General features: G+C 46.5%; 5 protein-coding genes and 2 pseudogenes across 6 annotated transcripts; 4 read left to right on the top strand and 3 right to left on the bottom strand.

Annotated features, from left to right (window-relative positions):
• Positions 1–7,696: 7,696 nt before the first annotated feature.
• On the top strand, positions 7,697–9,028 carry LOC120650626 (annotated as a pseudogene).
• A 12,704-nt stretch (positions 9,029–21,732) lies between these two features.
• LOC120650625 (CBS domain-containing protein CBSX5-like) lies at positions 21,733–23,908 on the top strand. Its single transcript, XM_039927801.1, has 2 exons — positions 21,733–22,219; positions 22,824–23,908. Exons 1-2 carry the CDS (start codon positions 21,897–21,899, stop codon positions 23,626–23,628), a joined length of 1,128 nt encoding a protein of 375 aa, XP_039783735.1. The 5' UTR covers positions 21,733–21,896; the 3' UTR covers positions 23,629–23,908.
• A 2,445-nt stretch (positions 23,909–26,353) lies between these two features.
• LOC120650624 (protein DETOXIFICATION 42-like) lies at positions 26,354–33,544 on the top strand. 2 transcript variants are annotated; one of them, XR_005665724.1, is made up of 13 exons: positions 26,354–26,676; positions 26,820–26,941; positions 27,880–28,086; positions 28,157–28,344; positions 28,793–28,928; positions 29,715–29,811; positions 29,950–30,050; positions 30,279–30,442; positions 30,711–30,782; positions 30,913–30,971; positions 32,323–32,418; positions 32,509–32,630; positions 33,174–33,544. XR_005665724.1 is itself a non-coding variant. In XM_039927799.1 (13 exons), exons 1-13 carry the CDS (start codon positions 26,543–26,545, stop codon positions 33,214–33,216), a joined length of 1,599 nt encoding a protein of 532 aa, XP_039783733.1. In that variant the 5' UTR covers positions 26,385–26,542; the 3' UTR covers positions 33,217–33,544. The 2 variants fall into 2 exon arrangements, 1 of the variants encoding a protein (XP_039783733.1); XM_039927799.1 differs by having other exon boundaries at positions 26,385–26,676; positions 30,855–30,971.
• Positions 33,545–57,776: 24,232 nt separating this feature from the next.
• Positions 57,777–58,574, bottom strand: LOC120650622. Its single transcript, XM_039927797.1, has one exon. It carries the CDS (start codon positions 58,362–58,364, stop codon positions 58,038–58,040), a length of 327 nt encoding a protein of 108 aa, XP_039783731.1. The 5' UTR covers positions 58,365–58,574; the 3' UTR covers positions 57,777–58,037.
• A 184-nt stretch (positions 58,575–58,758) lies between these two features.
• On the bottom strand, positions 58,759–61,706 carry LOC120650623 (protein kish-like). The gene is made up of 4 exons (XM_039927798.1): positions 61,571–61,706; positions 61,350–61,456; positions 60,338–60,372; positions 58,759–59,005 (listed from the first exon to the last, which is right to left on the bottom strand). Exons 1-4 carry the CDS (start codon positions 61,571–61,573, stop codon positions 58,938–58,940), a joined length of 213 nt encoding a protein of 70 aa, XP_039783732.1. The 5' UTR covers positions 61,574–61,706; the 3' UTR covers positions 58,759–58,937.
• Positions 61,707–62,889: 1,183 nt separating this feature from the next.
• LOC120650620 (protein NEOXANTHIN-DEFICIENT 1-like) lies at positions 62,890–66,177 on the top strand. The gene is made up of 9 exons (XM_039927796.1): positions 62,890–63,218; positions 63,338–63,485; positions 63,575–63,621; positions 64,252–64,306; positions 64,411–64,449; positions 64,610–64,769; positions 65,232–65,292; positions 65,509–65,565; positions 65,681–66,177. The coding sequence occupies exons 1-9, from the start codon at positions 63,136–63,138 to the stop codon at positions 65,928–65,930; spliced, it is 900 nt and encodes a 299-aa protein (XP_039783730.1). The 5' UTR covers positions 62,890–63,135; the 3' UTR covers positions 65,931–66,177.
• A 210-nt stretch (positions 66,178–66,387) lies between these two features.
• On the bottom strand, positions 66,388–67,882 carry LOC120650621 (annotated as a pseudogene).
• Positions 67,883–70,304: the final 2,422 nt, after the last annotated feature.

The raw sequence follows: 70,304 nt of genomic DNA, 5'->3' as shown, positions 1-70,304 counted from the left end.
TTGTAACACATTTAAGTCTTCTCTTATGAGGGGACGCTTCACCCACCGCCGCGGACCTCCTAGCCGTCGCTAGATCCCCCTCCGACGTGGCGCGTACGCTCCGTAGCCTGCTGGCGATCTGGATCCCGCGAGAGTTGGAGGCGGCTGCGTAGAGTAGGAGGAGCGGCGGCGGGGAGGGGCGACGGCGGGGAGGGGAGGTGGCGTCGGCAAGGCAGAGAGGAGAGAGGGTGGCGGCGGTGGGGAGCAGGAAAGGGAGGAGAGAACGGCGGGGAGAGGGAGTTAGGGTTCGGGGTTACGGGAGGGGGTCAGTGAAAAATGCCTCGGGGGGTTGCTGTAAAGATAACAACATTATAGCATTTCTCCTTCTTTACGTTAAACTAAACATTTTTTTGAGGACCTTTGTGAAAACTATTTGAACATGGTTACTGTGCCTTGTGGAGGATCTGAGTTCAATTGTGATTTTTATTAAACCGGAGGGTGTTTATGCAAAAAAAAAAGTCAGAGCATGCAGGGGTTCGACACGCATTCCCTTTTTCTTGTGAAGAGCGGGGAGAAGAGCAAACAGAAGTATCTTTTAACCATTCCGACTAGAACTACAACATTCGGCGCGCGATCCGCGTTATTTGAACAATCGAATGCAAGTAAAAAACATTTGAAAGAAACAAAACATGACAAACTACATACCCCTTAGGATTGGGCATGGTACATCAGTCAACACTTTAAATATTAATAATTACATATATATATATATACATTTAATGGTACATATCCAATTTTTCCTTAAATCTGAATTTGTATCTCTGAATTTGTTGTCTATCTCTAATCTCACTTCTTTTCTAGCATAGCCATCACCAGCACGGGAGTCAGCCTCAGCTACTCGTCCAACATGGCCAGCAGAAGCATTAACACCAACGCAGATAGGTGTGACTTTCCACTTAAGGCCATGTTTAGTTCCCACCCCGTAAGCGCAAAAACGCAAAAATTTGCAAAGGAATCTTGCTAATTTGAAGTACTAAATGAAGTCTATTTACAAAACTTTTTGCATAGATTAATTAGCATCATTAGATTCGTCTCGCGATTTACAACACATCTGTGCAAAAAGTTTTGTAAATAAACTTCATTTAGTACTTCAAATTAGCAAGATTCCGTCGCAAAAAAAATTTGCGTTTACATGGCAGGGAACTAAACACGGCCTAAATTCGTGATGGCATCATTATTCCTCAGAACAATGAAGTCAGCTATCTCACCTCCAGCCTGTTGGGAGAGTCAAGCGAATATCTGATTTGTTGATGAACAAATGTTAAAATAGAATTGAATATTCCATCATTAAGACTGCTTGGTACTCCACTTACCAGGATCTGAAGAATGGCATGAAAGAGACTTCATGCTTATAGTGTATCTTATCAAGATACCAATCAGAACCTGATATATAACAATCATAGTGATCACCCTATGAAACCAGTATGGAATTCATCATGCATAAGTAGTACATACAAAATGCAATTTAGTCAGAAGTGTACACATACATACCTCACCTGGATTGCTTCTTTTCTCCACTGCAAGCAAGCAGCAGCTCCTCTCAAGGGTTGTGTTCACTTCCAAAATTTCTCTCTCCAAACTTCACTATTCACCTATCACATCAAATCTTTTACCTCATGCATGGAGTATTAAATATAGATAAATAAAAAAACTAATTGCATAGTTTTGATGTACATGACGAGACGAATCTTTTGAGCCTAGTTAGGTCATGGTAGGACAACAATTACCACAAACAAACGAAAATTGCTACAGTGTGCCACAGTGTCCGATGTGACCCTTTTTACCCCTATTTTACGGATCTAAACACACCCAAGCACACGAATCACAAGCACGGCAAGTCCTCCATCACCCATCGATTCAAGCAGTAGCTCCACCACTGCAGGCATATGTAATGAGCTTCCCGAATACCAAAACCAAATGGACAAAGAATGGTCACCTTCTACTGCATAGCAATAAATTGATTAAAGTAAATTTGTCATCAATATAAAGAGGTACCGAAAACTAAATTAGACTGCATAAAACTGAAGAGTTTGTACATTAACAATGCTCATCTGGTGGAGTGAAGATTGTTTGGTGTACTGTCTATTTGATAAATTAATATTAAGATTATCATGTCAGTGAGGCCAACCTCTTTCCTGTGTACTAATTTTTCTTACTCACTAACGAATGGCAAAACTAAAAATTCACCAATTGAACATATTAAAACACCACCTGAGGAGCACACAGATTTGCTGCAGACTGTAAAACAATTGAGCAAAGGAATAGCAATACTTGTGATGGTTACTTCTACAAACATAGGACCACAATGCAAACAGGATACGATGCTGCGGTTTGTAGGCTTTCACCATTCTTCCACTGAACATCTAAATTACAAAGAGGCTCAATTGAAAGAATCCTCAAACACTGACCTATATTATATTTGCCACTTAAAGATAACCTTAGCTGGTGTTAGTGCAATAAAGATATTGGCCTGCAAAATAACCTTTTGGTTGAACAAATTATTGCCCATGGAAGCACAAGTCACCGCATAAATAAAGAGGACATAAAAATAGAATTAATACCCAGTAAGCAAATCTGTGTCCCTGTAGTACTAACACCCACGAAAATTAACTATGTCAAAGTTTCTAAAACAGTCAGGCTATTAACTGTTAACTACGAAGCTTACATTGAGCTCATCCACAAGACCACAGCCACGCTGAAATCCTCGGCATTTAATAAGCCACGCTCAGTTGTAACAAAGAATTTATTCACAATTAAGCTAATAAGGAGTTACCTAGACTTATCAAAATCTGTACGTATGAAGCTAGTATTTACCATGGAGCAAGGAGTTACCTAGACTTATCAAAATCATTTGACATGTTATGTACATATGAAGCTAGTATTTACCATGGACTAAGAAAAGTAAAGGAACTCTGTTTTAGTGAGACAAACCTCTTCCCTGTAACACATTTATGTGTCTTGGTTGCAGAATTAGCAGCTACATCTTTACATATGCTAGGTTTACAGTAGACTGAAAAAAGGTCATCACACCATGATTCAGGCATTCAGGAAACCAGTAAAAAAACAGACCATTACACCATGTTTAACGGAAAAGTATGTGGCTATTTCATGGTAAAGCTGGACATTTAACTTTAGTTAGAACTGTCAAATATAGGATGCCTCTAATCAGAAATAGATGCTATTTTTTGGAGAAAAGCATAGGAATTTCATCAGGAATGAAAGGAAGATAGAAAAGAAAATACAGGTACCTGTTTGTATCTACACCCCTTCCTGGTCTCACATCATGTCTCGCAGACATCATCGCCGGATGCAGCAGCGCTACCGGCACAGCAAAGTTTTGGAGATCAGGCAAAAAAAAAGCAGACACAGAGCTCAAAAATTTTAGCAAAGGGTAAGAGCTCACTGATCTGCAGGGTAAGGTTTGGAACGGAGAACAATTTGAGGGACCAGCCAAGAGAGGAAACCACAGACCTAGGGTTTGGAACCGGAATGGGAGTGAGGAGAAGATAGACAAGGGAGGACGGGGCACTTATCTCCGTGCCGGTAGCAAGCGTAGGCGAAGGGACGAGGGCTTGCGTGCTCCCTATCCCAACGGGGCGACACGGCCCAATCCGTACTATTCCGACGAGGCGACGAGACATCGGCAGGGAGAGGAGGTGCGGAGCACGCGTATGGTGATGACCCGCGCATCTGCCTCACCGCCAAGGGCTGGCGTGACGCCGAGGTCTGCGGCTGCCACCTCCGGGACCTCAGGGAGGCTGCCGGATCCGGAATTGCGTTGCGGCCCCAGGTCAAGGACGGCGAGATCTGGTCTGCCCCGCGCACCAGACCCCCAAACTGCAGCGGCCTCTCCCTCCCTCTCCTCCTCCCACGCGCGTCGCTCGCCCACGCCAGAGCGTCGGCAGCCGGCTCCGCACGTGCGACGGCGGGCGGGCCATGGCCCTGCCACCGCACCCACCGCGCCACTACCGGAACTGCGCAGGAGCTTGCCACCGGGATCGGCCGTCTCCTGGCCCGTCGTCGCCTCGGCCCGCAACTGAGTGAGAGAGAGAGAGAGAGAGAGAGAGAGAGAGAGAGAGAGAGAGAGAGAGAGAGAGAGAGACGGAGGGGGCGGGACAAGGCGGGTGGCGGCGGGGAGGGAGAGAGAGGGAGGCGGGGAGGAGGAGGGTTAGGGTTCGGGTCGGGGGTTGGCCGGTTGGGTGGTGGGAGGGGGTGTTTGGAAAACCGCCTCGGGGTGGTTTCTGTAAAACCGACAGAACTATCGATTTTTCTCTTCTTCATGTAGAAATAAAGTTTAGTATGAGGGTCTATATGTTAAATATGTGCACATGGTACTGTGCAGATCGGGCATGTTGGACTGGGTTGTGATTTCTATAAAATAGAAGGGCATTTTTGCAAAACATCCAGAGCCATGGACTTCCACTTTTTGGCATGGAATGCGGGCGTGCGAGCAAAACATCCAGAGCGTCCACTTTTTGGCATGGAATGTGGGCGTGCGAGCAAATAGGAGCAGATTTTAATCAACCTGATGAGCATGTTCTTACAGCACACAGACGGGAGCAGTACCAAGCTACCAAGCCAAGTGTCATGGACGCCACTACTAGCAAAATCACACACTCCAGTTGGTTTGTCGACCATCCAACTCTATCTTACACCAAAATCACACATTCATCGTCGAAATCAAGCATACTATATAAATCCAAACTACGTTCAATGGAAATATTGGGACCCTAGTAAGCATCATCTGGCAAAGTTGTCGTATTTCCTTCTATCTGCAGAACCTCGTACATGAGCCTTTGTTGTGCTTGGATGTAGACCTCCTGCACATTGCCAACATTTGTTAGGTCAGCAGAAAAAAAAATCACATACTCGTGCAGTCCGCCAACCTCGAGCCCACAAACCCACTCCCTCGGATCCGAGAGAAGAGGCATACTACGGAAATGCATGGTAGTAAAGATGGGGACGGTGCGGTTCAGCCCACCGGTTCAGCGAACCGGCCCATAGAAACGACCCTATTGGGTCCCTTCTCCGACCCACAAAAATGATTAGGTTTAGTGGATCGTAGTCTATCGAACCAAAGGGTCGAGCGGTTCGACCGAGGTACCTCCTGTCCGTGCGGCGGCGACGGCGCGCCACCCCTTCCGTCCGTGCGGCGGCGACGGGGCCCCACCCTTCCCGTCCGTGATTCCGTCTTGTGGAGCTCCATCGCACCTCGCCGCCCTGCTTGGCGCCGCCGCAAGTCCACCACCACCTCCTCACCGCAAGTCACCATCGGCCAAGACGAAGCGGAGACAGAAGGAGCGTAGCGCGCGGGGATCCGTCGCCGGGCTCCAAGAAACAGTCGTCTGCACAGATCTGCCTGTTTCGTCTTCCAGGTCACCCCATCTCCTATTTATGTATCGTGCAGATCTGTGCAGACGACTGTTTCTTGGAGCCCGGTGATGGATCCCCGCGCGCTACGCTCCTTCTGTCTCCGCTTCGTCTTGGCCAATGGTGACTTGCGGTGAGGAGGTGGTGGACTTGCGGCGGCGCCAAGTAGGACGGCGAGGTGCGACGGAGTTCCACAAGACGGAATCACAGACGGGAAGGGCGGGGCGCCGTCACCGCCGCACGGACGGAAAGGGTGGTGCGCCGTCGCCGCCGCACGGACAGGAGGTACCTGGGTCGAACCGCCCGACCCTTTGGTTCGATAGACTACGATCCACTAAACCTAATCATCTTTGTGGGTCGGAGAAGGGGCCCAATAGGGTCGTTTCTATGGGCCGGTTCACTGAACCGGTGGGCCGAACCGCACCGTCCCCATCTTTAGTTGGGGGTTTTCGTGGGGGTTTTCAGTGCAGTGGATTTGATTCAATCTACAGTGCAGACTGTGCAGTGGGGGTTTTCTTAACCCGCTGCCCCGCGAGCAAGATTTATAGACCGATCCTGCGATCCAGAGCTGAGTGTGAACGCCTCGTCAACAGTGAGGGAAATACGCGCATTGGCCCGCCGTCCACCGCAGTACAAAGAGCTACAAAGTGACAAACCTATAACATATGTGTAGATCGTTTGATCCTTTGGATGTTCTCGTACGTCCTTCCCTTCTAGGGGCGGATCTAGCGTGGGGGCAGGGGGGGCTCATGCCCCCCTACCCCCCAGAAACTCCATGAAAAGTATAGGCAAGAAGAAGGGAGAAGAAGGGGAAAGAAAGGAGGGAGGAAGAAGAAAGGGGGGGCTGGAGGAAGAAGAAGGGAGATGAGCCCCCCCCCCCCCCCCCCGCGCGCTACGCTCCTTCTGTCTCCGCTTCGTCTTGGCCAATGGTGACTTGCGGTGAGGAGGTGGTGGACTTGCGGCGGCGCCAAGTAGGACGGCGAGGTGCGACGGAGTTCCACAAGACGGAATCACAGACGGGAAGGGCGGGGCGCCGTCACCGCCGCACGGACGGAAAGGGTGGTGCGCCGTCGCCGCCGCACGGACAGGAGGTACCTGGGTCGAACCGCCCGACCCTTTGGTTCGATAGACTACGATCCACTAAACCTAATCATCTTTGTGGGTCGGAGAAGGGGCCCAATAGGGTCGTTTCTATGGGCCGGTTCACTGAACCGGTGGGCCGAACCGCACCGTCCCCATCTTTAGTTGGGGGTTTTCGTGGGGGTTTTCAGTGCAGTGGATTTGATTCAATCTACAGTGCAGACTGTGCAGTGGGGGTTTTCTTAACCCGCTGCCCCGCGAGCAAGATTTATAGACCGATCCTGCGATCCAGAGCTGAGTGTGAACGCCTCGTCAACAGTGAGGGAAATACGCGCATTGGCCCGCCGTCCACCGCAGTACAAAGAGCTACAAAGTGACAAACCTATAACATATGTGTAGATCGTTTGATCCTTTGGATGTTCTCGTACGTCCTTCCCTTCTAGGGGCGGATCTAGCGTGGGGGCAGGGGGGGCTCATGCCCCCCTACCCCCCAGAAACTCCATGAAAAGTATAGGCAAGAAGAAGGGAGAAGAAGGGGAAAGAAAGGAGGGAGGAAGAAGAAAGGGGGGGCTGGAGGAAGAAGAAGGGAGATGAGCCCCCCCCCCCCCCCCCCCCCCCCCGCCCAAAAGAGCAAATCCTGGATCCGCCAGTGTTCCCTTCCGAGGTGTTGTTCTAAGAAAATTTGTACTACAAGCGCTCCGCCCGTTTGGGAAGCAAAGTTTGCTCTACAACTTTGCGTTTGAAATAGCTAAGCAAATCCCAGCTCTATGAATCGCATAGGGTTATCATATCACTGTCGATCGTGAGGAAGAGGTGCCGCCTAACATTTTGTTGATTTGATGCATGGATCCGTCAAAGCATCAGCTGAATCGAATATTACGCATGGCATTGGCAATACTGCTTCATTGTTATTTTACAATGCTGTTGTCAGAGCTATACCTTGACTGTAGGAAGTATATTTTTTGGAAAGATAACTGCATCTTTGGTTCACCTGGAATGTATTGCTTATGGTCTGGGATGAATTTAATTTAACTGGCGTTTTGAACAAAAGAAGCCTATCATCTACAGATCTACTAATAATTGTTTGTATACACCATGCAAACTAAGCCATTCTGAGTTATGGCTTCACAAACTTCAATTCAGATAACACTGGTCTTGCCATATCACTTTATATTCCGAATATCAATATGTATTAACTCTACTTTGAAATCCAGAAATCTACAGACAGAAGCTTCAGCAGTTTGTAGCTGACGGAGAGCTGAGCAAGGAGGAAGTGGAAACTCTGATGGCATTCCAAGTGCGTCTCTGCATCCCTCAAGAAACTGTGGATGCTGCTCATACTGAGATCTGTGGCCAATTGTTCGAAAAGGTGATACTAAATAGTTTTTGCGGCGCCTTTCTTTGCATTTCTTTGGCTTTCATGCCATATGTTGTAGCAATGTTGATGGTTTGCTCTGTATCAGTGTTCTTACATTTGTTTGGGCATATTACAGGTTGTCAAGGAAGCCATTGCATCTGTTGATGGATATCATGCTGACAGACGAGAGGCTGTTAAGAAGGCAGCACAAAGTCTAAACTTGAAAAAGGAGGCTATCATGGCGATCTTTAGTAAAGCAGTATGTATTTTTGCTTTAAATATGATAAATTATTATGTACTAGCTTATTTCCTTGTGATCTTCTCTGATAATCTGTTTATATTATTTTATTATATATTCCTTAAGCAAATTCAGTTTCAGTATTCCAAGTAGTCACATTGTTTAGCAAAGCAGTATGTATTTTCCCTTTACATATGATAAATTATTATGTACTAGCTTATTTTCCCATGATCTTCTCTAATAATCTATTTATATTCTTTTATTATATTGCTTAAGCAAATTCAGTCCACTATTCTAAGTAGTCACATTCAAATGGTCAGGTACGAAAGTTGTTCCTGAGCTACATTCATAGAGCAAAAGAAGCTGGGAACCGCATTGAAACTGCAAAAGAACTGAAGAAGCTAATTTCCTTCAATTGTTGTTAGTGAGCTTTTAGCTGACATTAAAGGAGAGCTGTCTCCAACTGCTGAAACTGAGGCATCAAGCGTGACTTCGGAATCTGAGGGAGAGGATGATGAATATGAATGGGAATCATTGTGGAGACATTAAGAAAGACTAGACCTGATAAAGAGCTTAAAGAAAAGCTGAGAAAGTCAGTCCAGAAAGAGACAACCCTCAAGGATGACATTCCATTGAGAGACAGGACTGAGCTCTATGAGACATACTTGATGTTCTGCATCACTGGGGAGACAACGAACGTATCATTTGGAACAGCAATCTCCACAAAGAAAGACGATTCAGAGTTTTTAATGCTGAAACAGTTCGGTGACATACTTGGTTTAACTCGCAAAGAAGCTCAAGCTGTTCACATTAAGTTTACAGAAAAAGCTTTTGTGCAACAGGCAGAAGTAATTCTTGCTGATGGGAAATTAACCGAGGCCAAGGCCGACCAGCTTGCAAAGATTCAAAAGCAGTTTTGTGATAGCTAGGACCTAGCCGGGTAGATGACGATAGAGGGAAGGGATCGGATCCCCTCTGCTCCACCCTTAAGAAGAAGTTAGAGATAGGAGGGAAGGTATTCTCATTGCTTGAATTGATCAGATTACATCGCCGGGCATACATGCCCAACGCTGACGCCTACCAACAAGCCCAACAAACTAACAAACTTTATCCAAACCTCTGACTAACCGATCTAATCAATCTAACAACCAAATCTAATCCTGAAAACCGACTAGAGATATCCGTGGCTTCAACCAGACCTTTTTTGCACGCCGCACGTAGTGCTGAGCAACAGCTTGTCCTCAAGCTGAAAAGAAGGATAACAATCCTGGAAAGTGCGTTTTTGTGTCTCCCGGACCACGCTGATAAAGTATGGATTGTCAGCCTGTCTTCCGGTACTCCCGCAATATGAAAAAACTTTAACCAAGCTTTACCAATAGCTTCCTTTGCATTCCTACCCTTCTGCGTCCAGGAGCCTGTGTCAATCCTTGGTTGCGTCATTCCTCTTCTCTCACCGGATGCCAAGTTATAGTCCTCCACCACAGGTGTCGGTGTCCAGACCCCGCGGCCTAGCACTGGCTAGTAAATGGGCTGCGTGTTGTAGTGAAAATGGCCTCTCATGCCATATTTCAATATAATGTTTTGGCGATTGATGACACACACAACATTTGGACTAATGTGATGGTTAAGATGACTATTCTCAGGCTTTTAGGTTAAGTGATGACAAAGAGAGGAGAGGCGTAGCAAGGCCCGAAGGGCCGCCCCTACGCTCTTCGGTCCAAGGGACAAGGATTGAGGCATTTTGCTATCATCGGTTAAACCGACGTAGGGCAAAATGAACTCACCGATGCAATCACAGAGAAGGTCTGCGGGCTAGGGTTTTACACCGGATGAACCGACGCTACGAAAGTGATATATGTCGGTGCATTGGCAGATGAAGACCGAGGAAAATACCTACACCGGTTGAACCGACGATGCATCGGTCAATTGCATCGGTTCAGTTGTCCAGAGAGGTGGTTTTTGGAGGAACATGAAGAAGTTACACTCACCGGTTAAACCGACGCTAATATTACATACACCGGTTGATTACATCGGTTAAACCGGCGATACACCGGTTGATTGCTAACGGCTAGTTTTTCAATTAGCAGTTTATATACACCGGTTGAACCGATGATGGCTTTTGGGGTACGTCGGATTAACCGGCGTTACGCAATTTTCTGGCAGCTTTTCTCCAACGGCTATATTTGCTTATGCTGCCTATATATACCCCCAAGGCCGGGTCATTTGAGAGTGCTGGAGTTCAAGGAAGTATACAAGAGCTAAAGATCATCTCCAACCACCATAGAGCTTCATTGTACATCATATAGGCTTAAGCACACTTGTTAGAGTGCTTAGTGCTTGATTAGGGATTAGTTCTTGCGAGAGCTCCCTTGAGAGAAGTCTTGCTGCGGCAAGCAAACACTTGTACTCGTCGTGTGACCCTCCTACTTGGTGTGGAGAGGCAACATCACTTTGTGCGGGGAAGGAGACCCCTCTTGGTGAGAAGCTCCGATAGTGAAGACGGTGCCGTGGTGACGCTTCGAGATAGACGGTGGCGGTGACCTCGTCTTGGTGACTTGGTGGCACTTAGCATTTGCTTGCCGGGTGCCTTGGTGGCCAACGCAAGACGATGATCAAGCGAAGAGACTCGACATCACACTTGTTCGTGTTGGACAAGTGGCCGTGGACGTAGGGAGAGACTTGGTGTCCTAACCGAACCACGTTAAATCGTGTGTCTTGGTGTCTTCACGGGAGTTTGCATATCCTCTCCCTTATCTCTTTACTTACCGTATTACGTTTCCGCATTTACTCTATCTTGTGTACCTTTACTTTCCTATTTGGTTTGATTAGGTTTGGCTATAGGTTGTAAGTCTTTTAGGGGTAAGTAGAGAGTAGCATAGATAAACCTTAGTCATAACTAGTATGTGTAGGACGTGTTAGGTTTATCTTATGCTAGTAGTTTGAACCCTAAGGTAAAAAACGATTAGCGACCCTATTCACCCCCTCCCCCTCTAGGGTCGGACACCCCGGTGATCTTTACACGTGTTACTGCCTCTAGCTGGTTGATGCAAGAAGAAATATAATGACACCGGGTTTATCCTGGTTCCGGCCAAGGAGGCCGTACGTCCAGCAAAGGAGAGTGCACTGTATTACTTACACTGAAATCATATATGCACCTTGATATGCACCGAAATCTTACCTAAATCCTAAAACAAATCATCTAATATTCTAAATCAACTAATAGGGAAAAAAATGCATACCTTCCTTCGGCTAACCGCCGATTCCGGCCGAGTAACCGGTTACGTGCCCGGTTTTCCCGGTGCTGGCCGGTAGATCCACCGACCGGCCGGCTAACCGGACCGACCGACCGGCTGTCCGGGCGCGAGCACTGGTCGAGGCGTGCTGACGGCGGAGTGAGGGACTGGGAGCGGAAGAGGGAGTGGTTGGCGGGCGTGAGGGTTCTGGGAGTGGGAGCAGACCGCGTGCCTCATATGCCGGCGTGATGGGCCTTAATGGGCCGGCGTTTTTTTTTTCTTTTTTGGTTTAACTTCAAATGACCGCAAAGTATACTAAATGAACGAATATTTGAAAAAATTTCGACACCATTAGATTCGTCGCAACTTGAAGTATTTTTAGGGATTTTTCATTTTTTTAATTCAAATTTGAATTTTGAATTTGGGCCGGTTTAAAACCGACCGGAACAGGAACCGGTCCGGACCAATTCCGGTCGGTAACAAAAAACCTGGCTGCACGCGGTGTGGCGGGGCCCACCAGCTCAGCCAATAGCAGGGGCAGCGGCGCCTCCTCGCCGGCTCGCGCGGGCGCGTCGCGAGACGGCCGCTCATTTTCCCTCCTCGTTTTTTTCTCCGCCCACGTCGGATTTCGCCGGCAGTTCGCCGGTTATAATACATGCTCTCACCAGCAATCCGGATGAAAGGCTGGCGTGCAATGGGTCGTTTTTGCGCGACCTAAGGTATACACACGCCAACGCGCCTGTGGCGCAGTGGTGCGCCCTCCCGTCGTGGAGGCCACCCGCCCGGGTTCGATTCCCAGTCTGGGATCGCTCGGGTGTGGCACCGGGGATTTTCCCCAGAGGGGCACCTAGTGCGTGTGTGCGTGCGTGTGTACAGGTGTGTGCGTGTGTAAGCCCTGGCAAGCGCGTCCTCGGACTTTCCGGCAGCCCATCTGCATTGAGCGCGCGGTCAGCGTGGGTACCTAATTGAGTTCTTACATGATTCTCTAGTGCTCCTGCTACTTGAAAAAAAAAGTGTACACACCACGCATTCTCATAAAAAAGGTACTGTATGCACCGTGATTGGTTGGTTGGTGCTTGGGCAGATGCTCTGTTCGCTAGCCTCCCTTTTATCGAGCAGAGCAAACGCACTACTAGTAGCTGTCAAAGATCACCCCAGCTCTGTACTTGCGGAAAACTACGAACAAGAGCACAGACGGTCTTCCACTCTGTGGTCCGTGGATGTGCATGAACCGCGCAAGCACACGCTGTCTGTTTCTCAACCGGAGAGAACGGACTGGTAGCTCCGTGAAATCCCAAAAGGCGGCCTGAAACCGGAGGCGGCCAGCCGCCAGCGGAGAACAGCAGAGCCTGCCGAGGAATCTCCGATTTCTCGCGGACCAGACAAAGCTACCACCTACCACTCCTCTGTGGCACCCAAATTCCATGCCTCGCTGCCCCCCTCCCCCCCCACCCCCCACAGCTCGATCACAAGTGAAAACCCCAGCGTCGGCGTGGACGAACGGGATCGCCGGCTTTCCGCACCAGCCGACGCCGAGGCGCGGCAAGCACCGGAGTGAAACCCGAGCAGAATTTCCGACAAGCCGAAGCAGCTCGCCCGCGCTCCACACGCGCCAGCCACCACCCGACGACGAGCTCACCTGAGGTGGAGCCGGCCGAGGCCGAAGCCACCGGCGCCAGCCAACCCCTCCTGTACCTGCAGGTACACTACGCACGCCAACGCGCGGCCGCCTGGCGGACAGCGACGCACCAGGAGCGCGCGCGCGCGCGCACGCGAGGCGAAACGGTCGCCGTCGTCGCTCGGCGCGTGCCCGCGGCCGTGGCGACCGATCGGGGGACACGGCCGCCGTGATAATGGCTCCTGCCGATCGCCGATGGCTGTCTTTTCTTGCCGGTAATCATGCGGCCCAGCACCACCCGTACGGCACATATCATGCGGCCATGCGGGGCTGGGAGGAAGGGGATCGGTCGACCACTACTCCGCCTAGCTGTCTGTCTTTGACTGCGGCGCCGTGGCCGTCCGGAGCACAAGTACCCGTAGCGGCACGTCGCCAGCTTTGTCGCGTAGCTTTGCTCGTTCCATCGACGACCAGCAACGGGCCAACCAAACCAAGCCTAACTTCTTCAAAAAAAAAAACAAGCCTAGCTGGAGCACGATTCTATGTGGTGCACGCGTCGCATTACATCTATACACGTACGTGATGTGCTGATGGCCTGATCGATGCGCACACCAAGTATATACGGTCGTGATTCGCCGTAGTTCGGAGACATATAATTAAGTGGCACATGATTTTCGCTCGATGGGGTCAATGAGATCAAATAGGTGGGTGCAACTGCAAGGATACGGGTCGACGGTATAATAAGCGTGGGGATTTGTCTTGTATTTGTCGAGGAGCAGGCCTCCACCAGCTGTACCGATCTGTGAGATCCGGCTCGCCGCAGAAGATCCGGCCGGGGCCACGCAGTCCAGGGCCGTGGGCCCGTGGCACGGAAGGTCCTCGTAGGCCCGCTCGTACAGCCAGCAGCAGACACACACGAGGGCCACCACGTGGTTGGGGCCCGGCTCCACGTCGCCTCGTCGGTACAGGCAGCCAGCCAGCCGCCGACGGAGCCACCCGATCCTCCCGCGACCCCCGCTCCTCCGTCGGCTCGGCTCCACGGCTACGGCTGGGCTGTTTCTCGAGGCCCCGCTGCGCTTTTCCGGGGCCGCACGCGCGAGCAGGGTTTACGTTTTCGTTTTTCAAAAAAATTTCGGTGACCACCGGAAACGGTATACCGGCCGAAATTTCGCGGTTTTCCGGTAATTTCGATCGGAAAGAGTTTTCAAATTCAAAATTCCGAAATTTCGGTATACCGGCCGGTTTTTTCGGTGCATCTCGCCGGTTTTTTCGGTGCTTTTCACCGAAAAATGATGGAAACAGTTGGAAAATGATGGGGAAATTATGTATTTGTGAAAAGAAATTGAAAATTTTGAGGAGTTTGCCCTAATTATGTCTATATTTATAGATTATAATACACAACATATAAGAAACTCCAGCACACAATGAGAAATACGAAAACGAAACACATAATTCATGTCCAAAGTGCACACGTACTTAGTCCAAAGTACAAAGTCTATTAAAATTATTACAATTAAGTCCGTAGTCCAATTAATACAACACATTGCTTCCACAGTAATCGAAAGTATTGTCCATCCATAATCCATGTAGCAAATGCATAGTCTCTGCATACGAAGATTTTGTATGAAATGAATGGAATAACTAGAAAAAACGAAATATAGATATAAAAACTTTTCGGTTGCTTAAGTACCTGCGTTCTTCACTCCTCATAGATGGTGAGACTTAAGCAAATTTTGACCTACCAAATCAACTTAGATTTTGACTCCTCATAGCAAATTCATCATTTTGACCTACCAAATTTTCACTCCTCATAGAAAATTCATCATTTTGACCTACCAAATCAACTTAGATTTGAATGATTTCAAGTGCTATAAGCTAATAAAAATCCCTAGTTTTTTATCATAATTTTTGCCGATTTTTTTGACAGTTATTTATAAATTTTTTTGAAATTTTAAAATTCGAAACGAAAAATACCGAAAAACACCGGTATACCACTTTCCGGTACCTACCGAAAACGGTAAATTCACCGGTTTTTCGCCGGTTTACCGCCGAAAAGTTAAACCCTGCGCGCGACTGGCGAATGGCGACAGGTTGTGGCGGTAACGTTTATCCGTTTCGCCTTTGCTGCTCGACCCGTTCCGCTGTCATCACCGGCAGCAGCGCTCCACGGACTTACGGAAATCGCTGTCCGGGCGGCTGAGCATCTCTAGCAGATTATTTATATTTTATCCTATCAGTAATAATATTTTTTTTGTATTTTTAGTAATCAGTACTGTACCAAATAACTTAAAAGGATAGGGTAAAGCAAGAAATCGTTCTAATAATAATCATAAAATATTTTAACATTGAGAATGGAATCGATAATTTATTAGAGCACCTTCCGTCATCAAAATAATAGTTTTTTTGATATTGGAATTTTACGCTTTGCAAATACTAAAAGTGTAAACAACGACCTCGCCGGATGATCCATTTCACATGCGGTTTGCACTTTTTTAATTTAAATTCACGTGGTTTTTGTCAAACGTGTACAAAGAATTAACCTTGATCGAGCGATTCGCCGTCTGATTATCATCATGGGTGAGTCACCGGCAGCACTAAAGAAAATCAATTCGCTGCGGGTGAGGCGAGCTAATTAGCGGTCGCTCGCCAGGAGCCATGCAAGCTAGCGATTTCCACTTTTAGAAATTTTTTATTCCTACAACTTTCTATTTTTAAGATATTCTAACTTATGAATATAATTTTGACATACATAACTCGTTAGTAACTAGAATTTTAGCATAACTTTCAAGAATTCAAGACATATATAATTTATATGCATAACTTATACTTGTTTCTATGTCTTGAATCAGCCCGTGCGTCACCGCTTCTGTTCCGTGACGGCAGCGTGCCATCTTGTTTCTTGGCAGCGTGGTCTTTCGCTGTCACGCGCTAATCAGCCCGTGCGTTGCCGCTTCTGTTCCGTGACGGAGCTATCAGGATTCATTGATCGACCGCGCTTCTCCCTCCATCTCTATCTCTTGCAAATGTACAGTACGGAATTGATTTAGGAACGAGTCATTCAGTTCTGACTAGAAAACTTCGCGGCAGTGAATGTACTACATTTTTTTTTTGGAAAATTGGCTGATGGACATCGCTCAAAGCTAGCTTTTGCTGGGAGCCACTGAAAAATGATGTCTTGGCTGAGAGACACCGTTCAATGGTAGTAATTTGCTATAGGACACTAAATTCATTATAATACTCGATTTTAATAGGAAGTTACATAAATTTACATTCTTATCCTCGCCTGACTCCAACGTTACTGAACGGATCGCCCCAATCTCAACCTCACGCCCCTCCCGCAGCGCCGCCGCCATGGCCGACGCTTCTCCGCGCGACGGCGCGACGGAGGAGTGGGCGGGCCGGCATGCGGCTTCGCCGGCGCTCACCACACGGCACGCGAGGGAGGAGCGAGCTGGTCCGCCTGCAGCTTCACCGGCGCTACCCGCGCGGCTCGCGAGGGAAGAGTGGGTCGGCCGGCCTGCGGCTTCGCCAGCGCTCACCGCACAGCTGGCGGCATGCGAGGGAGGAGCAGGCGGGCAGGACTGCGGCTTCGCTGGCGCTCTCCGCGCGGCTCGCGAGGGAGAGCAGACCTGCCGGCCTACGGCTTCACCGGCGCCCTCGCGCATGGCCTCGTACCCACGCAGTGGCCGAGCCGCCCTCCACTTCCTCCCTCACATCCGCCGACCCACGTGGCTGGGTGCGAGTACCGATGCGGCCGCCGCCACCGGGAGCAGGGCCGCCGCGGCCGGGTGCGGGCCCTGCTGCCACAGAAGCAGGGGCCGCCGCGGCCAGGTGCGAGCCCCGTCGCCGCGAGGAGCAGGGTCGGGAGGGCGTGGACACCGGGAGGGCCGCCGGCGGGATCCGACCGCGCTCGCTTGGAGCGCCGCTGCCTTCGCTGGATGTCGTGAGCGTGGAGCCTGGTTTGTATGCAGCGGGGGGGGGGGTAATTTTGATATTTCTCCTTGCTTTCCATTTAATCTGAATAGAATATAGGTTTCAGTGTTCTACAGCAAATTGGCATGGTTGAGCGGTGTGTTGTGGCAAAGACATATTTTTTGATGGTTTGTAGCAAATGCCAACTTTGAGCGATGTCCTCCAGCCAATTTACCCTATTTTTTCGGGTACAATGTAGAAGCACTTTGAATTTTGAGAAACTTTTATATCGAACACTTTTTTAAAAGATGTTTTGGTTCAATGGGTGATTAATTTTTTTTGAAGCACCTAAATACATAGTAAGTTTTTGTTAGAATAAATAGTGCTGAAATTGAAGCAATGGAAATCAACATAGGACCACGTATACTAATCTGACTGGGGCTGCTCATGAATAACCATAGCTATGAAATTAAGATAAACTAATTGCATGTATGTAGGTGTCTCAAACTGTCTTAATGTTTTAGACGTGTAAAAATATTGAGGCTGCAGACATGGTGGGGCAAGAAGTAATACGAAGACAGTGCAATTTTTTTTAAGTAAGCCAGAGCACTGGCAGATCGTTTAAAAAAAATGAGGCGCCGCGTCGTTCTCAAAGGCAGTGCAATTGGATGAAGGAGGTCATGGTAATGGGTAGCGCACTGTGGCCTGTGGGCCTGCCTCCATTCTTCGTGTCGCCCCATCAGTGGGCTCCAGCGGAGAGACTCCTTGTGTGACAATGTCAATGAGCGTCGTCTGAGTGAGAAAGTCTGTGGAGCTTCTCACGTGACGGCACCGGGGTCAGACGCAGCGAGGGAGAGGGCTTTGTGCTGCTACATCGCCAGTATATCTGACCCGTGTCACGCTGCTTTGCTGTCCTGACTGCATGGTTACCTCTGTTCTTGTTAGGCCGAAATTTTTTTTACAACTTCGACTACTAATTAGATATATTAAATAAAATCTAATTACAAAAGCACCTCCACAAGTATAGTTACTGTAACGATACTGTAGCTTATGAGGCCTTTGACCGCATGCTTGGAGGACAATTAGAGCATAATTACTGTAATATTACTATATCTAATCATGTATTAATTAGGATCATTAGATTCGGCTCGCAAAATTGCATCCATCTGTAAAAGGTTTTACAAATAAACTCTATTTAGCACTTCATACACGTAAGATTCTCTTTTGACGAAATTAACCAAACATGGTTTGCATCAAACACATGGTGGGTGTCGACGCAGTGTTCATCTTGAGCTTAGTACATGGTGGCGAGGACAGAACAGGAACGGCATGGATCCCTCGGCGGCGAGGAAGCTCAGGCGGTTACGCACGTTGGGCCGCCGCGCGTTGTGCGCTGTCGTGTGGCTGGCCTCCGACGACGCCTCGGAGCAGTTTTTGCCTGTTAAGTCGGCCGGCGCCGCTGGCGAGGCGGCGGCGCAGTTGTGGCGCATGGGAGCACATGCTGGAGGGGCTCTGCTCGTTGTACCTCGTGGCATGCCTTGGCTCGTGCGCCGTCGCGGCCGGAGAGCATGGCCTTCTCCTCGAGTTCGCGTCCGATGGGTCACTGGCTGACGCCGCCGCCAGGAGCTGGGGCCGGCTCGAGAACGCCGCCATGCGGCCGCCAGGCCTGCACGGGGCTGCATGATGAGAGGAAGCGCAGGTGGGGAGCACGTAGTCGGGGGGAGATCGCATGCGCGGGGCGGCGTAGGCGCTCACAAAGACCATACTGTTCCTCCGCCCCGGCCGGCACTCGCTACGCTACAGCGGGCAAGGGTGAAATGGCGAGATCGTGACCTCGTGGGGAGCGTGTTGGAGGCGGAGGCGCAGGTGGGAAGATGGAGCGACGACCTGGAGCTGTCGACCAACAGGAAGGGCGTTGGCCTCCTTTTGTGGACGAGATGAGATCGATGCAGACTAGAAGATCGATGTAGGGTAGGTACAAAGAGGAACCGGTGATGGATATCAGAAGATTCTGATTCTCATGGAGAAGAAGAGATCACGCACCTTTTCTCTTGCCGGAGATTTTCTTGCGCTGCGATTGTGACGGCAGAAGGGTCGGGAAGAAGCAACGGGTAAGGGAGAGATAAGTGAAGAGAGGAAAGAAAGGATAAAAACACTTTCTCTTCTCACTGAGACTTGCCTGAGAAATTTGTATCCGAGAAACTTCACGAAAAGAGCCACATTGCAGGGCTTGATGCCGTTCATTTCTCATCCAATGCTTGAGGAAAAGGAAGCGACATGGCTCAATGATAAGCTTCGGCTTGGTGCAGGAATCTTAGATTAAGATAAGATAAGATGGGGGCGTTGCCTTTCTGTAACAGCAAAATGGGCCCCACCTGTACGTACAGCTACGGAGTACTACTCCTACTTCGGCGGCTAGCCAACTCGAGCGGCGCCGTATGGGAGGGGAAATTTCTCGAGGCGCGTCGACGTCAGGAAGAGTGAAAGACACGAGTCACGCGAAGACCAGTCGCAGTAGAGATGTTCGGTTCCAGCCGGCGCTATCTGTTTTTCCCTTGTAAACAAGGAAATTTTGCACTACTCCGAATGAGAAGCTCTAAATTTTCCAAAAAAAAAATGAGAAGCTCTAGAGAGATCGAGTGCCGTGCTGCCACGAAGCCGCGGTAATCATCGTCATTGACCGAGCGTCGTCCGAGCCACCAAAAAAGCTTCACTTTTTTACTCTAAAAAAAAGCTTCACTTTTTCTGAAGAGATGGCGCCATGGCGGGGGTTAAAAGTTGCCAACCAAGGCCGTGTTCAAATGGAGCGTGGAAAATTTTGGTGGAAATTTTTTACCGTTTTGACCACTAATTAGGATATTAAATGAAGTCTAATTACAAAATAATCTCTACAACTATGATATTGTAGTTGTGCTGTAGCTAATAAGGCCTTTGACCGTACGATTAGAAGATGATTAGAGGCGGTTACTATAGCCCATTGTGGTGGAACTTGGCTCATTAGATTCATCTCGAAAAGTTACACCTATCGGTGAAAAAGTTTCGCAAATAAATTTCGTTTAGTACTCCATACATGCATTCCTCTTTTTCTGAAAAATTTGGCGCAAAAATCGGAGGCAGAAGTGCCGCTGGCCCACTGCCAGGGTGCTAAAGCAGCACGTGCCAAGATGGAGACTTTTTTTTTCTTTTTTTGGTGGATGTGGATCCGACGCACGTGGTCAAACGGAAGTCCAAAAAGTTACCCTTACCCCCCCTACAGTGAACGCGCCCTACGACTTTGGCAGCCCTGTCGAATTCGAGCTCTGTTGCTCCGGCGGCGGCCAAGGTAGACCGGCATGCGGCAACAGCCAAGTAGACCTGGGTTTCACACGTGCATGTTGTGTGCTGCTCCTGCGCTGAAGTTAAAATTTATGGCCATTTCCGTAATTTTTGGTCGAGAAATATATGCACACATTATTGTAAGCCCCGGATCGCTGCTGATTGTTCTACTAAACTTACATAACTCACTCACAAAAGGATGGTGCTTCAATTTTGAAAAAAAAGGCTAAGGGCTTATGTATTCACATCTGCACATCATGCAACTCCATTTAACCTAAAAATTTCATCACACACCCTAATTTCAAGAGTTTTCCATTGTACATTGGCCCTTTTTTTTCTTTAACTTTCCAAGGATATTGTGATAGTGTGTGCCTGTTTTATTTGCGTCCGATGAAATTGGGCAGTATAGGAAGCACGGGGTAAATTTGGTATGGACGTATGGTCACTGTTTACCTTGAGCTTTGCATATACTGTAGTAAATAGAAGTGGTGTTATCATAGTTTCGTTGTGGTTGAAACGCGGTCTATTCAAGCTTGCAACAGGGTGGCTCTCATAATACATTACAACTCTACTGTTTATGGGCATTTGTTTTTTTTCGAAAGATCTTATGGGCATTTGTGAACCTATTCAATTCCTTGTCTACAAGACTGCAAGGTACATCATTGAGAAATAAATTCCAACCAATTCTTGGTCTCAACTATAAACTTGAGCTTAAATTTACTTCGAATGGCATGATCATAACTGGCCAATAAATACAAGTATTTTGAAATGCATACGCTTCCCCTTCCTCGAAGCTTGATAACAGAGCTGGAGAGCAGTTGCAATTTCCTGGTCAAGCAAGCTGTTGAACCCCGTTAATAAAGGTCCAATTTGTCCACCTACCAGGTGGCGCCAGCATCTATGACACATTAGATTTAGAATCCATCAAAGGGTACTCGATATAAAAGTACTAACCTTAGCATAAAGTAGGCATTACCGTACTCAATAAGAGGAATACTCAGTATAGTATGACCTATTTTTTTTAACTGATTGATGATATTCTGATGACATAAAGGACACAGTTCTGAATTCTCTAAAGCTTCAGGTATTGTAACTGAAGAACTCCCTGTATTCCCGACAATCCATTTGCTACTTTTCATTGCATTGCATGGATGCCTTTTTGAACAGAGAATTTAGTGCTGAAGACCTGGAGCACTGGTCTTTCTTTTTGTTTTTTTTTCCCTGGAGTGGAGGACGAAACGTTTTTCCAGTTTGCTCCACCGGCGAAACTTTAAAAACAGCAGGGCCCGTTACACAAATCTCCCAGCAAGCGATCAGCCCGGGCCAGCTCGGCTCGACTCAGGTGTCAGCTCAGCTCCAGCCGACTTCGAGACCGTACACCGTTCGACGCCCCCACCTCGTAAACCGCGCAGGGGTTCGCACCCGCTCACCCTGAAATCAACCCGGCTCTCTCGTCATCCGGGCCCACCTCATAACGGACCCACATGTCATTGGCTGTCAACGAACCTGAAGCGCGTAGCTACCCCTCTCCCACCCCAAAGCCTATATAAAGCGCCCCCTCTCACCAGCCGCCGGCTGAAACCAAATCCCTCCTCCCTTCCGTCTTCCTCCCCAATCCTCCGGCCCCGGACCAAGAAACGCCTCCGCGGTTCCTCGCCGCAATCCTCCCTCCCTGAAAAACCTTCGCGAGAGGTTTCAATCCTCGAAACCGCCCAGGGCCCGCCCCGCGAGTGCATGGCAGTGAGCCTCCTGGCCAATGAGGTGTCGGACCTGTGCATCGGCAAGCCGGCCGTGAGGTCGCTCCCGCTCTCCGCCGCCGTCGGCGAGCTCGCCGCCGCGCTCCGGAGGGTGGCCCGCTCTGGCGCCGCAGGCTGCGTCGCGGTGACCGGACCAGCGCGCGCCGTCGTCGGCCGGGCCGGCCTCGCGGACGTGCTCTGCTTCCTCTGCACCGAGCCCGAGGCGCTCGCCCGCCCCGCCGCCGCGCTCGCCAAGCCGGTCTCCGCGATCCTGCCCAAGGACGGCGCCGGAGAGGTTCGCCGCGTTGATCCCCGCTCGAGGTAAGGTTCAATCCCCGCGTCTTTCTTGGTGCTTTAACAAATGACGCGTGAGACCCGTTCAATATTGGAACTTGTTGATTTTGGTCAAATCCCTGCAAAAATTGCGGAGAAAATTGATTGGAAGACAACCTGGTAAAATAGCACCTGTTAGCGTCATTATTTTGCCCCCTAAAATTACCTGAAGAGTTTTATCTCTGCTTGCCTGCTTGGAATATGCGACGACATTCGAACAAGTGGCTGTCACGCGGTGAAGAAAAAACCTCATTCAGGTGACTCGTCTGAGACAATCTTGTTGCGTGGTTCGGTGTGGCCGTGTGGGTTCCCCAGATATTGCGACATGCACCCCTGTGTCCTTGCAAGATTCTTGATGGGATCAGCCGCTTCCGGCTTCGCAATTTAAAGAGATCTTGGGAATGGGAATAGAAGCGGCATTTTGGCATGTGGTTCGAAAATTGCGCGTTTTAATCGAATCTTTCTTGGAAAAATGGCGACTTAATCCAATCTTTCTTGAAAAATTGGCGATTCTTTTGGGATCTCGTCCATTTTTAATCAAGCCATAGATGCCGTCGTTTGAGCTGACCAATGTGGTTTTTCTTCTTTGCAGTATCTTGGAGGCCCTTGATGCGGTCCTCAGCGGGGCGCAGGTGTTCGCCGTCCCGCTCCGCGCTGGCGGCCGCAAGAAGCAGCTCGGCGGCGGCGGCGGCGCCGCCGGCGACTTTTGCTGGCTCACACAGGAGGACCTCGTGCGCTACTTCCTCAACTCCATCGGCCTCTTCTACCATGTCGCCGCGCGCTCCGTGTCCTCCCTCGGCCTCGTGCGCACCGACTTCCTCTCGGTGCGCCCCGGCGAGTTGGCCCTGTCCGCCGTGCCCCTCATCCGCCGCGCCGTCGCCACGGAAACCGCGGTCGCCGTGGTCACCGAGGACGGCCACCTCGTCGGCGAGATCTCCCCGGCCCTCCTCGCGGCGTGCGACGAGACGGCGGCGGCGGCCATTGCCACGCTCTCGGTGGCGGACCTCATGGCCTACGCCGACTACTTCGGGTCGCCGCCAGAGCATATCCTGCGCGCGGTTAAGGCCGGGCTGAAGGACAAGGGCCTCGACGCCATGCTTGATCTGGTCGAGGACGAGACGCTGTCTTCGTTCTCCTCCCTCTCCGCCTCCTCGTCCTCCGACGAGGAGACCGGCCGGGCGCAGCTGAGGCGCCCGTCGTCGGGGAGCTACGGGCGCCGGTCGGCCGAGGAGCCTGTGGTGTGCAGCCACGCGAGCTCGCTGGTGGCCGTGATGGTGCAGGCGCTCGCCCACCGGGTGAGCTACGTGTGGGTGCTCGACGAGGACGACGACTGCCGCCTCGCCGGGATAGTCACGTTCGCGGACGTGCTGAGGGTGTTCCGGGAGCAGCTGCAGTGAGCGGCGGAGAAGCTCCGAGTTTTGCAGATGTCTGGAGAGGGCCTGCTGTTCCATCATTAGCATCTTTTGGTGAACCGAAGTGGATGAACTTGAACTGTTGTCTCTGTATCAAGTGCCTTAGTTTCTGAAAACACTTTTTGGTTTGAAGTTGAGACATTGTGGAGTACTATGTGTTTGCTTGGTGCTGCTGAACAATTTGGACCTTGGTATTGCTTTAATTAAGTCGATTTCTATAAATAATGCAGCATTGCGCCTTGATGCTGTAGGTTATTGTGCTTCAGTTTATGAGTCTATTTGAGTGATCGTCCTTCATCCATCCCATGGTGCATCAGTGCATGGTATCATAGCCAGTGGCGGAGGACGGATAAAAATCGAGGTATGGCGAAATTGAAAATTTAAATCAACAAAGTGAGATTTAAACAAAAACACCTATACATATGTAAATGTAAGATGTGATCCGATAAATGCGAAATTGCCGTGCTTGCTAAATTAACCAGCCAACCAATAACAATTAAATAATTAAAGCAATAAAGTACTACTTCCGGTCTTAAATATAAGTCGTGGTCGACTTTTTTTCAAAACTCTGATCATTCTTCTTATTCAAAATTTTTTACAAGTTATCATTTATTTTGCTGTGAATTGGTTTATCACTAAGGTTAGTTTGAGCATGACTTTTTATGTGTTTGAATAAATTTTTTAAATAAGACGAATGATCAAAGTTTTGAAAAAAAAATTCAAACGCGACTTATATTTAAGACCGGAGGGAATACTAAATAGGATTAAAAGAGTCATGAGATTAGGGGTGTGAATGTTCTAATGTATGGGGCACGTATGTGCGTGCTGCTGCTTCATCGGCGGATGGAGGATGGCTGCTCTGCTCATCTTTTCTCACGTCGAACTTGACGGCTAGCAGCACATTCCACGCCGGCTTGCGACCCCAACCGCCAAGCAGACCCACAAGTTTACATGGGCTGCAAGAATAGAAGCCGAAATAAGACAAGCAGTCACTGAGCCCACGGCCCACTATCCTGCTGCCTCTCTTCTTCATCGAATTGTTTTCTACAGCCTTGAATCTATCTCCAGGACCTCGTCGGCCAATCCATGGCGGGCGGACGCCAGATTGGAAGCAGGGCCAGCTATTTGCAGGGGTGTCCGCGCCAAACAAGGTATGCGCGAGCGCCATAGCTCGCCATAACGGGTCCTCCGCCCCTGATCATAGCATGACTGCATGAGTGCGAGCTGACATGTTTACCTTGGGGCAAAGGTCTGAACATAACTTGGATTGAGTAGTGATACTACAAATGAAGGAAAAGACAATTGCAGGAATAAACAAGGAGGGCGTTTTGCGGCCCTACTGCACGGAATTTTTTTCCGGCTGTAGCAGGGCTTGGAACCCAGGAGACGTGTGGCCCGTGGGCCTTTTTTTTTCATTTTTATATTTTAAAAAACAAAATTTAAAAAATATATGCCGAATAAAGAAAATTTTAAAAATGGTGTTTGTCACCCTCCTAATTGTGTTTATCTAAAATTTGGTCTAGTTGTGCTTATCTAAAATTTACCAAATTTTTTCTATAGCTCTTAGGAAATAAAATTTTTCTATTCGGCATATATTTTTAAAATTTTATTTTATTTTTTTAAAATATAAAAATGAAAAAGAGCCAGCCTCGCGTCCTGCAGGCTATCCCAGGCACCGTTCGTGCGTTGGGCCATCCTACGAAAGCCACAATCTGAACCAACGGCTCGCAGCGTGCGCGTGCGCCGTGCCTTTGGGCTGGGTCGGTCCGGGCCGTGCTTTTGAATTAAGCAGCAGCAGCATCGGTCCATTCGCCGATGTGGCACGCTATCGTTACCGTCTAGTAAAATACCCTATTTACCCTCCGTAGAAAAGGTCATCCCAGGCACCTTTCGTCCCCGTCCCCAAGAACCAGAAGCTCGCTCGCAGCCCCCACGCTGGCCCAGCCAGCTCGCCGCCCCCTCCCAGCCATCAAAACTTTGATTTGCTTTGGCCCGTTGATCAGGGATCTACCATGCATGTGTGGCTACCTGCAGAGAGAGGAATGAAGCGTGTCTCTGCACTATAGTAGAGAGTTTACAAGGAATTTTCTCAGCTTTCAGAACGGATGCAAGCTAACACCGAACATCAAATAAGTTGAACAGCGAGTCAAACTAGCCTGTAACTAAGGATCAAACTTAACATGCTTCTTGAGGATGGAGATGAAGCTGGCTGGGTGACCTGCTATTGTAGTGGTGGTAATAGGTCATAGTCCTAGTGGTCTCTTTATAACTCAATAAAATCCTTAAATATTTTAGTTCAAAATTATATAAGATCAAAGCTAAGTCCTTTTAAAGTCAGGCCTTTAGATTTCTAGTTCAAAATTTTGGGCTTTTTTTTACCTTCCCTAGCTATTGGAGGGTAAAAAGAATATTTTCACATCTAAGCTGACTAGGTGGTGACAATGCGAGCCAACGTGATGTGCCACGTCGGCAAATGGATGAAGTTGAACTAATTTAAGTAGTATAAAGATTAAATTAAATGTTTTATAGTTGAAGAATGAAATTAAATCGGAAACCATATTTTATGGATGAATTTGTCTATTTTGTCTCCAGGTTCCGGCACGCGCCACCCTACCCAACTCAACTGAACGAGAAACCGATTCCGAACCCCCCGCCGCGCCCGCCCCAGCCCCAGCCTGCGCGCCACCGCGGGGGGAGGCGCCAACTGAGCCCGGCTGGCCTCGTCCTCCTTCCTCACCCGGAGGCGACGCGCACATATGCCTTCCCCCGTGTCGCCCACCCGCGCCACGCACGCCGCGCGCGCGCACCCCGTCGTCCACGATTCCATTCCCTTTCCCGATCCCACTCGCAAAGGCGGGCGCCGTCGCGCTCGGCCTGCGCGCGGTGCGGGACGCATCATATGGGGGACGACGCCAGCCGCGGCGCCTGCGAGGAGAGCCTCCTGGACCGCAGCGCCGGCGCCGCCATGGAAGAAGAAGCGGGCGGCGAGCACCACCGCCACCACCCGCTCAGGGTGTTCTTCCGGGACGCCAGGTGAGCCATCCCCAACGGCCAACGGCCACCGGCTAGCTTTCTCTCTGTTTTTTCTTTTTCCGCGCGCGCGTCGAGCTCATCTTCATTCATTGTACTGTTCCCCACTATTCTTCCCCCGGTGCTTCGCCTGGTTCGTTCCGCAGGCTTGCGTTCAGGTGGGACGAGCTCGGGCGGGAGATCATGGGGATCGCGGTGCCTGGCGCGCTCGCGCTCATGGCCGACCCAGTCGCTTCCCTCGTCGACACGGCCTTCATTGGCCACATAGGTTTGCTCATGCCTTAATTATCCTATTATTTTCTTTTCCCCGTTATTACGAAGTCTCCGCCCACGTCCTAACCTGCTCCAGGAAACTCCGGAAAAGAAAATAAATAAAAATAGGTTAAGACCGGAGACTTTCCAACCTACCATGCTCTGCACCTGCTTATTGGGCGTCAATTTGATGAACTAACTGAGCTGTCTGCTCCTTATTCTTATTAAAGGCTATAAAAGTCGAGATTATGCTTTCTTCTTGTTTCTCCTTTTACCAACCAAAATTATGCTTTCTGATGGTTTAGGGAAAAAAAACATTTAAGAGTTATTACCTCCATTTTTCGCAAACCAACATGGCATACTACCCTTGTGATTTTGAGATGTACTAGTAACTTGCAAGAATGTTTTCACACCGGTCTTTTATTGGTTAGCGAAGGTTCTGGTTTGCGGATGTCTGCTTGTCTTGTTCTTATTAAGTCGAACAGCATGAAGATTTGAGCGCAGTAATAGTTGGTCCATGGTCGTTCCTCAGACTTGAGGTGGTAATATAATAACAACAGAAAAGCATATGTAATGCCATGTAAGATAATGGAAACTTCAGCAGAATAGCTGTGCTCTACACAGGTCATATCATTTATAATTAATTTCGTTACCAAATTCTCCTTTTAAAAAGCAAAATCTCCTTGTTTAAATGTGTTGAACTAATTCTTAGGTTCTGAAAAGTTTTTTTTTCTTGTCTGAAAGCAAATTGTTAATGAACATTCATACACTTTCTTCAGCTACTGTACACACATATTCATTTCTTCTTCTTTTTCCCTTATAAATGCACTTGTCCTTAAGGTTGATTAGGAACCTAGACGAGACCATGGGTTAAATTTCAGGACTGCTGGGGCATTTTACTCTTTTATACAGGTAATCTGGTCGGTATGATATCTTTTCATATGTGACAAACAGGTCCAGTTGAACTTGGAGCTGTAGGTGTATCAATTGCTGTGTTTAATCAAGTCTCAAGAATTGCAATATTCCCCCTTGTTAGTGTGACAACATCATTTGTTGCTGAGGAGGATGCTATGTCCAATGGCAGAGACAACGACAAAATAAATCAAGAAAATAAACACGCTGTTTCTGATAGTGAAATGGTAGAACTGATTTCTGCTGAAGGTAATCTTTTGAAATGCTTGGGCAAATGATCAATCCATACTTTTCTTGACACCTTAAAATTTACTTGCAGAGGCTAGTGCCACTACCAGCAAATCATCTTTTGAAACTGACTCATGCGAGGTCAGTATTGAGCAAAAGAGGAAAAATATTCCATCAGTCTCTACAGCACTATTACTTGGTGGGGTGCTCGGCCTACTTGAAACCCTACTTCTTGTTCTCTCTGCAAAACCTATCTTAGGTTACATGGGTGTAACACCGGTAACATTTTCTTTATTCCTTTTTATCTATTGATGTTCTCTAGTCTGTTCCACAGAAAAAACATTACCATTTTTGTTTCCAATTGAGGACACTATATTGTTATAGCTAACTAGCTAAACAAATGTTATTTTAGGTTGCTAAAATATCTAGTGCAGAAAAGTTTAGAGAATATACTTGTTCATGTACTTTTGTTTAATATGTGTGTGCGTACGAGTCTTTTTTTACTCTATTTCTCTTCTCAATGTAACAATGTGCAGTTCTCCTGTGCGTTTGAGGAAACAAAGAAATTTTTGCAATATAGTAGACTCACTATCAGTTTAATTTCGAAAACTGTAAGATTTTGAAATTTTAAACAAGAATCTGTTTGACCTTCGGGATTTGCTTTTTGTTGCTTTTCCCATAAGCAATTAGCTATTACTTATTAAATGGAAGTACTATTTTCCAACAGGATTCTGCTATGATGAAGCCCGCATTACAATACTTGGTTCTCAGATCTGTTGGTGCTCCTGCTGTTCTTTTATCTTTGGCAATGCAAGGAGTCTTTCGTGGACTTAAGGATACGAAGACGCCTCTATATGCAACTGGTATAATAATACTTCATTTCTTTGATGGTGAACTGTATATGCTTGGCAAATTGGATTCTAAAAGGAAACTTCCACTTTAATCCCGTTGTGACTGGATTTTGATTTGCCACATTTCAGTATGGATCCCTTCCCCCATTAATGCTAGTTTTGAAAGTGGTTTGTCATCATGAAAATATCACTTTCCCCAACACGTATACCACCACGATAAAAAGAAAAGTAATGTGCCGAAAATGTTCCAAATAGGAACGTTTTAGTGGGAGAAGGAAGTGTGTGGTCATCATAGCATGTGGATAGAGTGATTGGTGATGTGGTGGTGTAGGCAACACATGCATTGGAGAGGCATATCTAAGCAAGAAAATATCTAGGGTGAAATAGCTTCTCATATCTGCCAATTCCACATTCAACTAAGCTTATGCCATTAAACCACTAAGGAGACCGATTCTGGATGTCAAGTTATCCGGTCTGTGAGCATCTGAATTATACCAACTTATGTCGATAATTGAGACGAGTAAAGCGAACCTTTTTCCACTTCGCAAATAGCTGTAGTTTACGATGCTCTTAACACTATTAAAATTCTTGAGTACATTCTTTTTCAATCAGTATTTCGAATGCATGCATTTTGGATTGAAGGGTCCAACATTGACTGCAATATATTCAATATAATATTTGTCAGTTGAACATATTTAGTCATTTACATGATGAGTAATGTATTGCTAATGATTTGTGGCAATTTTTTTGGAAGGATTTCTTTTTTCCCCTAAGTGTCTATGTTTTTATGATGACCAGTGGCTGGAGATGCTATCAATATAGTTTTGGACTCAATATTTATGTTTGTGTTCCAATATGGTGTCAAGGGTGCTGCCATTGCTCATGTTATATCACAGTAAGTAGTGCTATTGTTTCCTCTGATGGATACCTTTGCCTTTTTCTTTCCTGTCGAGATGGGAGGCATATTATATCCAAAAGTTTATAATTCTCGTGTCCTATCTTTTGTGATAGTGTATGGTGGAACATTCTGCAGATATTTTATTGCATCTATACTCTTATGGAGATTATGGCTCCATATAGATTTGTTGCCACCCAGCTTGAATCACCTGCAGTTTGGTCGGTTTCTTAAAAATGGTAATTTGTTTCTATTACACTTGACTCCATATAGATTTTTCCATTAGATGATGCTCATTAGTGAACCATTTACCTGCCCTTTTTTTAGTTGACATTGTCACAACAAATCTTTTTCCTTATTTATATTTAAGCTATGACACCATTTAATTCTATATCGAAGATCTTCTTGTCAATGGCTGTTTAAATCACATACTAATTGTATTAAGATCTTCTTCTTTCACACTCTAGGTTTTTTGTTACTTGCACGAGTTATTGCCGCCACATGTTGTGTGACACTATCTGCATCAATGGCTGCACGACTGGGTTCAACTCCAATGGCTGCATTCCAGATCTGCTTGCAGACCTGGTTGGCTTGTTCGCTTCTTGCAGATGGATTAGCTTTTGCTGGTCAGGTAAGGGAACCCTTTTGCTTTTCCTTACTGTTAACCTTCTTTACTGAAATTTTCATCAAGTTTAAGCTCAGTTAACATGATTGGTAACATGGGTTTTTGGATGCACCTACACAAGGAAAATTTATGAGATACTGGTCAATAACTGAAACATACAGCATTTAATATTCCTATCTGTGTTAGGATAATGTATATTGATATGTTGGGAGTGATGTGACCTGCATGTTGTCTTTTGGTTTATTTCTCATAAATCCGGATCATATTTCAACAGGCTATACTTGCAAGTGCATTTGCTCGTAAGGACTATCCAAAGGCTACTGCCACAGCTTCTCGTGTCCTGCAGGTATGTTATTTATCTTGCTTTTCTATTTGAGACATTTTCCATGGCCTTTGAGACACACTTCTTATATTGCAGCTGGCATTGGTCTTGGGACTTCTCCTAAGTTTACTTCTTGGTATTGGTTTGCGTATAGGATCAAGGTTATTTACGAGTGATCAGGGTGTACTGCATCATATCTACATAGGAATACCGGTATGGTTTCACTATACTGAAAGCTAAGAGTATGGCAATTTTCAGTCTTGATATCCTAGTGTTAGATTCATATTATCTCCCTTGGTGTGGTAGCTTGAAACTAGACAGGTAGGCGCGCTACGTTGCGCCGTTCAAGTTGTTTTGTACATGGCTGATACATATGAAATCCAAGTCGCAAACATAACTGTTATATAATATGAACGATGATTTAATTATACTTTGCGAGTTTAATAATTAAATATATTTTGTGGGTGGATTCGAACTGAATATTACGTGGGTACCACCTGAATAGCACGCAGAACCCACGTGGGTCTTGTATAAATAGTACATGTAGGAATTTTTTTTACGTTAGTAGGTATAGTTGATGGATTAGCTTACACTAATTATTGATTTTGGTAGAAAAAAATAAGATTAGAAATGAATGAATGATTCAATTATATTTTGTGAGTTTATGAAGTGAAAACAAAATTCAATAAATAGTAGAGTTACCACGTGTACGTTGTATACAAAATTATTTTATTATTTTTATATAAAAAATAGTTAAATATATTTTATGCGCGGCCCCAATTAAATAGTATGTTGGTCCCACGTGGAGACCACATACTGTTCATGTGGGGTCCCACGTAAACAGTATGTGGGTCCCACCTAAACAGTATGTGGGCCCCACATGGGACCTGTATGAACAGTGCACCAGCCCACGTGTGAACAGTGCACCGGCCCCGTGGGGCCACGACTCATGAGCTTATGAAGTGAAAACAAAATTCAATAAATAGTAGAGTTACCACGTGTACGTTGTATACAAAATTATTTTATTATTTTCATATAAAAAATAGTTAAATATATTTTATGCGCGGCCCCAATTAAATAGTATGTTTGTCCCACGTGGAGACCACATACTGTTCATGTGGGGTCCCACGCAAACAGTATGTGGGTCCCACCTAAACAGTATGTGGGCCCCACATGGGACCTGCATGAACAGTGCACCAGCCCGTGTGTGAACAGTGCACCGGCACCGTGGGGCCACGACTCGTGAGCTTGCGCCGATTCTTGGCGCGTTAGTAGAGTATATATATATTAATGAATACTTCCTCTGGTCATTTGTACATGATGCTGGAGGCTATTTCGAAATATTCATGAATACATCACATTCTGCATCATTTCTTTCATCATTCTGCAATCTGCATGCTTCCTGAGACTCGTTAGAGAGAAAAAAACTGCATGCAAGCCTTTCAGAGAGAGATTAATTAGGAATTTTTTTGGCTAATAAGCCCTTTCCTAACAACATGTAAAGTCAACTGGACGTAGTATTACTCAATTTCTTTAACTAAACTGTTGGTTTTTCCCCGTCCAGTTTGTCTGTCTTACTCAACCAATCAACGCTTTGGCTTTTGTATTTGATGGAATCAACTATGGAGCGTCAGATTTTGGATATGCTGCCTACTCAATGGCAAGTTGACAAACTTCTGTTCTTATAGCTGTCCTGTATTTTTTTTTAAAAACTTTTCTCTTACAAATTGTACTGAATTTGTATCATCAGGTCCTTGTCGCTATTGTCAGTATCATTTGCATACTCACTCTTGCAAGTTATAGCGGCTTTACTGGAATTTGGGCAGCTTTGGTGATCTACATGAGCCTCCGGATGTTTGCTGGATTTTGGAGGTAAAATCATCGAACCATTCCAACGTTTCATTCAGTCATGAATGCTTCAAAACTTATCCAGTTTAACACAGAAGCTGAAACCCCCCACGTCTGTTCTTAAGCCATCCAAGATACATCTTTGTCGCATATAAAGTGAAACCCCGCTGAGATTTGAGCTAGAGTGACACAAGATTTTGCTCTCTATCAAGAATATTGAGTGCCCACTTCCATCAATGATATTTGAAATTGTGCGGTATGCCGCAACATTGAATAACAAGTCGATTTCATTCCACGGGCCAGTGCATGTTTGGGAGGTGGGTGGCCCATAGGGAAAGCAAAGCATTACATTCCAGTAGACATAAAAACACGCAACTCGTGCGAGAGAACCAAATCCTTCTTTTGGGAAAGCATGACATCATCTAGATCGATTTGGTTGCGCATGTGGGATCTTTGTTCTGTTGACATTGTGCTCCACAAGTTTCGTGTTACACAAGCTGTAGTGTGTCTTTTGCTATACATATTGACTTATGGCTATACCTGCTCATCTTTGTTCTTTTCTTCCAGGATAGGGACTGCACGAGGTCCATGGGTTTTTCTTCGCAGCTGAACATGGGCACATCTAAGAATCTATTCTCGAACAAAACAGGAAGCCGTTAACTGGCACGACAGCCCCCTATAGACTGTGCGAGCCTCCATCATGTGTTAGGCGCGAACGGGGGGAAGTCCTGTGATCTATTGTACATGTGGGTTCTTCAAACTTCATTCTTAACATTTCACACCGTAAAGGAATTTATTGGCAACACATAATGGAGTGGTCAAGTGCGTGGATAATTACTAATTAGGTTTTGGATTCGGGTCATTTTGACATGAAGTGTGCCCTTAATATATGCAAGCCAAAAGGCTACAATGAAAGCTGTCCTGTCCGAGAGAGGTCATACGAGTGACGGGCTTTGTTAATGTTCCTCACGAGGTCCTTAAAAACCTGAGGTGCGGCCACACCAGAGGTGAGCCCCCCTCTTGCTGTCCTTTCGTCCACATTCAGCTCTTTACTCAAGGATTTGAAAAGCGTGGGTTTCAGGTTTTTATCTCTCGCGCACAGATGTGATCACAACCATAATGCACATGAAAGAGGGGAAGAATACTCCCTTTGATGCTGATGCCCATTTTGAAATTGAACTTAAAAGTTTGCATGATGATCAGCATAATTTAGTGAGGGCATTTTGGTAATTAAGCTCAAAAACCTCTCTAAGCACGATATCTCTATTTTTATGCATTTCTAAGCTTATGAAAAATGGTTTTTCATCTCATAAACCCTAAAAGTAAACAAAATCTAGCAAAAAGGAAATCTCAAAAAAAATCTAGCAAAAAGGAAAATATTTTTGTTTTACGCGTATTTATTAAAATCTACTAAATCTATTACATCAACTTCATTTTCAAAGTTATAAGAAGGCTCAAGAAAAGTTTTTAGACATTGACCATTTACCTTAAAAACGTTACCTTTGTCATCTTGTATATCGTGATCGCACCATGTGTCTGACGTGTTGATGACAGTGTATGGTCCAATTAACCTCCGGCGAGGCCAAATCGAGCTCAGGTCCCCAATTGCCAAATTGAGTTCCGATGCCGTTCAATTAACCTCCGGCGAGGCTGAAATACCGAATCGAGCTCCGGGGCTGCCCAATCGTCCTTTGGTCGTGGCGGTGATGAAGTCAAGGACGTGGAACTCCCAGAGCAGGAGTTTCTGCAGCACGTCGTGGCCATCGGTGCCGGGCAGCATGAGCTGGTGGTGCCCCTCCGCACCTACTAGTTTAGCAAGCTACGAGAAGCAAGGACGAGAAGCTACGAGAGCTCTGGCCCCTCCGCACCTACGCGAGCGGCGCTTCCGGTAGCCTCGCAAGATTGCGAGCGGTGCCCGTGCGCGTGAGGGTGTGCGGCGGCTCTGGCAACCCAGCACGACAGCGAGCGGCGGCTTCCAGCGGCCCGCACCTGTGACTGTGTGGTTGAGCGGCGGCTCCGGCGGACCCGCAAAAGGGCTTCCGGCGGCTCCTGGCGGCCCGCGCGTGTGAGGCATGGCTCTGGTGGCCCACGTGTGAGGCCGGGCCCATGCGCTCATGGCTTCCCTAGCCTGGAGCCGCCGCCCTGGTGCCGCCGTCACCGGTTGAATCGAGAAAAAGAAGTGGAGCGAGAGAGAGAGAGGAGGAGGAGGAGAGACGGGACTTGGGAGCAAGGTTCACCAAACCAACCGGTGGGAACCGGTTCCGGTTTGACCGGTTACCGGTTAAACCGGTTCGGCCCGGTTCCGGTTTGGTCTGGTATCTAACCGGCCAAAATTCAAAATTGAAATTTAAATTCAAAAAATGAAAAATTCCCAAAAAATTCCTAAAAATACTTCAAGATGCAATGAATCTAATAGTGTCAAATTTTCTCAAAAATTCGTTCATTTAGTATAGTTTGCGGGGATTTAAAGTTAAATCAAAAAAGAAAAAAGAAAAAAATGGGCTGGCCCATTAAAGCCCACCGGTCAAACCGGTCAGTAAACCGGTAAAACCGGCCGGTAAACCTGTTGCACGGGAGCTTTTGAATTTGAATTTAAATTCAAACCGGTCAAAACCGACCGATAAACCGGTAAAACCGGCCGGTAAACCGGTCAAACCGGCCGGTAAACCGGTCGGAACCGGTTGCATGGGATTTTTTGAATTTATTTGAATTTGGATTTGAATTCAACCGGTTTCCACCGGTTACCGGTCAAACCGGTCCGGTAAACCGCTACCGGAGGGCGGCGGTTTGACCGGACCGGTCGGTTCGGTTAACCCTGCTTGGGAGTTTGGGACAGAGTTCTTAAGGTTAAACGGGACAAGGGGTATTGTTGTCTTTCCACACTATTATGAAAGGTTTATCTCTTTTTCTTAATTCGTTTATTTGAGATCCTACTAACAGAGTTAGACGAAGAAGCAAACAAAAGCTTCATTTTCATAAAACTAGTATAGAGCCCGACTAGTATAGAGCCCGTGCATTGCAACGATTAATATATAATTGCGTTGCTTAGTTTAGAGATTTTAAAGAGAACACGATAACCATAAGATTTCATTCCAAAATAACATCTAGTCTCGTGAGTTTTACTGGAGTGTGTAATCAATTATAGTCTAATTTTACTAGAAAGCTATATATCTACTATCTGATTATGAAATTGTGATATGCATACGGACGAGAAAAGTCGGAGACATGAAACAGTGCGCTGCAATGGGGAAATTTAAAGAGTCCGTCACATTAGATTGATTGTGTTATCCCCCTGCTCTCTCTTGCATGAGGAGCCCAGAAACGTGTCAGGCCAGGAAGGTGGGACGTGGGAACGTTTCAGCCTAGGAAGGCCCAAGCCCAAAACGGACCAAGGAAACAATCCCTTTAGAAATAGGTAAAGATAGGGGGTAAAAATGCAAAGTAAAAGAAAGTGAGGGTAAAAATCACAATTGAGGTTCAAAATAAGGGCAAAAATGCAATGATCCTATTATATATGCTTTTTTCTCAAGGTAACTCGGGCTTCTGCTGGTTATGGCAATAAGTCTCCATAGATCAAAATGTCCATAACTAAATATATGTCATCATTCTGAATTTTGAATGTTTATCAAATTTGTTACATCATCGGGACCTCATACTACGTGTCGTGGAGTCAGCAAACCCACCTACCAAAACAATTATCAAAACAACTGGATGGTCAAATATGAATGATATTGAAAGTTGGACAGCGAAAGATTCCTGGCTTTGCGGTTTGATGGTTAAAACCAAACCGAAGTGATAGTTTGATGACCAAAATAGACTTTAATCTTAAATATAACGATAGGATCTAACAGAATGGTATGTAATGTATGAAAATTTAGAATTGATGGCATTAAAGGGATTATCTAAATTTGGATGCGATACAAGGGATGAGTTAAATTTTTAATGGCATATATGAAAATTTCTCTAAGACCTATAGGCCGACAACGACCACCAAAACCACTGGGACTACCATTGACCATGCTAGAGACTAAACCCAGGTAGGAGAGCACAAAGTAACCTAGGGCCCAGACTATATTTCAGCTGCAAGGGAGGGTTTTTTTTTTCATTTCACCAAGGTTCTAAATCCTGTGGGAGAGTATAAAGTTATGATATTCATCTCGTAGCTTTAAAAGGCTAAATCCGCTAATAGCCGGTTATATCCTGTTATAGCCGCTAAATTAAAGGTTATTTAGCTTGCTAAACCATATAATTAGTATTTATTAATTATTAGTTTAGTATTGAACTTTATCATTTACAAAACTTAGTATTTCATTAATGATGTAACGAGCGAATAAAGCCCAAGACTTACCCTAGTACATGAAATTTTCTTGATTTCATGTTTATATGCAAAATTACTGATAGATTTATGTATGATGTTGAAGTAGAAATGCGTAATTGTGAAAAGTTTCTAGAAAATTAGAGAGTATGCATGAACCATGATTACCAAGCTTCATAGTAAAATATGGAATACTCTAGAAATAAGATAATTAGATATTTGTATGGTTAGATAAGCATGAGAAAAATTATATAGTTAGATATTTTGTAAGGAAGTGTGCAGAAGATGGATACATGGCAAAAACCATATAGGAGGTGCTCCCCTCCCCTCATATCATGGCATAAGAGGTCTCAGGTAGGAGGAGTGTTCCCCTCCCCTCTTGCCATATCATGGCATAAGAGGTCTCAAGTAGGAGATAGCAAGGTTGACATATAGTGTAGCAGTATCATGGTAGGATAGAAATATAAAAAGTGCAAAAGTCTTGTGTTGTACTAAGTTATGGTGAACAAAGAATTGAGTTCTCATATAGAGTTGATCTTTTGTATTCATTTTAAACCAAATTGTTGATCTCTCATATTCATTTTAAACCAAATTGAGGCAAGTTTGGAAAGTAAACATAAAGGAATGGAGACAAAGGAAAAATCATCAAATCCAATCTAAATGATAAGCTAAATGATTCCCAAACCAAGTATAGTAGGGTATACACAAATTATATTTAGTGATTAAGGTTTTTCTTCTATCTGCCATGTCCTTATCAAAGGTTAATGTTATCCATTTATCATCTCCCTAGGACTAGAAGTTTCTCATATGCTCCTTGTAGTCTTATAAGTATTGAATGGTTACATGCACATCGTGTGAAGCTAGACCCTGTTATTAAACAAAAAATAATCAATCAAATAGAGTGTAAACCTATGGTAGATTAACAACACATAACACATACTTATCAGTATGCCACAAGGGTAGAATAACCACGCATACCATACAATACTCAATGGACCATTCATCTCTTTTGGTATCATTATTCCAAAAATTCTCAAACTCATTCATTGACTTAAAAGAGCTTTACCTCTCTAGTATTTTTATTGGTTTCTCGAGTACAACATGAAGACTTTAGTCCCAAGCAAGTTTTATGGTGCCCTAAAATTTCTTAAGAAATAAACTTACACGTATTAGTGGTGTAGTTAAATTTTGTAAGAATGTGGACATTTTCAACAGATCAGAAAAACGTTGTGCAAAGAAATTTATTAACAATCCCTTAATATGGAATCCATCTGGATCCTGAACAATTGGAGCAGGCTAGATAATGATAACCAAAAACAAGAGAGAAAGAAATAAGAAAAAATAAGTTAGAAAGTTGTGCATATACTACATGATCTAGTAAAAGCATAACATATCTATATCTCAGATCCGTCTCAATGCTAAACTGGTCCCCTTGGTTCAAACCAAGTGCGCGAGTCAATCCACTATATATAGTGGTCTTAAAATCTTCATCTTCTTCTATATTTTGTGGCTTTCCTAGCAAGGCATACACACCATAGTGCTCCCATCGAAGTACATCATCAATTCCAATCCTCTGGAAACCAAAAAAAATTTTAGTAACATAATGAGATATTGGAGTAGAGAAACCATATACATATTACTCACAACGAAAGTTCCAACTGACTCTTCTTCAGTTATTATGTAGATTCTTCTGAATGAAGCCCACCAGCGCATATTACATCTTACACTTCTATAGCGCTAGGTGTAGGTGCACACACTTTTCTAAGGCGTTGTCGATGAACCTTAAGACCTGCAGCTGTAAGGATCGATGGACCAAGAGGGGGGGTGAATTGGGTCTTTTTCAAATTTATAAAACAAAGTAAAGCAACCTTAACTTATGCAATACTAGTAAGGCTCAATTCACCAACCGGCTAACTAAGCAAACTACACAAGCTATAAAGGATAAAACAAGATATGAGACTAAGCAAGGTAGAGCTAAGTTATGATCTCTAAGGTCAAGCACATGAATAATTGCATGAAAGTAAGTGCTTGAAAGTAAAGAGTGGGCAAGAGACAACCGGATTTTTTCTTGTGATGTCGATGTGTTGGCACACACCCCTAATCCACGTTGTGACACTCACTAAGAGTCTTGTCACCTCCCAAGTCACCGAGACGAGGGCGCTCACTAAGAGTCTCCGTTCACCATCCCGGCGTGGTGGAGCTCAAGCCACGTACAAACTTCTTCGGGCTCCCACAATCCTTGGCAAGCTCTGGAAGAAACACCTTCAATCACCAAGATCGCCTAGGTGCTGCCAATCACCAAGAGTAACAAGCTAGGGCCTTCACTTGAGCAAGAACCGATCACCAAGAACGGATGCACACAAGCTTCTCTCTACTCAAGTCTTTAGTCTTGCTTCTTGAATGATTGTATGAACAAATGTGTGAATGATGAAGCTCATGGTGGCTCTCAACAATATATAAGTGTATGAATGTTGTCTGGTGCCAAGAGAGTGCAAAATGGCCCATTGGAGGGGTATATATAGGCAGCTCACACGAATAGAGCCGTTGGAGAAAAGCTGCCAGAAAACTGCTTAGCGCCGGTTAATCCGACGTACCTCCAATAGCCATCGTCGGTTTAACCGATGAATGTAAAATGCCCATTCTGAAAACTAGCCGTTACAACTTGGGCAGATTAACCGACGTATCATCGGTTTAACCGGTGAGTATAGTTATCCACTGATCAACTGAAAAACCAAGTCTCTGGACAACTGCACCGACGTTAACTCAAATCCATCATCGGTTTAACCGGTGAGTACAACTTCTGAAATCCTTGGAAAAACCATCTCACTGGTCAATTGCACCGACATTTCATTTCAAACATCGTCGGTTTAACCGGTGTATAGAACTTGAAATACCTTAGAAAAACCAACTCTGGACTAATGCACCGACGTTAATTCAAACATCGTCGGTTTAACCGGTGTATAGAACCTGTCCAGACTCTGATAACTGCGTTTAACCGACGTATAAAAAATGGAAGCGTCGGTTAAACCGGTGTATAGACTTTTTCTGATTTTGCCTTTTCTGATTTGAGTCTTGAGTGAAATCCAAATATTCTTGAGATATAAGTTGAAAACCACTTATTTGAACTTCTTTAGAACCTGAGTGACCATAGTGTGCATCCATTTTTGATTGATCATGTTCATGCTCAAGTTACTTGACCTTAACCCCTCTTAATAGTGCGATCACTACAAAACTATAAAACCTATACTAACCTAAGTGTCCTTCTCAACCTTACGACACTTAGGACTAGAAAGATCCTTAGTCTTGTTATATATTTGAGTTGATTACCGAGATCGCCTTTTTGAATAACGAAAATGAGGGGCCTCTTTTGACATATGACCAAATGAGTGGTAATGATTCATTAAGCTGCACAAACTCATTAGTCACAATAATGGTTGTCATTAATCACCGAAACATACCTTGAGGGCCTAGATGCTTACAGCAGCCATATTCGCAGGACTACAAGACTATGGTTCAATCCATTTTTTCTGCACCAAAGGTCAAGAAGCATATGATTAGGAATTTTGTTCTAGTACTTTTGAGAATATAAATTAGTACCACACAACTCACTTTTCAAGCTCCAATAGACCTTGAAGCCTAGGCGATAATTGTTTCTTCATCCTTGTTGGTATATGCTGTAAAAAACTTAGTGGTGTCTCCCCTCTGCAATGTATAAAATAAGCCATTGGATCTCACAAGAAAATGAGAAATGTTTGGTGAAGATGACTATGATAGTTGAGGAAGAATAACACTACTAATGATACAATAAGATAACCCCTCTAAAAAGGACTCTTCTAATTAAGTTTAAGACCCATTGTTTTCCTGTGATTTTTCTTCTCTGGCAGATCATCTGATACATGTGTATCAAATTTTACAAAAAAAGGAAATATGACTTCCATGAGCCATTACATGAATCATTGTATTACCTTCTTTATCCTCATCATGATTAATCAAATAAGAACATAAATTCACATTATAGTTTTAAGCAAACAGAGCATGTACATTGATAGATTAACACCAATAACTACATGAAGTTTGATGTCCTTTTCATATGCTAAATCAAAAGGTAGGTCCCAGCAGTATATGGCACCATTTTTAAGGGCTAGTTGAAGGGGTGAGCCATTATCAGTCTATATATCTTTGAGATGTGTCCTACCTTTCAGATAATGTGAAAAAATAATAAAATGCTATTATTTTCATAAACACAAGTAAGAGAAGAAAGTAATGGGTACATGTTACTTTTGCCAATTCAACATCATCCTCCATGACAGCTATGTGCAGTGGTGTCAGACCATTCTGATCTATTGCAGGATCAGCACCAGCATTGAGCAGTACACTAACAAGCTTCGTAGCTTCTGTCAAGTTTTAAGAACTAGATTATTAGAGAGAACACATTTGGCCTCAAGGAATAGGTTTAGAGTAAGCGGACTAACAGAAAACTCTAAAAACTCTATTTTAAACTAGTGGTATAAGATAGCAGTGTGAAATCCACAAATTTTGAAGATGAAATAGCAAATGTCATATTAAAGTATATTTATGCACTGGAACCGTTATTTTGGCATAAAAGACGGGTTCCTAATCCAATGTACTTATCTTTGGAAGATGGAGATAAAAATATAACTGCTCAGGAATTGAAATCAAATATAACCAATTATTAGCTTTCAACAAGGAAGGAACTAGTTAAACCATTTACCACCCAGTTATAAAGTGTAGAGGAGACTTTTTCAAAGAGGAACACATCTTTCCTTTGCTTTTTAACCATGTGGGAGATGTGGACATGCTTACAAAGGTCATGGGAGGGTTCCCACAGCGCCCATGTGGCCATGTGGGGTAAAAGAAACATGCTGTGGGGTGGGTGGGTTTGCTAGCAAGAGCTCAGTCACAAAAGCCTTATAAGAGTAAGTCACAAATGCCTTATAAGAGGAAGTTGCAGATATATGAGTTGTGTTTTAGTGGTGTGGCTCTATCTTGAGTCTAAGTGTTTTGGTAAGGGGTGTGTGTGTGGGTGGGGGGGGGGGGGAGGGGGATGGAACTAATCTTTTTATGGCCAAGGAACTAATTTACTCTTCATGTATAGAAAGCATCTACCCAACCACTAGGAAAAAATATCAAGGTAAAAGAGAGCTATTACATGCCCAATTTTGAAAGTTGTTGGGCAGTATCCGCCTTATGTTGTTTGGCAGCTCCTCCGGTCATTGCATATGAACAAATAGAGAAAGCTTGGGCTTTCCTTTTTGGAAAAAATAGGTGGTTGAATTACATTACTTTGTACTCCACCAAATAGTGTTGGAAACCTGTCCCACTATTTTATCCGTTTGATGCCCAAATTTCTCCTGCCACCTGTTATCTAGTTTCGTTTTCTTTTCTCACACAAAGGACCACAAGCATATCAAAGGGAAAAAAATAAAAAAAGGGGAGCACGGAGCACTCCATGCTTCACACACAGGCGCACGAGGCCGGATCTCCAAACGTATCATGGGCTCCGCCGCTCCAGGACGCTTCGGTCCTCGTACGCATGAGGGCGGGGGCGGCGAGGGCGGGGAGCGCGATGCGTGATGTCCGGCGTTCGGGAAGTCGGCCAGCCCTGCCAGGGACCCTCGGGCACCCTCCTCCACCTATCCCCCACCCTGTTTTGCCTCTCCCTGTGATGGCTCGAGCAGCTCAAAGCTCTTCCATGGCGGAGGGCAGCATAGAACACGAATGACTCCTCTATCTCGATTTCTCTCTCCCCTCGATCTGATTTCCTATTGGTCAGAGGAGCTCCCATCGTAATGGCCCATCCTAGCGGCGGCCCCCACTAAAGCGCAGGCCTCAACCCAAACACCAGCAGCCTATGCTCCTGTCTAACGTGCGATATGGATTTTATAGACCTGGCTTTGGATTAATTATTTGCTTTTTATGTGGTACAATTGTCTGAGACTGCGTTATTATGGCTTGGATTTTATTACATTTGACTATGTGAGACTGTATGTTTGCACTAGTTTTACGTAATTAGATGTGACTTGGTACATGTATGCTATTGTCATCTTCCCGACATGACTTATCATTTTTGAACCGTTATCGGTATATTTTTGTCCCGACAAGTTCGGTTTTCGAATAATCGACGATCTAGATTTCATTTTTTTATTCCGAATTTCCCTTTTTTGTTTTCAAAGGGATGAGAAAATATGGAAACAAAAAATGATATGGGTGTTTTACCGATTATTCCCGACCGTTTTCTTCTCTGCTCGGAGACGCCTCGTACGCACGAGGGCGGCGAGGGCCCTCTGTTTAAAATGGCAGATTTTCAACAACAAAATAGCCCTCTCTTTTGACCTGCTCCACAACTAAGGCTCCCTTTGAAACATAGGATTTTTGTAGGAATGGAATCCTATAGGAATTTTCCCTATATGGCCCTTTGGAACAAAGGATTCAACCCTATGAAATTCCTATGTAATGCATTTCTATGCCTCATTCCAAAGGAATTTTGGAGAAGATATAACATGAGGTCTAACCTCATGGAAAGTTTCCTTTATGTCTATCTCTCTCCTCTAATTCCTGTGTGTTTTCCTGAAACTTTCCCGTGTTTTAAAATCCCATAGGACTAAAAGTGGTGCAATTCTGTTGACAGCCAAAATTGGCATCGACCGGTCTGACCGGTCTGTCCGAGCAGTCTGACCGGTAGGGCGCTGTAGCCTGCCCGGCAGGAGACCGACCGATCTGACCGGTGGGTCTGACCGGTCCAAGAGGAGTCCGAGTACAATTAGAGATTTTCATAGGTTTAGATCTTGTAATAGTATTTTTTGCGGGACAATTCCATCCACCCTATAAATATAAAGGGCCACGGCCGATTGAGGAATCCAATCGATCAAAAACACATCAATACATTACTTTTCTTTATGTTTATTGCCTTTACTTTTATCTCCAAACCCTAACTCCTTCCAACCCCAATTTGCTGTTCTTCCTTCGTCTCCGCGACGTCTGAAGGCGTTCTAGGTGGCCTGCCGATCCTAGAACAACCCTATGCGCACTTGCCCTGACGGGGTCCCTCCCGAGCGAGCGTTCGTCGGATTTCGTCGTTCTGCACCGGCGAACCGGTCTGACCAGTTACCCCGACCGGTCTGAGCATCGGCGCTGCAATTGTGCCGTCGCTCACCGCGCGATCAAGCGCATTCGTGTGTTGGCCCTAGATTGGCGCCAACAAATTCAAATCCTCTGTTTTTTCTATTCCCGTGTTTTCACATTCCTGTGTTGCAAAAGACCTATATTTAGAATCCTTCATTTTTCAGGTGCTTGTTGCTCCGGTCAGTAGTTTAGTGAAGGAATCGATGGTCCTATATTCTTTAGACTCCTTTGGCTTTCTCCTTTTTTTCTTCACCTTATGCTTTACTTCCCACTAAAGTTTTTGTCTCTTTGAACTTCTTATGCGTGACCTATTTTTCTTTGAAATGTGCATTACTCAATGCGTCATTTCTGCTCCTGTCTCTTCCTTCCAGTGCCCCCCCCCCTAATCGGTTACTTGTCACTACTTTTATTTTTTTGAGGAAACCCCGCCTTTTATTAAATTTCTAGGAGTATAGAGTTACAAATGCCTTCATGTGGTGAAGGAAACCACACTTGCCTGCCTAATTCACAATAAATATACCTTCTATTGTGAATTAGGCAGGTAAGTGAGATTTTGTTCCCTCCGCCAGCACACCGTGGTGCGTATGTGGGCCGCACTGGACCGCTAGCTAGACACACCAGAAACAAGGCCATCGGCGCTGTCGGCTGACCACGTGCGGAGGAGGATGTTCGAATCCGGATCAATGAGTGCACTGCCAGCGGACGTAAGTGAGCAGATCTGGTTCCCTCCGTTGGGGGGCGACGGGTACAAGGGTTCCGCGCGCACCATCTCTACCAGATCGGGGCTCCTGTTTGGTGGAGTAGAAAGTAATGTATTTCAGCGAGATCACGCCATCAAGGATTGCCACTTTATCTAGAATTCAGCCATTACCTATTTTTTCTTTATCCAAACATTGGTAATTTTTTCCGACTAGACTTGCATGAAATTTACACATCATTTGGAACAAATCTAGAAAATACTCATCCAATGACTTCAACTTCGTTTCTTAGCCAGAACCTGGCCAATTCTTGACTCACGAAAAAGCGCAATATGTATGTATACATGTTAATACCGTATTCCATAAATAACACATTGCTAGCATACAGATGCATCATATATATAAACTGGGAATCCGCATAAGCATACCACCAAAACCCACTACACATATGCAGTAGTGGAGGCAAAGTTGAGCTTCAGAGGCTCTCATGTTCTTCTTCCTCCTCCCGCCTCCCCTTCCCTCCTTTCTTCTCAAATTTGTAGGAGGGCTCCATAGGATTCTGGGCGGTAGGAAGGACTTGAGCCCCACCCAACCTACCACTGGATCTGTCACTGCACCTTTGTGTACCTGCTGCTAGGGTAGCAGATTAATAGCACACCTACTCTGATAGATGAAGATGAGAAGTTTGCCTGAACGACATCGACAAGGCTCTGTCAGTTAGCAAAAAAGATTCTCTCCAACAACAAAATTCTCTGCCGAGCAGCATCTGCATTCCGCCTTCTGCATAAAGCAGTTGCATGCCCACCTTTAGGAGGTGCTCGTATACTTTCTTGTTCCCTGTCGGATGCAATATCAGGCTATGAAGCTTTGGCATTCTCTCTGGACGCCCTTTCCTCTGCAGCAGGCCTCAGGGTCTCCTTGAAAGCTTTCAGGGAATTGGAAGCGAAGCTTTCTAGGGCATGAACAACACTCCACATACTTAACTGCAAACTGCTTGCTTTGAGGTTGCGCACCTGGTACGTATGTGAGCTTCCTGTTCAGGATCAGTGTAATGCCCTGCCTCGCGGACAGTCCACTTGGGACCAGCGGATGGTCCGCGACGGCTCTGTTTCACCTGCTCCGTGACCGAGGATCGTCGGTCGCCGCCACGTGCCGGCCATCGCGCCTTCCCCGGCCACCCCGTGCACCGCATTGAAGGCAAGCACATCCTCCTCACCGACCCGCGCCCACTCCCTCCCTCTCTCTCTCTCTCTCTCTCTCTCTCTCTCTCTCTCTCTCTCTCTCGGTTCACACTCCCTCTCCCTCCCGGCGCCATGGATGGAGCTTGAGCTCCTCCCGCTCGCCGGCCGAATCCGCGCGCTTCCCTCCGTGGATTTCAAATCCACCGCACCCAGAGCTCGACCACCTCCCTATCTCCCTCCTCAACCCCTCCAACCACAGCCACAACCCCCACCTCGTCGGGAATCTCGGATTCCCCGGCCGTCGGTCTTAGTTTGGTCCAAACACGACCTCACCGTGGAACTCCATCATTCGAGCACCGTTTCCTTCGCCCAAGGGCTCAAATCGATTGTAAGTGAGTCGCTAATGCTCATGCTCCCCTCGTTCCTCCACGTTCACATTGTTTCCACGCATGTTCTCGATGAAGTCATTCTTGCCGCCACGGGTCGCACGTCGCCGACTAGGTTCGGCTCGATTTCTCCGCGTGTGTCACCCATGCTCGTGTGCGCCTCGCTAGTAGATGGTGTAGTGCTAGCCTTGCCGTCGGTCGGGCCACCGTCGGCGGGAATGGCGTGCCGCGGCGCCTTGCCGGCATCACTGGTGGCGGCACGCGGTGTCAAAAGATCGGAATCGCGGACGGTCCGCCTAGGAGTGTCGGACAGTCCGCCGGTCGGGTTAGAAGTTGTCCAGAGACGTTGTTGTCTCTGACGGATTGATAGAGTGAACTTAGGACGGTCCACCAAGGAGGGCCGGACAGTCCGCCGTAGAGTTTAAAATTTGTCCAGAGGCGTCGTGGCCTCTGGTGGTTTTGCGAAGTTAAACTGCGGATGGTCCGCTATTTGAGAGCGGACAGTCCGCAGTATAGATTTGAAACTTGACCGGAGAAGTAGTTGGTTCTGGTGGTATTGCAGAAGTGTGTTTCGGACAGTCTGCTACTGAGGCGCGGACAGTCCGCCAGTCAGTCTAGAAATTCTCCAGAGACGTTGGTGGTTCTGGTGGGTCTGCGAAGTTGAACTGCGAACGGTCCGCCATTTGGTTGCGGACAGTCCGCAGGTCATTTCATTTTTGATATAGTGATTATATAGTTTGAGTTGCACTCAATCATTTCGTATGCATTCGTGTAGCATCCGCAGCTGAGGGCGCCGTATATGAGGTGATTGCGGCACCGCAAAAGCAGCCGGAGCAAGCCCAGGAGGAGAGGTATGAGAACCGGGGCCCAAGGCCCGTCTGACCCTAGTTCTGAGCAACAGCCACAAGGCAAGCCCCAGTGCATAACCCCTATTTCAAATTATGCAACATTAATTATAGATATATGTATTTCTTGTGCATTAGAGTATAGGAGTTGAATGGAACCTTAGATGTATAACCCTTAGATACCATGAGTTTCTATACTAGTATTTGTCAGACGATAGACGTGCTATGCTAAATTGGGTTTGGTAGAAGTCGAGTAATGTTTGGTTACTCGCGAGATATAGGATATTTTTATGTTTCCATATATGATATACTCATCTTGGGATGAAAGTCTTGGAATGAAAGAAAGAATAGAATCTGAGACCGGGCGGGAGAGGTGTAGTTCCGCCTGTGTCGGTTAAGGACCGAGCCGTTGTTGGCCCTACTGATCATGTTTGAACTGTACTAACCGCATGCCGGGAGTAGGAGGTAGTCGAAACTGGTAAGCCTAGTACTGCCTTACTTTGAAAGTACAAGACTCCTTCCCACCCCTTAGGGCGAGTCGAGTAGTCGCGGAGAATCGAGAAGCATGTACTTATTTTTGGTGGTCTCTCGTTGAGCTCGGCTGACTATACGCTGGTGGGGCGGTCCTGTAGTTCGAGGCGAGGAGGGGAATGGTTGGCTCGTATAGTCTGACGGGGCAAATGCGTGCCGTGTTGGTTAGGTCCACCTTGCAAGGTTAAATCGAATCGATTCGCCGTCAGTCGCTCTCGGATATGAGCACCTTGATCACTGCGTTGCATCGTAGTGTTATGATGGAATGATGAGTATATATATATATATATATATATATATATATATATATATATATATATATATGATAATGAACACATTGATTTATTATGGATTGCACCACTATGTTTGCTAAAATATGGACTATAGTTAATTTATATAGAACCTGTAGCTAAAATATGGAAATTAAGGAATTACTTTAGTCGTTATTTTTTGCAAAATAAACACCAGCCAAAAGCCTTGCATGTCTAGATATGTGGGCTAAGTTATACCCACTGGTCGGGTAAGTCTTGCTGAGTAATAGTTGCTCAGGGCTTTGGTTGAAATATTATTTCAGGACACGCGGACGTAGACTTCTGTCCCTGCTGCGTTAAGTTCATCCGTCGGGACATAGAGGGATGGGAGGTTGTGGAGCCAGACACTTAGTTAGGGGTCTCCTCGGCATACACGTGTGGTAGTTGTAGGCCCCTTTCCTCTGTTCAAATCTTAGTTTCGATTTTGTAAGGTTTGTATTTGATGTTTGTGTTCAAACTTGGTTTGTAAAACTTATGGCAGAGTCTTGTGTATATTATTATATTTTTAAATATGTGTCGTGCTTGTACCATCTGCGCTCACCTTCGCGTGGAACTATCGGTGATATTTCGATCGGGACGTGGGCTGAGAAAGGGTTGTCAAATTAAACCATTAAGCTAATGCGCCCGATTTGTTCAAATGACGGCCATTACGCTTAATTTAGAGTTTTAATTTGGCGGTTCTGTCACAGCTGGTATCAGAGCCGAAACGCATCGAGGGTGGTACAGGCATGACTAGTTTCAAGTTTTTTTTCGAAAATACAAAAATGAATTTTTGGCGTAGGGCGAGCATGCATCATATTGTTGTTGTTTTTGGAATTTTTCCTGTAGGAGTTGATGGGGGGGGGAGTGAGTTTAAGACCTTAAGAACCTATGTAAGATGAAGTTCGGGTCGTAAGATTTCATAGGCTTGCGGTGAAGTGTATCGGAAGTGTCGTCGACCGGACCGGAGACACGGTCTGGTAGTTTAAAACCGTGTTCAGCGGACAGTCCAGTTATGACACGCGGACGGTCCGCCGGTCATTAAGGAAAATGCGCAGAACCATTCCGAACTGGACCTTGGTGAAACAATGCAAAGCGGACGGTCCGCCTAAGCTCAGCGGACGGTCCGGTTAGCTGAATTCTTGTAAAGCAGACGGTCCGCCATACATTTTTCGGCTGGACCAGGCCAGATCGGTCAGACCGACTGGTTGAGCCGATCGAACCGCCTGGCCCCGCCTGCAAGCATTATGCTGAATTGTTTTTAAAGCTATACATTCTGCAATATGTCATGTATAGAAAGATTAGTTACTTTCGGGATTATTTTAATTAACCTGGATGATGGAACTAATCTTGTCATGGTTAACTGCAGAATGACAGCACCCCCGAACCCTCCTGATTTGGTTCAGGCCATTGCGGCCATACTTACTGGGCATGATGAGCAGACGGCGCTCCTCCGTCAGCTTGTGGAGCAGGGGGCAGCACCACAGCCAGGACACCACCCGCCACCTGTTCCTGGGTACCAGGAGTTCCTGGGGACCCAGCCGCCGCTGTTTCACAAGGCAGATGAGCCGTTAGAGACCGACAACTGGCTTAAGACCATAGAGTCCAAGTTCACTCTGTACCCATACAATTAGGGGGACAAGGCAGGATTTGCAGCTCAGCAGCTTAGGGGTCCCGCACGTATGTGGTGGGATAACCACGTGGCCATGTTTCCTGCTGGCGCTCGATTTACTTAGGTGGAGTTCAAAGAAGCTTTCAAGGCACATCATGTCCCCACAGGAGTGATGAGAAGGAAGCTTATGGAGTTTTTGGCTCTGAAGCAGGGCAACAGTAATGTGATGCAATATGCCCATAATTTCAACACACTCTCACAGTACGCTGGGTACCACGTGGACACGGATGAGAAGAAGCAGATTTGCTTCAGGCAGGGGCTTAGTAGCAAGCTCCAAGATCGCCTGGCAATGTTCAAATTCAACAGTTTCAGTGAGCTTGTCAATGGGGCTATTATTCAGGAAGATGCCCACTTGGCTCCCAAGGCAGAGAAGAAGAGGAAGGCGCCGGCAGTGGGATCTTCGAGCAGCGCTCCTCAGAGATTTCGTCTGGTACAGTCGGGCCCACAGAGAGCCCCTTTTCAGCACCAGCCACAGCAGCCGTGGAGGTATTGGCCACTTCAGTACACACAGCCTCAGGGGATAGTCAGGCCTCCTGTTCCTCAGCAGAGCGAGCAAAAGGTCTGGGTGCAGCAGCCGGGGGTACGCCCCAATTTGTTTCAGTGTTACAACTGTGGGGAGACGGGGCACTTTGCACGGAACTGCCCGATGCCACCAAAGTAGAGCCAGCAGTCCGGTCAGCAGAGCAAGAAGCAGAATGTGGCTCAGTTCAAGCCGGGACAAGTGCACTACACCACCCTCGAGGGTATTCCTGTGGGAGCTCCAGTGATGACGGGTATGTTTTCAGTTAATAATCATCCCGTTGTGGTACTATTTGATTCTGGTGCATCCCAGACATTTATTAGTAAGGAATGTGCAAGTAGACTTGGGTTGGAAGTGGAAAGTATGTCGAGGTCGTGCCATATTAATTCACCGGGGGGGGGACAATTAGTTACAAATCATATTGTCAGGCGAGTTCCTCTAAAGTTGCAAGGGAAGATTTTTCACACGTCCCTTATAATTCTTCCAACTCAAAAGGTGGATACTATTTTGGGCATGAACTGGATGGAAGATCGGGGCGTTCTTTTGGACACTCTTTCACAATCTATGCACATCAAATTTTCTCCTCATGGTCCTCTGACTCTGCATCTTATGGACCATGGATCATTGACCCATGAGGTGAATCAAGATGAGGGCAAAACTTTAGCTGACATACCGGTGGTATGTGAGTATCTGGATGTCTTCCCGGACGACTTGCCAGGCATGCCCCCTGATCGCAATGTTGAATTTGCTATTGAGTTGCAACCGGGAATGGGACCAATTTCTCGAAGACCTTATCGGATGCCACCCAATGAACTGGTGGAATTAAAGAAGCAATTGCAAGAGCTGCTCAACAAAGGCTATATTCGTCCTAGCACTTCGCCCTGGGGCTGTCCAGCACTTTTTATTAAAAAGAAGGATCAAAGCCTCAGGTTGTGTGTGGACTATAGACTTCTGAATGTCGTCACAATCAAGAATAAATATACACTTCCCTGGATTGATATTTTGTTTGATCAGCTATTCGGGGCCAAAGTATTTTCCAAGATTGATCTCCGCTCGGGTTATCATCAGATCAAAATCAGAGCCGAAGATATTCCTAAGACGGCTTTCTCTACTAGATATGGGCTTTATGAATATCTGGTGATGTCCTTTGGGTTAACAAATGCTCCGGCACATTTCATGTATCTCATGAACTCAGTATTTATGCCCGAGCTGGATAAGTTTGTCGTGGTTTTCATCGACGACATTCTTATATTTTTCCAAGAATGAAGAAGAGCATGCAGAGCTTCTTCGCATTGTCCTTCAGCGTCTCAGGGAGCACAAGTTATACGCCAGATTCAGCAAGTGTGAATTTTGGCTCAAAAAGGTGCAATTTATAGGCCATGTCATCTCGGAGGACGGTATTTCTGTCGACCCCAGCAAAATCCGAGATGTGCTAGATTGGAAGACCCCTGAGACAGTTCCGAAAATTCGAAGTTTTCTTGGGCTAGCAGGATATTATCGCCGGTTTGTACCGGACTTCTCCAAAATTGCTAGACCCATGACAGAATTGCTTAAGAAAGGGGTGAAATTTGTTTGGGACGACAAATGTGATCAGACTTTCCAGACTTTGAGAAAGCTTTTAATGTCGGCCCCTGTTCTGGCTCAGAAAGATATCACTCGACCCTTCGATGTTTATTGTGATGCATCAGGTACGAGTCTTGGCCGCATTCTCATTACTGCCTTTGGCTTAGCCAGGTATTACTCTGGCCTTGACGTTTGTGTGTAATGCATTAGGTACGGGTCTCAGCTGCATCCTTATGCAAGATCAACGGGTGATTGCTTATGCTTCCAGAGCTCTCAGGCGGCATGAGGAGAATTATGCTACTCATGACTTGGAGCTAGCAGCAGTGGTCCATGCGTTGAAAATCTGGCAACATTATCTTCTGGGTAATCCGATTCATATATATTCAGACCACAAGAGTCTCAAATATATTTTCACCCAGAGCGAGCTGAATTTGCGACAGAGACGGTGGTTAGAGTTAATTAAGAATTATGACCTGGAGATTCATTACCACCTGGGCAAGGCAAATGTTGTTGCCGATGCATTGAGTCGCAAGGCAAGTTGCAACTGCGTCTCAGCTACAGTTTTGCATGAAACTTTGTGTCAAGAAATGGAGAAGATGAATTTGGCTATTGTAGCTGAGGGTACTCTTGCTAACATTGTTCTCACTCCAACTCTTCGAAATCAAGTTATTGCGTTTCAGAAAGACAATATTAGCATGGAAAAGATTAGGCAAAGGCTCAGAGAAAATGACCCTCGAGTGGCATGTTTCCATTTAGATGGCGAGGGTGTTTTATGGTTTAAGAACCGGCTGGTGGTACTTAAGGATTTAGAACTCCGGAAACAAATTCTTGATGAGGCTCATCTTTCTAGGTATTCCATTCACCCGGGCAGTAACAAAATGTATCAAGATCTCAGGCAGCGGTTCTGGTGCACCAGGATGAAACGTGAGGTCGTCAAATATGTGTCCGAGTGCGATATCTGTCGAAGAGTCAAAGCAAGTCATCTCAGACCTGCTGGTATGCTACAACCATTGGATATCCCTTCGTGGAAGTGGGAGGATATTGGTATGGACTTCATTGTTGGTTTGCCTCCCATGTCAAAGGCATATGATTCTATTTGGGTTATTGTTGACCGCCTCACTAAATCCGCTCATTTTCTTCCAGTGAAGACCCGTTATTCATCTCACTAATATGCTAAGATATATATGGCTCCGATTGTGAGTCTTCATGGTGTACCCAAGATAATCATATCAGACAGAGGCTCACAGTTTGTTGCACGTTTCTGGGAACAGTTGCATGCATCTCTGGGTACTCAGCTTATTCGCAGCTCCACCTATCATCCTCAGACCGATGGTCAAACTGAGCTAATCAATATGATTCTGGAGTATATGCTTAGAACCTGTGTACTCTCTTACAGCAAGAAATGGGATGAGTGCCTACTTCTGGCAGAATTTTCTTACAATAATAGTTATCAAGAAAGCATCAGAATGGCCCCGTTTGAGGCACTATATGGATGGAGGTGTAGAACTCCAGTGAATTGGTCAGAAGCCGGGGAAAGAAATGTGTTCGGCCCTGATATGGTCAGCGAGGCAGAAGAACAAGTCCGGTTTATACAGGAGAATTTGAAAATAGCACAATCCCGGCAGAAAAACTATGCGGACAAGAAATATCAATCAATTTCGTTCCAAGTGGGAGACCATGTTTATTTGCAGGTATCGCCAATGAAAGGAGTCCAGCGATTCGGAGTGAAAGGAAAGCTCGCCCCTCGCTATGTTGGCCCTTTTTCTATCATTGAGCGGTGTGGGCCGGTAGCATATCGCCTGGAACTTTCTGCCCAATTATCCGCGGTTCATAATATTTTTCATGTCTCTCAACTCCGGAAATGCCTCCGTGTTCCAGAAAAGGTGATTGACATAGAGAAATTGCAACTGGAGCTCGATCTTGTCTATCCCGAGTATCCAATCAAAATTGTGGATCACAAGACCAGGGTCACTCGGAATCAAACCAGTGATTTCTATAAAGTGCAATGGAGTAATCACTCCAAGTGGGAAGCTACTTGGGAGACGGAAGAATTCGTGCAATCCAAGTGTCCTGAGTTGCTGCAAGCTTATCGAGGTACCTAACTTTTCGCTCCTGTTTCAATTAGCAACTTCACTCTAAATCTCGGGACGAGATTTCTTTTAGGGGGAAGGATTGTAACGCCCTGCCTCACGAACAGTCCGCTTGGGACCGGCGGACGGTCCGCGACGGCTTTGTTTCACCTGCTCCGTGACCGAGGATCGTCAGTCGCCGCCACGTGCCGGCCATCGAGCCTTCCCCGGCCACCCCGTGCGCCGTATTGAAGGCAAGCACATCCTCCTCACCCATCCGTGCCCACTCCCTCTCTCTCTCTCTCTCGGTTCACTCTCCCTCTCCCTCCTGGCGCCATGGACGGAGCTTGAGCTCCTCCCGCTCGCTGGCCGAATCCGCGCGCTTCCCTCCGTGGATTTCAAATCCACCGCACCTAGAGCTCGACCACCTCCCTAGCTCCCTCCTCAACCCCTCCAACCACAGCCACAACCCCCACCTCGCCGGGAATCTCGGATTCCCCGGCCGTCGGTCTTAGTTTGGTCCAAACTCGACCTCACCGTGGAACTCCATCATCCGAGAACTGTTTCCTTCGCCCAAGGGCTCAAATCGATTATAAGTGAGTCGCTAATGCTTATGCTCCCCTCATTCCTCCACGTTCACATTGTTTCCACGCACGTTCTCGACGAAGTCATTCTTGTCGCCACGGGTTGCACGTCGCCGACTAGGTTCAGCTCGATTTCTCCGCGTGTGTCACCCATGCCCGTGTGCGCCTCGCTAGTAGATGGTGTAGTGCTAGCCTCGCCGTCGGTCGGGCCACCATCGGCGGGAACGACACGCCACGGATCGCACGTCTAGTAGATGGTGTTGGTTAGGTCCACCTTGCAAGGTTAAATCGAATCGATTCGCCGTCAATCGCTCTCGGATATGAGCACCTTGATCACTGTGTCGCATCGTAGTGTTATGATGGAATGATGAGTATATTTATATATATATGATAAAATGCATTGAATTATTATGGATTGCACCACTATGTTTGCTATAGTTGGTTTAAGCAAATTTTGGACTATAGTTAATTTATATAGAATCTGGAGCTAAAATATGGAAATTAAGGAATTACTTTAGTCGTTGTTTTCTGCAAAATAACCATCAGCCAAAAGCCTTGCATGTCTACATATGTGGGCTAAGTTATACCCACTGGTCGGGTAAGTCTTGCTGAGTAATAGTTGCTCAGGGTTTTGGTTGAAATATTATTTCAGGACACGCGGACGTAGACTTCTGTCCCTGCTGCGTTAAGTTCATCCGTCGGGACGCAGAGGGATGGGAGGTTGTGGAGCCAGACACTTAGTTAGGGGTCTCCTCAGCATACACGTGTGGTAACTGTAGACCCCTTTCCTCTGTTCAAATCTTAGTTTCGATTTTGTAAGGTTTGTATTTGATGTTTATGTTCAAATTTGATTTGTAAAACTTATGGCAGAGTCTTGTGTATATTATTGTATTTTCAAATATATGTCGTACTTGTACCATCTGAGCTCACATTCGCGTGGGACTATCGGTGATGTTTCGATCGGGACGTGGGCTGAAAAAGGACTGTCAAATTAAACAATTAAGCTAATGCGCCCGATGTGTTCAAATGACGGCCATTACTCTTAATTTAGAGTCTTAATTTGGCGGTTCCGTCACAATCAGGGCATCTGCCTCCTTGTTAATCTCCAGGATCTTCCTTTCCAATATCTTTCCATTTTTCTCTTTCTCGGATTGCAATGATCTGTTCTGTTTGTTCAGCAACGTGTTGTTCCAACAGCTTTTGTAAGGTGGACACAAGAGCTTGCATAGAGTTAACCACTTCCTTCTCGGAGACACGATCCATAGCTTGGGACCCGCTATTACAGATGACATACTAGGGGCGTACCAAGTCTTCCATGCGAATGTGGAGGAACTTCATTACCTATTTCTTGAGCCTTGTAGTTAAGACACAGTGCAAGCCATCGATTCAGTGATTTTATGAAGCTCCTCTGCGCATTTACCCGACGAGAAAGATCAACTCCAGGTCTCCAGCTCGAACTCAATTGCCAATTCTAGAGTCTCGACTGCTTCCGCTAGAAACAAAATCCAAGTCCTTCGCATCTGATATCACTTGACATTGTTTTTGGTAGCAGTCCAGTTTATCTTGCCACATTCTCACAAACCTACAGAGAAGAATATCAGTATTTGGATGTACACAAGCTGTCGCATAAATATTAAATGTGTGATATCATGTACAAAATTTGAATTATCAGAAGTTCTATTAATGATAAAAACATACAAGAATCATAAGACAATGCACGTTTACTGCAACCATGGCTATGAATAAATGCAGGACTATAGGGGTTGTTTCTATAGAATTGACTTGTGCTAACTGCCATGTCTTTGGCTATGCAGATTTTGGCTACGTTGGCAGTGGGCTATATGATTGTTTCTGGTGCGAGGGGACGATTGTATATAATATGTCTAAAAGACAAATCTTGGATGGACCAAATATTAATCCAAGGATTAGAATTCTAATGGCTTCTTGTGTGACGGTCCATTAGTGGGGCCTATATAAAAAAAGACGGAGATGTGGGTCGCGCCATAAACCCTAGCTGCCGCCGCCTCTTCACTTCACAAAGTCCTAGCCGAGCGTGCAGTTCTAGCACATCGCGTCCGGCGTTCTCACCCTGCACGTGGATTTCAAGGAGGCCCTTACCGCGTTGCTGTGCCGGGATAAAGCTGCAATCTGCTTTCTCTTCACCGACGCGCGACTTCAGCGACCGGTGTTCCCACCCTCGCGACTTCGGAGAACACCCTCACAACTTCGACAACCGGTGTTCCTACTTTGTAGGTCAACATAAGACACACCCTCACATCAACGACTTGGACAACCGGTGTTCCCACCTGATCGGTGGAATAAGGAGCAGGCCTCGTTTGTTTTTCTAAGTTCCTATCACATCGAATATTCGAATGTCAATTTAAATATTCAAATACCAACTTATTATAAAACTAATTACATAATTTATAATTAAAGGCTCTAATCGAATTTATTAAGTATAATTAATGCATAATTAGTGGATAGTTATTGTAGCAATTAGTAGTCAAATTATGAACTAATTAGACTTAACAGATTCGTCTTGATTAAGTCAAGATTTATAAAATTTGATTTGTAATAAATCTATATTTAGTACTTCTAATTAGTGTGTAATTATGTTATAAAATTTGTTTTTGTAATAAATCTATTCTAATTAGTGTGTAAACATGTTATAAAATTTGTTTTGTACTAAATATAGAAAAAATTGTTTTATAATAAATTTATATTCACTACTTCTAATTAGTGTGTAAATATATGGTGTAACGGAATTTATGACTTAAACTGAAAAAAAAAAAACGAGAACGAGACCTCAATGTGCTTTCTTTTCACCGACGCACACCTACGTTGGGAATCCTGCTTTCTTTACACCGACGCACACCTACGTTGGCAATCCGCTGCGCTGTGCGTCGAGAGTCCAGAGGTAACCACCCAAATCATCTACTTAGATAAGATCCTAATAAGATCCAAGTGCCTTATTTGATTTCCTAGCACAATTTGCGCGGGAAAAAAATTTTACATGGAGTACTAAACGAAATTTATTTACAAAATCTTTTTAAAAATGGGTGTAACTTTTCGCAACGAATCTAATAACGATAATTAATTTATGATTGGCTACAGTAATTTTACAATAATTATGCTCTAATCATGCGGTCAAAAATTTCATTAGATTCTTCAGGGTTTCTAGCGCAGAAATTCTAAAATTTGCTCTAATTATGCGGTCAAAAATTTCATTAGATTCTTCAGAGTTCCTAGCACAGAAATTCTAAAATTAATTTTGTAAACTATCTTCATTTAATATCCTTAATTAAGGATCAAGTTGCTACAGGACGTTTAATTAACGATCAAGTTGCTAGTCCTTAACGTAGCGCAAACAAGGCCAAAATCCTGATGAACGTGGTACAATGAATTCGAGCTTCTGTATCCTTACATATACAAGATTTATCTCAACCTGTTGAAGCCAAGTAACATAAATCTTATTAAGTTCAGTTCTTCGATCTAGCTACTACAGTCTTTTACAACGCAAGAACTCTAGGTCCTCGACAAAAGCTAAAAAACAGAGCAGCAAAAACAGAGCTGGACACAAACTACCGCCCCCCATGTTCGCTGTCACACTCACAGCTACCACGGACCTGCACCTCTACTTCCCTTCGGGGCGCTTCTCGGGGTCCCGGCCGGCAGCGGGGTCCCCGTGGCCGACGGCCACCTTGGCCACCTCGGTGGCGGGCGTGCTGGGCCTGGCCTTCTGGTACAGCACGAGGTAGCCGATGACGCCGACGATGCCAAAGCCGACGAGCGCCATGGTGCCCGGCCCGTACGGCAGCCGGCCGCGCTGGTGCAGCACCTCCCCGGGCCCGCGGCCCGGGGGCCGCATCGACGCCTCCACGCCCGCTGCGCGCACCTCCTCCGCGCTCATCTTGTGGGTGTCCGCGTTCCGGCGCCACTCCTCCGTGCCGCTCTTCGCCATCGCCCTCCGCCTCTCCCCCCGGCACGGCCCGGCCCGGTCGCGTTGCTGCTACGAGTTTTGCCTGGCTGCTGCGTGGTCTACTGGTCTTGTCTTGGCCTTTTGCAGCTGCGAGGCTCGTGCCGGCGAGCTTTGTAAGGTGCGGAGCGAGGTGGCGTGAAGAATGTGGCACACGTAGGGGCGGCAGGTGTTGGACGCTGGAGGCGACACGACCGAGCGGTGAGCCGCGGATGGTGCCGCGTGGGGATGGGAGGAAGAGAACGCTGCGATTGTTTATTTCGGGTGGTGTGTTAAATCGGAGAAGGACGCACACGTATGATGCATCGTTGTGCGGACCCTTGGACACCTCGTTTCTTCTGGATCCTTCTTTAATTAAGGTCGGAACATGAGATCATCCGTCCAGCAATCAGAGTATGTAACTGCAAAATCACATGCTTCTCTTCTTTCTGAAGTGTAAGGACCTAACAAGAAGTACGCGGTTTGTGACATGCTTACAAGAGAGAAGCAAACCACTAGGTTCCTGCTATCTACACTGGAGTATCGTCAGCAAAGAAGGCCAAAGACATCTTCCTAATCTCAACAAAATAAGATCGATATGCCCATCACAGAGCACCCAATGGCTACCCAGGGGCTAAGGCGTTCACCTGAGAAACAAATAGCAAATTCATTATCTGAAGCATATTGATAAATGTTAACAATAACATGTAGGAAAATACATTAAAAATATTCAATCGTGCCACCTTAACACTAAAGTGCAGTTCCAAAAAAACCATACACAAGAAGATTTTAACCTATATAAGACATGATCATCTAAACTGTTGCCTCAGCTCGAGACTCAAGACAGTAGAACTCACAACAAATTTCACAATTCACATACAAAAGCACACAAGTAAATCACTGCAACGAGTACAGTACCAAGAGTTTTACAAACTCATAATCACCAATCCAGACTTCTCCGTATCCTACTGGCTATTCTAATTCTTATTTTATTGTCATCAAGTTATTAGACATTATTGGAAACTGCCATAAGATGTGTGAGATCTGTCAAGGAGCATAAAAAAAGCTAACCTGATATTCTGAAGCTCGCAAAGGCTGCTTTGTCAAAACATGGATTAATCCAAAGTTCAAAACTTAACTGCTGTCCTATGTGGGCACAAAATAGTATTTACCATCTACCATAAATTCATTTAAACACTGGGAAGACCTTCAAAATACCACAAGGCATTGGCATGCCAATCTGGTGTATCCATTTCAATCATATACAAAAACAAACAAACTTTATCCTACAATTTTTACAAATCTTTGTCTCTGTTTACTGCTACAGTTGATGTTTCCACAAGTATAAATTCTGTTTATTGGTTAAATAATCCTTGAGGAAAACAATTCGTGGCATATGAGAATTCAAATATTCCTTTTCTTGATCATAAAATCTTGCAGACTATGCATTGTACAATCTTGAAACACATTTCCCAGTAATGCCAAAAGACATGCTGAATAGAAATAATTGGCACAGTATTACACTACTATTACTATTACTCGGTTTTTCATCTACCATTTTAATGAAAAGAATTATGATTTGTACATGTTATGTTGACTGTAAAAAAAATTAATCTTCACATTCATCTCCCGTTGCCTGTCATCACTACTTTCATAAACACTAGTTCTTTAATGCTACTTTTTTATCACCATTAATTCACTGACTTCTTATCATTACCTTTGGCCCCTAACTGAATAACAATGCCACCAGTAATGGGAGTATTTGTTTGGAAATGTTGTCTTCAAGACTCAAATGGCATATATGCAAATCGAAACCAACTTCTAGCACCATCCAATTTGGAGCATGAGGTATGAAACAGCACAACCCTTAAGGAAACATACTGTGAGGCACGTGAAGGGAAAATGCATCATTTGCAGCACAGGATACATTTCTCTGAAAATAGAACAACAAGATACTGAGCAAAATAGGTAGAGGTTACCTATCCTAGCAGCCTTCCAAAAGAAACCACGAAACCTGCATAGAAGATGTAGGTAAGAATAGTTAAGGATAATTTTGCAATGTAGGGAAATGGAAATTAAACATTTGTAAACTAAAGATAAAAACAAATGGTGAATCTAAATAATCTAAGATTAGAGGTTGGTAATGAGGTCCCAACATCACTGAGTGAAATAATTAGCATATCTGCTCAGTGTAGCTGCCTCTCTGAGTCTCTGTTCTACATGTTCCTTACCCCTGTCCCCAATATGACTGCCCTAGATTTATGCTTAATTAAGAAATGCAGAGCGCCTAAGCAGTGAGAAGAACAGCATCATAACCTCCCTCGGTAGCAACGGTTACGCACTCATGAATGCCCAACTTAGCCCAATGTCAAGTGTGCAATCTCGATGCAAGTATCATTTCAATGTCATTGCTTATTAGGTCAGAAAAAAAAACTACCGGTACAATTACAGCATAACACTATATAATGTTTTTAAGAATCGCTATAAATCTAGTACCTAAATTTTAATTCAAGTGTCAGATGCCTCTTGCTTTCTTTAGAATAGCTTGGAGACTGTAACTTTCCCCTGATGTGTTTGCAACTGTGTATAAAGTTGATTTACTGCATGAAATCTGTACAGCTTTGTACACAAGATTACTATTGAGTCAGAGTCCAATTGTGGACAAACATAATCCAGGTTGATAGAGATTCAGGATAAATTCATGCTGATAAACACACTAAGAATTAGGATTTTTGAACACTCCTTTAGTACAAGCCCAACACAAACCCTTTTTCTGATCGATTTCCTTTTCCAAATTTCATCATAAGAATAAACCTACTTTTAACCACTGTACTATGCGACATGCTTTGCTATCTCCATGAGAAAACAGGAAGTAGCTACTGGGGTGGGGGGCACAGGTTGGATATCGTTCCCGCATCCCGAAATCGAAACGGACCCTTGGTCAGCGTCGCAACAATATTCCCGAAAAGACGAGTATGAATGAAGGCGCACCCTGTCCGGCGGATGAGGAGAGAGGGGAAGTGCATCGTGAGGTAGGTGCAGGTGCAGATCAGCAGCAGCACCACCGTCACAAACGAGTGGAAGTTGAACAGCGCCGACTGCATCCACCAACGACGCCGCCGCCGTTATCAGGCATGGAGGAGGAGTGAACATGACTAACAAATCCACACGCGAGTAGGGCTCAGATCAACACAGAGATTCGGTGGCGTTACCATGGCAATTGACGAGGAGGTGGAAGCGGACTCCGAGAAGACACGGCGGCGGCGGCGGCCGGCGGCGGTCGGCGGAGGCTCGCAACGGCGGCCAACGGACCAAGGTGCAAGGCAAGAGGCGCCGGTTTGCTGGTTCTTTTCTTCTCTTTCTTTCTTTCTTTCTTTCTTTCTTCTGTGCGTGCGGGCGTGCCTCGATCCGTCGATCGGACGGCTGGGGTTGTGTCTCTGCGTTGGCACTCCGGAAAGGTGTTGCCGCGTACATTTTTTTTTCTAGCTGCTCAGCTGCAAATTTATGGTGTGAACTATATTATTAACTCGAAAAGACTCTATGTGTACTTTTTCTTATTCTTATTGTTAGAAATAGAAATTTAGATAAAAAATACCTTCCAGCAGCTTCTCTAAGTGGTTATTCAAATGTAGCCATCCATCATTAGACATTTCTCGTCAGTTAAAGATAGATAACAAAAATAGTTTTTCTAGAATGTAGACAAAATATAGAAAAACTGTTAGAGAGTGCAAATATATGAAAAGTATTTTTTTATGTAAAAGGCTTTCCAAATGAAAATTTAGAGAGAAAGGAGGATCGGGCACTCGTAAACATTGCTTGTATCGTGTATACCCGCAAAAGAAAAAACATTGCTTGCATAACCAAAATCTGCCTCTGCCAAAGAGACAAGGAGATCGGCACCTCGTAGGAGGCGTAAGCATGTTGGTAACGCTACCAGCACCACTGCTGCTGCGCTTGCTGCCGAGTGTCGCGCGCGACGACCTCGATTGCTTTCGACAGCCTGCATTTTTTTTCCCCAGTAGTGTTTCAGCTGGTGAATCGGCTCGACGTGCAACTTGCGTCTTCGACTCCCTGCCGCCGACTGACCAGTAGCGCTCCCCTGTCCGCTTCTCCGGCGCTCGACGCCGACGGCCGCGTCCAGCTCCATCCACTCCAATATGCTTGCGGCATGCTCTGCACCTGCACACGCCGACACACCCGGCGCGGCGCCGGGGCTGGGCCTCCACCCCACTCCACCGTTGGGGCCGAGACCAATCATCACCCGTTCCACCGCGGCGCCGCCGTTCATCACCAATGGACCGAGGCTCACAACAGGGCCCCCAAAACACAGCAGCTGCAAACAGACGGCGACGGGCTGGGGGGCCCACAGCGCGCGGGCCCCGCACGGATCTCCACCGGTGACGTCACCCCCACCCCAGGCCTCTCACCCGGCGCCACCTGGCCACCGGATAAGGTCCGCGCGCCCAGTCCCAGCTCCCCAGCAGCAAGCCCGCTCTGTTCGCTCGGCGAGCGCAGCCGCAATAGCCACCACTTGTTTAAGCCGCGCGCTGCGTCCCAGCATCATCAGATCAGTCAGTGCATCACCATTCATCGCCCCTTGCCTCGGCCGGCCCCGTCCTCCTCCCCTGCCCGATTCGTTCCTCCGGCCTCCCACTCCGTCCACGCTCGCCTCCTTGCTCGCGCACCACCTATAAATCCGGGGGCATCCCTCGTCGGCTGCTGCGTGCGTGACTCGCTCGAGAGATGGAGAGAGCCTGAGAGCGGGGAAGGAGGGTCCATGGCGGCGGCGGAGGAGGAGGCGGCGGGGAGGAGGCGCTGCGCGGGCTACCGGCACGGGCCGCCGTGGGTGTTCAAGGGCAGGCAAGGCCGCGACCTTCCCCTCTGTCCCGCTGCTGTTCGCATTGACCGCTGCGCGCGCAGGCGCAGGAGCCCCGGCCAGCGAGTGACTCCTTGCGGTTGTTGTTGTTGTTGGCGAGCAGCGCGCTGTACCAGCTGCATTTGGTGAAGGCGTCGACGGCGCGCGCCTTCGTGCCCCGGGACCTGCGCCTCGTCGAGGCCTTCGGCTACACGCTCGGCGGCATGTTCCTCGCGCGCTACCACGACAGCCCCGCCGGCGCCTTCGACGAGGTACGCCGCCGCCAATCCTCACCTGCCGCGCGCTCCTTGCTGCCGGATTCGGGTGGGTTCATCGTCTCTCCCCTCTTTTGCGCCTGCAGCTCGTGGTGATCGCCGGCATTGTGTGGAACCCGCCGACCTCCTGCGCGTGAGTCCGCCGCCCTACTTCCGTCTTCCCCTCCTCTCCCGTCCATCGCAGATTCGCAGCTGCGCCACAGCTTCAACCGCCTTCAGTTCGGCGGACGTGACCAGACAGCGGGCGGGCGGCATGTCGGCTCGCCGACGAGGCCAGGCCAACTTGCATTAGAAAACGCCCCCGAAAGCTCGTGCGGGCGCGCCAGGGCCACCGGGCGATCGAGTCCGCGGGAATAAACAACCGACCCCCACTTGGGTCTGCGTACTTGATCGCACGGACTCTCTCGCCTCGCGCCCGCAGCCTCCAATTATTCGCGGGGATCGGTGGGTGGGCTGGGTCGGCGGCCGGGTGCGCCGCACCGGCTGGGCTCCGCGTGGCCAAGTTGCCGTCGCGGCAGCTCATCTGCAGGAATATGCGCATGTGGCAAACAGCAGCAGATGAAAAACGCAGGCAGCATAAGCCAGCTGCTCCTGATTCTCCACACACACACACAAAGGCTGTTTCGATGAAAGCTTCTTCTTCTTCTTTTTTTTCTTTGAAGGATAGTTCTTTTTTTTTTCTGAAATCCAGGAGTGCTGCTGCTTCAGTGAGTGGCTCCTGCTCTGTCTGAACTGAAACTCTGAACCCTGAACCTGTTCTCAGGTGGGCTGCCCGGGTGCTGGTGAACAGCGTCGAAGCCTGCCGGCACGGCCGCAAGGTGTGCCACTGGACTGGAATGTGGAATCCCCCTCTGGTCTCTCTGTAGTCCCATTGGGTATCCTTTTCCCCCAACTAACTGAAGCCATTGCCGTTTTCTTGCAGGAAGTAGGCCTCCCAAGCCATGTTGCTACATTTTCAAAGGTACTCGAGACAAACCCTTTGCGATGTTAGTTGAGCATTACATTAGAGGCAGGGTGCTCAGGGCTCTCGTGTGATTAAGCTTGGCGTTGCTGCATGTTTGTCGATCTTCATGAGATCTGTAACCTGCTGCCTATCACATGAACTTGCACATGGGGGACAGACTATCGGAGACGAACCCTTGGCGAGATCGAACGGCTTCCTGAGCGTACTCGGAATAGGCTCGACCGCCCCCAAGCAAGAGAACCGCCGCGAGATCGAGATTTCCGAGACCAAGGGCTCGTCCACTAGGCATCTGTGCAGCATCAGCATGCCGCTTACCGGTAATTCGACTCCTCTCATCTGCTTAATGCATTTGATGTCATGTGATCTGTTTTTACAGGAAATAATTGTTAGGCTCTGGAAGGTTTTACTACTTTGCTTTCCTTAGCCTTTTAAGTTAATAACTTGCCTGAACTAGTTGTACTGAACTACTTGGGCATCTAAGCTCATCAGAGATCATAACTTGCCTGAACTAGTTATTAACTTGCCTGTCACCTCACATTCGCCTCACTTTCTTATTCAGTTATCCTAGTCCGTACTGCAATCTGTAGTCACGTTTATTTAGGCTTCATCACTGAAAACCTGCGGATGACAGACACTGAGATTTCCAAAATATCTTTCGGAATGACATCTTCCTAACCTTATCTTTTTTTTTTCTCCCTCTCTCGAAATGGGACTCACAAAGCCTCACTTTGTTGATCCAACGCTTTAATTCACTTTCTAATCATGTGAGGTGACAACAGGATCACATAAGCACCACAAGTGGATGGGCCCGGCAATCAGAATGTCGCTTCCAAGCTTCAGGTTAGGTGAAACAAACAGGGTGGCCTCCATAATTTCTCCAAAGAAAAACTGCTAGGTCCCAAAAACATGTAAATAAACATAAAGAATTTAAATGCTTTATTATGTAGCCATGCGCAGATTTCATTTGAGAAAGCATAAAAACCTCGTCAAAATATATATTTCATTTCTCTTCGATTTCGCGGAAATGAACTTGGCTACTTGTTCTGCAAATTTCAGTGGGCAGACTGAGGACCATCCTGATCTTCTCAAGTACTCCTGCAAAGTAGAATGCAGGTGATGGCATGAATATACTCTCTGCACCTCCTGAGATATACATTGATGGCATAATGTTTATTTCTTTATTAACATATAAGTAGTTCCCTTTCTAAGTAAATATTTTCTTGCACAGGGTGCGTCCTGTAAAGCCTGCTAGGATTTGGAATCCAAGAACCTCAGAGCCACAGGAGTGTTCTGATGGCAAGATTAACAGCGTGGGATCCAACGTGTTAGCCGACTCGGTTGCGCAGAGCCAGAGCATTTCGGTATTGCTGTCGAAGCCCATCTTTGCTCTGGAATTCAGCTCCTTGAGGATGCACGTCGATGCTCCGAAGATCTTTGTTCCACAATGCAAGAAGGAGGTTGGATACTCAAGCACTTAAATCTGAATTCTGACGGTGCTGTGGTGCATGTTAAAAAAAAGCCGGGAGTTTTGACCGTGTTTGACCTGGTTGCTTGATAAGTTCAAGGAGTTTCTGGTTGCATTTACCACCATAAATCTTTTCTTGATTTTATAATTGGCACTGTTTTCTTGTTTGTAAGGGTGCTGGACGTGCAACCTACTTGCTGAACTCAAAGTTGGAAATAGCTTGATTCCTTTTGCAATGATGAGTCACAGAGATAAAAAAACTTTGCCATATTTGCAGTGACGCATATGCTGGATCCAAAACAGAACAAGTTAAAGCAGAATGAAAAAAATGGGCCCTGAGCCGCTGGCGTAAAAGATTGATCTCCCATGCTTTGTCAGTAAAGATGAACATGACTACCCCTCAAAAAAAGTTGAACATGACTGAAGAAATGTGCAGAGTTCAGAAACACAGAAAAGGTGAAATGACAAGATTGTCAGCAAGCTAGTTTCTGATAAACCAGAGTCATACTACAACATTCTAACACACCCCAACCCTAAACAACACACAGTGCTAATTCCACAGTAACACGGGAAGACAACAAGAATAGGACGGACACTGGGACACACACATGACAGATCCTGCAGCTAATTCTGAACCACCATTGTTGGTAACTTTAAATCTAAGCTCTGAACTATTCATGGAGCTACGATGATGTAGTCAGATTAGTGATGATCAAACCACGGCAAGAAGCTATCAATGTCATCGAACTGGTAGATGCAGGCCAGCTCATCCGGTTCCATGATGCTCTGAGGAACAGGAGACATGGGAGCGCAGACGATATCCATGACACTCTCGCCGGTCTGATCACAGGCCCGTGGTGGTGGCGGTGGCGGCGTCCCCAGATGTGGTAGGCTCACCACGGCATGCTTCTGCTCGATTTTCATAGGTCCGCTAATCGGGACCGCCGCGATGGGCTGAGCGGCGACGACCGGAACCGGCTGCTGCACTGCTTGCACCGGCGTAGGGCCGGCCAAGACGGGCCAGGCAGGGCTGGACCCCGGCGTGGAGCTCTCCTCGCTGCTGTAGGAAACCAGCTGCAGGTCCCGCGCCGGCGTCCCGGCGTCGGACGACGTGCTGCAGGCCGGGCGGTTCCGGCGGCGGAAGGCCGCGGCCGCGGACGGTCTCGCTGCCGGGAACTTCTTCTTGAGCGTGCTGTTCCAGTAGTTCTTGATAGCGAGGTCCGTCCTCCCCGGGAGCTTGGCCGCCATGACGGACCAGCTGTTCGATCAACATATCAAGCGAAGAAATTTTGTGGTTTGTCAGTGGTGGCGATCAGCAAGCAAACATCGCCTAGTTTCTTTGCACTAGAAGCAGAGCAGGATGCACTAATAATCTAACACTATGCATTTGATGTAACCGACATGAAACCTCAGTTGGATAAACAGCAGTTTGGTTCATATGTTCGATCTGATCAGTGATTAAAAAGGTTGCAATCTTGCAGAACATGATCAACAGGAACAATGGGAGATAATTAAACTTCTGAAGAAAAATACTGGAAATCAGTGGCGTTAACGTGCAGGTTTGCTTGTCAGTTGCAGTTGACATGGAGAATAGGTTCGTGTGAGGCTTACCAGCTCCCAATCTTGCTGTACATGTCGCAGATGATCCTCTCCTCCGCCGGCGTGAAATTTCCGTGCTTCAGGCCCGGGCGGAGGTAGTTCAGCCACCGGGAACGGCAGCTCCGGCCGCACCGCCGCAGCCCTACATTGAAACACAGAAATGAACTTCGTCAAGTCATCATACCATGCATGTATTACCACTATCATGTCAGATATGAGTACAGGACTTCCGACAGAGCTGTTCCTTGTGCGAAATTCCCAGTAGAAGCTTTCCACAATTTCACAGCACATGACTGCTGAATCAAGAGTCACAGTGCTAGTAGACAAAGGTGATTGTGCATTTCGTTTGACTTAAACTAATGAGAGCACTAAATGCTGAGCATGATGAATGAGCAAAAGCATTGCATAATGCACATACGCTGCAGCTTTTGCGCTAAATAATGCACATTGAACTGGTACTACTACATATATAGTACTAGTGCTCATACTGTCATACACGCCTGTATAGAAGAACAGAGAACTAAAAAGTTTGGACTTCAAAGGGCCAGATCATTTCCAAGCCAAACAAGCAATGATACCACATTTCAGGGAGGCTTGTTTCCTTTTATATTTTTTTTAAAAAAAAAAGAAATTGGAAGTACACAAACGTATCATTTGATCAGCAATCTCGAAACTCAAAATGATTGGTTATGGGGTTCAAAAATACAAACCTAAAGTGTTGGCCAATGCCTGCCAACTGCGGCCAATGCCATACTTCTCAATGTGGTTCTTGATCAAGTTATCCTCTTCCTTGGACCACTTCCCCTTCTTCAACATCTTCCTCATTTGTCTTTTGTACTAAACTCCTTCTCTATTGGATAGTAGATTTTTGCTTTTGTCTCCCAAAGGGGCACAGGAATTCAAACGAGCAGTACAGCTCCCAATTTATAGTGCGATAGCCCTGGTACGGTAAAACACCTAACGCGTGATAATCTCTTAGTATGGTTTACTGTGCGGTAATATCCCTTGCTTTCTTGTCGTTTTATTGCTTTGTCTTGTATTATATCCAACGATTCCTTATTCTGAGCAAGGGGAAAAGAAAAGGGGTGAAACGAAAGGGAAGGGTAAAAGGAACGAAAATTTCACAGCATATGATGAGGTTGCAGTCTTACATTGGAATCTTTTTTGAAAGTCGGTTACAGAGGTAAGGGGAAAAGTAAAAAAAAAAAACTTTGAGATGTTACATTTGACGTAGAAAGGAATTACATGTGTGTTCTCCTGCCAGGTCTGGTTCCTCACGGTGGGCTCAAGAAAGGTTGGGTAAGAATTTCGTTGAGATGTTACATTTGACGTAGAAAGGAATTACATGTGTGTTCTCCTGCCAGGTCCGGTTCCTCAGGGTGTGCTCAAGAAAGGTTGGGTAGATTACCCTGCTGCATTATCTTGATGCAGCTAGCCTTCAAAATTTTCGCGCGGGAGATGGGTAGTTCATGTGCTTGTGTCACACTGCAGAGGCGAAGCTCCCCATGCGGCACGGTGGGTCAGCTGCCCCAGCTACCCGGCGGAGCCGCGGAGCAGACCCGAGCCACTTGCGCACGGTGCGCCGGCACAGTGCATGTCCCGGATCTCCACCGCCCACTTGCCCCGCGGCAGCCGCCGCACGCCACGATACTTGCTCACCCTCATCCTCCTCCGCTTGCCCACGCCTCCGGTGACGACGCAGCTCGCGGAGCACTCTCCCCCATCCTTGTTGTCACTGCTCAACCTAGTCTCCGCCGCGGCGACGAGCTCAGACCTGCCGGCACAGTGGCGCACTCGTCCGCCGTCCGCGCCGCACCCGGCGCACGCCACAGCAGGAGCGGGAGCCGGAGCCGGAGCAGACACGGCCGACGGCGCCACCTCCGCGGCCGGAAGCAGAACCCTTGCTGCCGCCGGCCAGCCCCACCCCCTGCCCTACTTCCCCTCCCGCCACGGCTCCGTCTGCTGCCTCGCGCTGTGCGCTCGCCGCGCTGCCGGTCTAATTCATGGAGGGGGAGGCGGAAGAACAAGGGGGCGGCGGCGGCGGCGACCCGCATCAGCGATCGCGGCGGCCGGCCTCGTCTGCGCCACGGTGCGCAGGAGGTGGCGGTGGGCCGCAGGCGTGCCGAGCTTGGACGGGTCGGGCGGTGAGATGGGCACAGCGACGAGCCCCGCGCGCTGGCACGCGAAGATGAGCTTGACGAGGCGGTGGCCCGGCGACACGAGCAGGAGGACGGTGTCGCCCCTGCGCGCGACGGCGTTGGGCGAGGGCGAGTCTGCCCCACCTAAAATTTTCGGCGAGCTTCGCCACTGTGTCACAGTCACACTATGTGGATGCCATGTCGTTCTACGTTCTTAGCTCGGTCATTAACAAAAGAGTAACAAAATACTTGGCTCCAATGCTTTTTTTTAAAAAAAAAATAAGGCTCCAATGCTCCATAGCCAGAACTAAGCTATGGTGTATGTGGGCCGGGTAAGCTCCAGTGATGTGTTTACGGAAGCATTTGCAACCGTTTTTTTTTTCTTTTGAAACGATTGCCAACCCAGCCCCTGGGATAAACATCTACGTGAATTGGTTGCCATAAATGGGGCTAACACAAATGCACTATAACATTGATGAGTTAGTTATTCAGTGCGTGGGATTGACAATGTGGTTAAGCAAATGCCTGTGGATAAAGCGCCATTAATGTTATCTCCTAGGTTGCCATCTATAGGCATCTTGCACCACCTACAAAAGTCGAGATGGGAAGAATTTTTTTGCTATCTTCTAGGTTGCCATAAACGTAGAGAT

This window comes from Panicum virgatum, chromosome 9K, assembly GCF_016808335.1.
Source record: "Panicum virgatum strain AP13 chromosome 9K, P.virgatum_v5, whole genome shotgun sequence".
NCBI lineage: Eukaryota > Viridiplantae > Streptophyta > Magnoliopsida > Poales > Poaceae > Panicum > Panicum virgatum.
The sequence above is the reverse complement of the archived record's forward strand: the minus strand, read 5'-3'. Positions and strand labels throughout refer to the sequence as shown.

Excerpts from the sequence above, each read along its gene's own strand:
- LOC120650624 (XM_039927799.1), top strand. The coding sequence starts at position 26,543 with ATGGGGGACGACGCCAGCCGCGGCGCCTGCGAGGAGAGCCTCCTGGAC. Across the intron at positions 28,087-28,156 it reads AGAACTGATTTCTGCTGAAG|AGGCTAGTGCCACTACCAGC; the intron begins GTAATCTTTTGA and ends ATTTACTTGCAG. Across the intron at positions 28,345-28,792 it reads GTTACATGGGTGTAACACCG|GATTCTGCTATGATGAAGCC; the intron begins GTAACATTTTCT and ends ATTTTCCAACAG.
- LOC120650622 (XM_039927797.1), bottom strand. The coding sequence starts at position 58,364 with ATGGCGAAGAGCGGCACGGAGGAGTGGCGCCGGAACGCGGACACCCAC.
- LOC120650625 (XM_039927801.1), top strand. The coding sequence starts at position 21,897 with ATGGCAGTGAGCCTCCTGGCCAATGAGGTGTCGGACCTGTGCATCGGC. Across the intron at positions 22,220-22,823 it reads CGCGTTGATCCCCGCTCGAG|TATCTTGGAGGCCCTTGATG; the intron begins GTAAGGTTCAAT and ends TCTTCTTTGCAG.
- LOC120650623 (XM_039927798.1), bottom strand. Across the intron at positions 60,373-61,349 it reads CTCCTCATCCGCCGGACAGG|GTTTCGTGGTTTCTTTTGGA; the intron begins GTGCGCCTTCAT and ends TCTTCTATGCAG. Across the intron at positions 59,006-60,337 it reads TTGGAAGGCTGCTAGGATAG|GTGAACGCCTTAGCCCCTGG; the intron begins GTAACCTCTACC and ends TTTGTTTCTCAG.
- LOC120650620 (XM_039927796.1), top strand. The coding sequence starts at position 63,136 with ATGGCGGCGGCGGAGGAGGAGGCGGCGGGGAGGAGGCGCTGCGCGGGC. Across the intron at positions 63,219-63,337 it reads CCGTGGGTGTTCAAGGGCAG|CGCGCTGTACCAGCTGCATT; the intron begins GCAAGGCCGCGA and ends GTTGGCGAGCAG. Across the intron at positions 65,566-65,680 it reads TCCTGCAAAGTAGAATGCAG|GGTGCGTCCTGTAAAGCCTG; the intron begins GTGATGGCATGA and ends TTTCTTGCACAG.